The sequence below is a fragment of the Podarcis muralis genome, chromosome 13 (genome assembly GCF_964188315.1).
Source record: "Podarcis muralis chromosome 13, rPodMur119.hap1.1, whole genome shotgun sequence".
Classification (NCBI taxonomy): Eukaryota; Metazoa; Chordata; class Lepidosauria; order Squamata; family Lacertidae; genus Podarcis; species Podarcis muralis.
The window spans coordinates 23,053,674-23,114,621 of NC_135667.1; the positions used below are offsets into that span (position 1 = coordinate 23,053,674).

The 60,948-nt window shown below is 40.9% G+C and overlaps 6 protein-coding genes across 6 annotated transcripts in view; all 6 read left to right on the forward strand.

The window, feature by feature from the left end:
- LOC114583123 (vomeronasal type-2 receptor 26-like) overlaps window positions 1-3,628 on the forward strand; it is an 8,674-nt gene extending 5,046 nt beyond the window's left edge. The window contains exons 5-6 of the mRNA XM_077918192.1: window positions 287-413; window positions 2,727-3,628. Of these exons, the coding sequence (XP_077774318.1) occupies window positions 287-413; window positions 2,727-3,628 (1,029 nt within the window). The remainder of the gene's footprint in view (window positions 1-286; window positions 414-2,726) is intronic.
- Window positions 3,629-10,933: 7,305 nt separating this feature from the next.
- On the forward strand, window positions 10,934-13,282 carry LOC114583122 (vomeronasal type-2 receptor 26-like). Its single transcript, XM_028704469.2, has 2 exons — window positions 10,934-11,042; window positions 12,381-13,282. Exons 1-2 carry the CDS (start codon window positions 11,024-11,026, stop codon window positions 13,280-13,282), a joined length of 921 nt encoding a protein of 306 aa, XP_028560302.2. The 5' UTR covers window positions 10,934-11,023.
- A 4,671-nt stretch (window positions 13,283-17,953) lies between these two features.
- Window positions 17,954-23,483, forward strand: LOC114583121 (vomeronasal type-2 receptor 26-like). Its single transcript, XM_077918193.1, has 5 exons — window positions 17,954-18,115; window positions 19,291-20,145; window positions 20,399-20,626; window positions 21,583-21,709; window positions 22,573-23,483. The coding sequence occupies exons 1-5, from the start codon at window positions 17,954-17,956 to the stop codon at window positions 23,481-23,483; spliced, it is 2,283 nt and encodes a 760-aa protein (XP_077774319.1).
- Window positions 23,484-32,075: 8,592 nt separating this feature from the next.
- LOC114583120 (vomeronasal type-2 receptor 26-like) lies at window positions 32,076-35,509 on the forward strand. Its single transcript, XM_028704467.2, has 4 exons — window positions 32,076-32,384; window positions 33,064-33,291; window positions 33,753-33,879; window positions 34,608-35,509. The coding sequence occupies exons 1-4, from the start codon at window positions 32,076-32,078 to the stop codon at window positions 35,507-35,509; spliced, it is 1,566 nt and encodes a 521-aa protein (XP_028560300.2).
- A 3,443-nt stretch (window positions 35,510-38,952) lies between these two features.
- LOC114583119 (vomeronasal type-2 receptor 26-like) lies at window positions 38,953-46,049 on the forward strand. Its single transcript, XM_077918194.1, has 5 exons — window positions 38,953-39,216; window positions 41,506-42,348; window positions 43,239-43,466; window positions 44,305-44,431; window positions 45,148-46,049. Exons 1-5 carry the CDS (start codon window positions 38,953-38,955, stop codon window positions 46,047-46,049), a joined length of 2,364 nt encoding a protein of 787 aa, XP_077774320.1.
- A 2,626-nt stretch (window positions 46,050-48,675) lies between these two features.
- On the forward strand, window positions 48,676-59,322 carry LOC114583118 (vomeronasal type-2 receptor 26-like). Its single transcript, XM_077918195.1, has 6 exons — window positions 48,676-48,821; window positions 50,100-50,391; window positions 51,263-52,126; window positions 52,441-52,668; window positions 57,040-57,166; window positions 58,421-59,322. The coding sequence occupies exons 1-6, from the start codon at window positions 48,676-48,678 to the stop codon at window positions 59,320-59,322; spliced, it is 2,559 nt and encodes an 852-aa protein (XP_077774321.1).
- The last annotated feature ends 1,626 nt before the right edge of the window (window positions 59,323-60,948 follow it).

Here is a 60,948-nt window from a genome sequence, read left to right on the forward strand (position 1 = left end):
ATTATTTGGTTGGAGAACTTCACAAAATGTGGAGAAGGGCAAGTTTTGGTTGTGTTTCAGTTTACACATTGTAGGGTTCTAAACCACACACTGAGCCAACAGGGTGGACATGAGTAAATATTCAGAAAGGAAGGCTTCTCATGAGACATTCAGCCTGATGTGGACAGTAATTAATGGCAAAAGCATGGAAGGGGAAGTTGGGCCAACTGGTTCTACCAACGTAAGTCTCATCAAAGAGCTGAATGAATGAAGAGCACTAATCCCAGTTTTATACTATTATGTTCAGGTGCTGCCCCTTTCCATGTGCAATGACAACTGCTATCCTGGCTATAGTAGGAAAAAGAAGGAGGGAGAGAAATTTTGCTGTTATGACTGTGCTCCATGCCCAGAAGGAATGATATCTGGCCAGAAGGGTAAGAGACAATTATGTAATGTGATATCATTCATCTTTTGTAAATTTACCATATTTCATAGAATAGAATCATAGAATCATAGAGTTGGAATAGACCACAAGGGCCATCGAGTCCAACCCCCTGCCAAGCAGGAAACGCCATCAGAGCACTCCTGACATATGGTTGTCAAGCCTCTGCTTAAAGACCTCCAAAGACGGAGACTCCACCACACTCCTTGGCAGCAAATTCCACTGTCGAACAGCTCTTACTGTCAGGAAGTTCTTCCTAATGTTCAGGTGGAATCTTCTTTCTTGTAGTTTGGATCCATTGCTCCGTGTCCGCTTCTCTGGAACAGCAGAAAACAGCCTTTCTCCCTCCTCTATGTGACATCCTTTTATATATTTGAACATGGCTATCATATCACCCCTTAACCTCCTCTTCTCCAGGCTAAACATGCCCAGCTCCCTTAGCCGTTCCTCATAAGGCATCGTTTCCAGGCCTTTGACCATTTTGGTTGCCCTCCTCTGGACACATTCCAGTTTGTCAGTGTCCTTCTTGAACTGTGGTGCCCAGAACTGGACACAGTACTCCAGGTGAGGTCTGACCAGAGCAGAATACAGTGGCACTATTACTTCCCTTGATCTAGATGCTATACTCCTATTGATGCAACCCAGAATTGCATTGGCTTTTTTAGCTGCCGCGTCACACTGTTGGCTCATGTCAAGTTTGTGGTCAACCAAGACTCCTAGATCCTTTTCACATGTACTGCTCTCAAGCCAGGTGTCCCCCATCTTGTATTTGTGCCTCTCATTTTTTTTTGCCCAAGTGCAATACTTTACATTTCTCCCTGTTAAAGTTCATCTTGTTTGTTTTGGCCCAGTTCTCTAATCTGTCAAGGTCGTTTTGAAGTGTGATCCTGTCCTCTGGGGTGTTAGCCACCCCTCCCAGTTTGGTGTCATCTGCAAATTTGATCAGGATGCCCTTCAGTCCATCATCCAAGTCGTTGATAAAGATGTTGAATAAGACCGGGCCCAAGACAGAACCCTGTGGCACCCCACTAGTCACTCTTCTCCAGGATGAAGAGGAACCATTGATGAGCACCCTTTGGGTTCGGTCAGTCAGCCAGTTACAAATCCACTGAGTGGTAAATTTGATACAAATCCACTGAGTGGTAAATTTGATTTGAGACGTACGACCCAAGCACAAGAGCACTCCTCATTCCAGTCATTTCCAGCAGCTGGTATTCAGAAGCACACTGTCTCCAACTGTAGTAATCATTGATACTCCTAATCTTCATCAATTTCTCCAATTCACTTTTAAAGCCATGCAAGTTGGGATTGGAAAGATCGTCTAGAAAAAGATTCCCAAACCAGTCAAGAGGGGGTGTGGTGACCCCCTGGATCTGTGATACTATTTGGAGTACCTCAGGAGTGTGATTGTTAAAAGGTTGGGTAACTGACAGAAAATACCACCTTGTTTAAGAACCAAAGTATTTAGCTGTGAAGGAAGTTGTGTATGGAGCTTGTTTAAGAACCAAATTATTAAGCTGTAACATGCAACTACTTTAACTTAAGGAACTGGAGTAAAATAATTCCAAATAAGCTGAGCATTTTCCATCTAGTCTAGAAACCTGTAACATATACCTGAATCATAACAAATGAAGCGTAATTTCACCACTTCCACCGATTGTGGCAAACCCTGACTCCATATGATTCCTATAAATATATTTTTAACCACCACAGGTTATCTTTTGGATTTTGTATGAGGAAAATCTTCGATTCTTGGAGTTGAACAAATAAGAAAGATTTATTTAACATAACAAAGCTGATAAAACAAAAGGTTTATCAGGAGGCAATGTTCTATTAGGAAAAAGTTACCTTAGGAATAATTATACTAATTCTAATTGATGTTACAGGCTTCTAAACAAGCAGAGCTACTTTTAAACTTCAGTTGCTTTTTTTCAGCTATTATGCTTCAGATAGATGTTACACTTTTCCAGAATAGACGGGGAAAGGGTTTCACAATAAACTGCAGATACCAAAGTGTTATCATACAAATATTTGGTGTGACTGTATTTGAAATACTGTGTAGAGTTCTGGCTGCTTCACCTCAAAAAACCACTACTGTGCTTTACTCTATTGATTGTACTTTACTAGTTGATCTCTTGATTATTTGGAGTACATCAACAAGAATTTCTGACTCACTTTTTAAAAAGAGGAAGAAAAAGCCATCAACAGCAAGCTTTACACTAAATGGATTATTGGAATTTGTAATTTCTATAATTATGTATGTCAACCTATAGAAATATTTGAACCATTCATTTTCATTTTTCAGATATGGACGCCTGTGTGAAATGTCCAGAAGACCAATACCCAAACAAGGACAAAACTCGATGCATTCACAAGGATCTAACCTATCTGTCATACAAATTAGATTTAGGGATCATCTTAGCCATCTTGACTATTGCTTTCTCATCGATCACAGCTTTAGTTCTTGGAATTTTTATGAAGCACAAAGAGACCCCAATAGTTAAAGCCAACAATCGGAACCTCACCTACATCCTGCTCATCTCCCTCCTCCTTTGCTTCCTCAGCTCCTTACTCTTTATTGGGAAGCCTGGAAATGTGATCTGCCTTCTCAGACAAACAGTGTTTGCTTTCATATTCTCTGTGGCTCTTTCCAGCATTTTGGCAAAAACCATCACCGTGGTTATGGCATTTATGGCAACCAAGCCAGGTTCAAAAATGAGAAAATGGATAGGGAAAAGATTGACAAATTCTATCATCCTTTCCTGCTCCTTTCTTCAAGTTGCCATATGTACTCTTTGGTTAAGTACTTCCCCTCCTTTCCCAGACAAAGACATGCACTCAGCAAAGACAGAAATCATACTAGAATGTAATGAAGGTTCAGCTACCATGTTTTATTGTGTCTTGGGCTATATGGGTTTCCTGGCCCTTATTAGCTTTATTATGGCTTTCCTGGCCAGAAAGTTACCTGACAGTTTCAATGAGGCCAAATTTATCACTTTCAGCATGTTGGTGTTTTGCAGTGTTTGGCTGACTTTTGTTCCAACGTACTTGAGCACCAAAGGGAAATACATGGTAGCTGTGGAAATATTCTCCATCTTATCATCCAGTGCTGGGATATTGGGCTGCATCTTTTTCCCTAAATGCTACATTATTGCACTGAGGCCTGAACTGAATAACAGGGAGCAATTAATAAGGAAAATAAAATGAAAACTTATGTCCACAACTACATTTTGCTCCTGAATATACATATATTTACTTTGCTGTATAAGTCATTTGCATTGCGTGGACAGGCGGAGTCCCCAGATCCCCCGCGGTCCCCCCGTCATGTGGAATAACGACTCGAGACAACGTGCTATGGGATTAAATTGGCCACAACTTTATTAAATTTCAAATGTGGGTAGACCTTGGCTCAGGCATTGGGCGTTCTCCCTCCCCAGTCCCCAGCCGGGGACCTAGGGAGCAACAGAGTTATCCAGTGGGGGGGGGGGGGTGGGCCGGCTCTGGAGAACATATGTTCAAGCAGAGATGGCCGCCCCCGTTACGCCGCCGCAGGGGAGAGCAATGACAACCTTTCGGCGCACGGCCAAAGCCTCCCTTCAGAAACCCCTTTAACGGGGAACCCTGGTATCGCCGCCGCAAAGAGGAAGATGGACTAAAGGATTCTGCCCAAGGCCTGATACCGCCAAAGTTGTGACGTTTTGCTACGGGAAAGGCGAAACCTGCCAATGCAGGGAAATTCCTTTCCAGCCCTTTAACAGCGACCTTACGTAGCAGCGCCCGCATACCTGTGAAGAAAAGTTAACCTGTGAAACCTGTGAAGAAAAGTTAACCTGCAAAAGAAGACATTAACTGAGGGTGGGTAGGGTGGGAGAAGCTCTGGAGCCAAGTGAGGATTCCCAGGTAAGATCCTCCCTCTATTGTGTGGGCAGGTAGTCCCTCCCCTACCTGGCCTGGTCTCCTTGGCAACGCTTCCCCCAGGTGGGATTGGGCAAATGACTGAGGTAGGCGGAGACCTCCAGGTATCCCACCTGAGGGAAGGCAAGGCCAAGCCTATGCTGTTGGAGCCACTCCAGATCTAGGGGCTGCACGCGTCCACGCAAAGGGCGCCCCCCGTTTTAAGCGGGGAGCGGTCATTATATCATCACATTCTGGCCTTTTGGGTTGCATCTTTTCCTCTAAATGCTACATCATTCTGTTAGAGTCCAGCTGAATAACTGAGAGAATGAATAGTATAATAGATCTAGAGAAAACAAGCTATATGGATAACATTGTCATGAATGTTATTATGTCCACTTCTTTCTACTCCTGTATATATTTTCATTGGAGTTGGCAAGTACTGCATAGGCGCTTGTTTAAGCAAGCATCCCTCAGAGAATTCTTGCAAGTAGAGCTGAGACAGACCCATGTCACCCAAAGTGCCTGTCCACCTTCATTCTACTAGTCCAGTCGCTCCACACTCTGGGTGACTGCTACTTGATTTCGGAGGAGAAATATCTAGCTTTGGTGCCTAGTGTACAGTTATTTAGCATCATGGGTGGTGCATCCCATTTCACTACTTGAGGTAAAATGGGAAGTGCTGCTGGTTCTGCCATTCGACCTGCTCTGTCACCTCCTTGGCCAGCATCGGCACCTATTTCCTGTAAGATCTCATAAGATCTCACCAACATGTCATGAGATATCTCACTCCCTGTGTGATCTCACAAGATTTTGGTAAAAACTCATGAGATCTCATCGGAAATTGGTGCCAATACTGGCTCTGCTTCTCTGCCAGTGGTGGTGACAGTGGTGGAGTTTGGGCATCCACAGGGGCACTGCCTCATGGGCTTCTGCTACCTGAGATGGCTGTTTCACCCCACTTCATGGGTGGGCTGCCCCTGGGTAGCAGTTGAGAGATCTTTCCCAAATGAGAGAGGAACACTACCTGTGTTCCATCCCCCATAATTGTTCATATAGAAGACATTGCTATCATAGTGAACAAGTTTCTTTTTCCTACAAAGGTTGTAGAACTTGTGTTTTAGCCCCTTGATCCCTCACAGAAAAGATACTACTAGGTTAACTCTACTTGGAGGTGAGAGTGGGGAGAATCAGTCAGCCACAGGAATTTGACCTTTGTACACAAAGAGGCACAAATGCAGAAATGCAGCTACAAAGGTCAGATAGTGATACCGACAGAAATAGTGGGAGTGCAATCTCCCCGATCTCGTGGACTCACAAGATTAACTGAGAAGCACAAAACTAACAGGAAGAGATGGTGGCGTTTTTCCTGTTGGGGGAAAAGGGGGCAGACCTCAGTTCCAGCAACTGTGTCATCAGAGGAGGACTGAAATTAGCTGAACTCCAACTGAGGCTTCTTAATTGACAAATAAATCTGAAATAATTAACTGCCGGAGTCATTTTGTGTGTGTGGGAGAGACCCAAGCCTGACATCCAAATTACTAGAAAGGATAAATACAGCCTAGTTTGGCAGATGATACTCAATGATATTCAGTGCCAGAAAAAAAGAGAGTTTTTCTATCATAGATAGATTAATGTCACCAAAATGATTATTTTTCCAAAAGTAAGCTTTCTATTTCAAACAATTCTACTTTGGATGTCATAAAATCTATTGCAAAATCTATTGCTGTACAAAACTTTTAGATTTGCTCAGAAAAAGAAACCCCGTAAAAACAAGCCAAATTTGTATTTTCCTGAAGAAGATGACTGGGGCCTATTCCAATTTAGTAACATATTATCTGTCAAATCACTTCCATCATACTATTCCTAATTTTCCAGACGGAATGGGATTAGAATCTAAAAGAAATGAGGGTTTCCATTTTCTGCTTTTCCATTATTGAAGCATAAATTTAGATTGAAGTTAAAACTACTCAATAAATTCACGCAGACCATTTATAACAATTGGAAACAAAGGGTGGCTAGCTTACCTCCTGCCCGATCACCATAAACCCCCTAGCATACCACCTTACTTTTCATAACTTTTGACGCAGGTCCCACCCCAACTTCCCTGGGACTGCTAAAGAACTGTGTGCCATGAGGCAAGGCAGAAGCAAGAAGCACCTATATCATCAGCTCCCAGTTGGCATGCAAGGACTCTGTCAATCTTCAGCTTATATAATGTGTCTGTTTTAATGTTCAAATTGCTCACCACTTTGGGTGCCTCAACAGAAAGGTGGCATATAAATCCAATTAATAATAAAAAAATCATATATAATATAAACTCCAGGTGTGTGTCAGGGTCTATAAACAGTCTCTCAGTTCACTTCATCATTTTCAGTTCTGGGGAATGCTCTCAAAATGTTTAAGCTGTGCTAAGTGGGTGAGGGCACTCATGATTAATTGTCTCAATTTTCTGGGTCAGCACTGCATTCTGCACATCAGTTAAGGTTTCAACAGAAGAGCAATATATGTTTGACAGAACTCCCCCCTCCTAAGTCCTCTAGAATATGTCAGGAGAAAACTTAACATCTCCACCAAACTTGCAAAGAGGGAAGGTTGCTGTTACCCCTAAGATCACGAAAAGGAGATCAATTTAACCATCCACACACCTTCAGGTCTCCCTGCCCAGTCAAGAAAATCAAATCATGATAGTACTGTATATCCAAATATATTTTACTAAGGCAAATTAATAATTGTCATAATATTAACAATAAGTAGGACAAACAAAATTGGAAAGGGATCTGTTAAAGAACATGGAGCCATAAACATGATAAAATTCCTCAGGCTGTGATTTTAAACTGGAGCATTCACACAATCATAGAATCATAGTGTTGGAAGGGACCCAAGGGTTATCCAGTCCAACCCCCTGCAATGCAGGAAACTCAGCTAAAGCATCCATGGTAGATGGCCATCCAACCTCTGCATAAAAACCTCCAAGGAAGGAGAGTCCATTCACATTATGTGAAATAGGAATCACAAGGGAACTGAATTGTAGTCCTGCACTTACTCAGCTATGTGCTACATATAATCTCTCAAAGAAGTATAGCAGCAAAATTTGGGGGGGGGGGACTTCCTAGTCAAGAATGATGCAACCTCAAAGGCCAACAGCACATTGGTGAAATAATAATTATTCTTATCACTCAGAAAATTACTGCTTTCTATCCTCTGGCCCACTGGAGATTCCAGAGCCTGTAAGCAAGATCAATAGTCAGCATTTGAAGAGAACTATAAAACCCTTGTGTTACTCTAAATTTGATCTAGGGATAGGCTGGGCTTTGGAAATAATAACATGTACATTCCATTCCTTTGAAATTGAGGGTTAAAGTTACAGTTTTGGTTTCTTTGCTCATGATGCATAAAGAAATCTGTATGTTGATTTCAAACACTCCTCTTTACCCAATGAAATGAGGATATACAAGAAATGCAGTGTTTGGGGACACAGACAGATAATATGATATTTCTAAACATACAACCAGGATCTCAGAGCACTGATTCCCTAACTAGACATGTGGTAAACCTGTTTAGCAACAATATCATTCAGCATTCAAGGATGTAGCAAAACTACTAACAGTCACATGCAAGGCTGCATTTGGAAGCATGGGAATCTATGTTTGGAGGCAAAATTTTCTCACCAGGATCATGCTAGTGATCGTGTTGCTGCTTGCACTGCTGTGTCATTCCGTATGTAAGACACATTCTATTAACTGCAGCATATTGGATGATCCAGTCCCTATTCCTCATGAATTTTACCAGCCAGGAAACCTTATCATTGGTGTCATTATTTCTCAGGTTGTCTTCCTCTATAACCATCTCAGTTTCATGGAACAGCCCACACAGATCTTGATTAACGAACCCATGTAAGGCAATATTATTTATCTCTTACCCAATTTTTAATATGTGCAGACCATTATTATTAAGGCATTCTGTTCTTTATTTACTTTCTAGTGTCACAAAAGTGACTTGGGTGCCTGCAGATGAGCAAGGACGAAGAATACCAAAAAAAAGTTGTAATTTTATTAAACAGCTGTTACTCTTATTACAGATCTGTGCCAAAGAACTACCAGCATATACTGGCCTTAGCATTTGCTGTCAAAGAGATCAATGAGAATCCCAACGTCTTATCAAATATATCTCTAGGATTCCACATCCTCAATAGTTACTACACTGCAAGGATGACGTATAAAGCTACCCTGAACCTTCACTCCACACAACATAGGTTTGTCCCCAACTTCATTTGTGACAATCAGAACAAGCTGATAGCTCTCATTGGAGGATGCATCTCTGAAATCTCTGCCAATATTGCCATCATTTCAGCAACCCGAAAGACTCCACAAGTAAGCTGTGTGCATGGGGATATGGAGATTTCACCTCTCTGGTACAGAATCTTTATTTCAGGAAATGGGTTCAGAGAAGGGTAATGAATCTAAAATGGATAATAATCCATTTAAGGGAAGTTTGAAAGAACTTTGAAGATTTAGTGTGCACCAGAATAGGCTAAGTGGAGAGAGTGTGAACAAAAAAATTCCTTCCAGTAGCACCTTAAAGACCAACTAAGTTAGTTCTTGGTATGAGCTTTCGTGTGCATGCACACTTCTTCAGATACATCTTCTTCATACATCTGAAGAAGTGTGCATGCACACGAAAGCTCATACCAAGAACTAACTTAGTTGGTCTTTAAGGTGCTACTGGAAGGAATTTTTTTGTTTTGACTATGGCAGACCAACACGGCTACCTATCTGTAACTGGAGAGAGTGTGGTCCTTCTCACATGACCCAAATAACTCCTGCACCTCTGTGATTCAATAATTAAGAATGATCTTGTCATCCTTTAAAAAAATGCTTATGCATTTGATTTCAGCTCACCTATGGATCATTTTTGCCACAACAAGGTACAAAACTTCTATTTCCATTTTTGTACCAGATGGTCCCAGATGAAACCTACCAGCATATAGGGGTTGCACGGTTACTTCAGCATTTTGGATGGACATGGATTGGGCTCGTGGCTGTGGACGATGACAAAGGAGACAGGTTTTTACAGGCAATTGTGCCAATGCTTTCCCAGAATGGCATCTGTTATGCATTCATAGTAAGAATACCAAAATGGAATTATGTGGATGAGATGGTGGACTATGGTTTACAGCATTCAGTAAATTATGCAATTGTCTTTGAGCAAAACCCCAGAGTATTTTTTATTTATGGAGAGCCTCCGTCCTTTCAGGTTTTGAGATTAATGCTACTTGTAGCACCCTTAATGGAATATCCACCTCTGGGTAAAGTATGGATTATTACATCCCACTGGGATTTTGCATCACTGTCTGTTCAGAAGAATTGGGAAATACAGACTTTCCATGGTTCCATATCCTTTACAGTTCATGCAAATAAGCTATTAGGATTCGAAAAGTTCATTCAGATGTTAAAACCTTTCTGGGCCAAAAAAGATGGTTTTATAAAGGACTTCTGGGAACAGGCATTTACTTGTTCATTCAAAGCCTCTAAGGAGCAGGAGGAAGAGGAGAAGAAAACCTGTACTGGAGAGGAGACACTGGAGAGCCTTCCTGGCATTCTGTTTGAAATGCACATGACTGGCCACAGCTACAATGTCTACAATGCTGTCTATGCTGTGGCACATGCTTTGCAGGCCATATACAAATTGAACTCCAAACACAGAAGATTGGGAGAGAGACGGACATTTCGGAACATGCAACTGTGGCAGGTAATTACACATCAATACTATTGTTTAAAAAGTAGCCTAGCTTTGGAACCAGAGGGAGAAGGAAGTGTAAGTTTGCATAAATCAGTTACATTAAAATGCATGCAGATTTCTTTTTGGTTAGAGGTAAGACTCTAGTGTTTTAAAACCAATGGCCATCCCTGGAATCAAATGGATGGACATGGCAGACAGAGGGAGCAAATCATTACATCTACTGTTCAAATATGACATACCTTTGTGAAGCTCCCTGAAATAATTTCAAAATTAACGCCATCTTTTGTTCCTCTTTTAACATAGATCCATCATTTTCTTAAGAGCATCTTATTTAATAACAGTGCTGGAGACATTGTGCGCTTTGACAGTAATCGAGAAATAGTTGCAGGTTTTGATGTTACAAACTGGTTGATGTTCTCCAATGGATCTGTTGTTAGAGTAAAAGTTGGAAGACTGGAACCTCAGGCTCCTTCTGGCAAGGAATTAACCATTCATGATGATCAAATTGAATGGCATCCAAGTTTTAATCAGGTGAAATTTACCAGCAAATACTTGAGTTTATATTGTAGTTCCTAGAAAACACCAGGGGATTAATTTGCTGTAGTGGACAGCCTTCTCTATTCATGTTGAATTCTGGAACATGCACAGAGCAGTCGTGGCTGATGCAGGTAGACATTCATACAGATGGCTCCTCACTGCACACATTTATCTCCCAAGCAGTGGGAAGAGTGATACAAAGCTGTGCCAAATGCTTTGTCCTCATTCCCCTATCACATGATTCAGATCAGATGGTAGTTGACTGATGAATGAGGAAAGCTAATCTCTTATTGCTCATCTTCCATCTATGATTCCCCTTAGGTGCTGCCTGTTTCTGTGTGCAATGACAACTGTTGCCCTGGCTATAGCAGGAAAAAGAAAGAGGGAGAGAAATTTTGTTGCTATGATTGTGTTCAGTGTCCAGAAGGGATGATCTCTGTCAAGAAGGGTAAGAAGCACAATGTATAGTGATACCAAAACATTTTCATAACACAACATAATGGTTATATTTGGAGAATGCATATGCCCTGAATACTTTTAAAATTTGCAATACAAATTTTATAGGTTGAAAGGGAGTATATAAATGTAATAATACATTAAAAAATACATTGTTGTCGCAACCCATAGGATCAAATATTGGATGAGTATTTCAGTGTATGTGGCCTGATGATGTGAACCGTTGCAGTGATGTGATGAGCAGCTTGCTCACTTGGTATGTGTCCTTCCTAGCTAATGAAGGACAATTATACAGAGGGTTGACTAGATGGATCTCAGGTGGGGTGAACATGTCTCTGTGTGATGGAATTGTTCCAATTGACCTTAACCTTATGGTGGTGCATCCATTTCTGTCAAAGCCCACCTTAGACCCTATAATGACTACTTTCTGGACATGAATATTATCATCTTGGGAATATGGTGAAGAAGGTGTGGTGGGGCAGATGGAGGAGTATCTCTAACCTACCTAAAGATTTATGTGCCGATAACAGCATGGTCCTTGTTCTATGGTGTCCTTGTCCCCAGTGTTGAGGCCCATGAAGCTGCTAGGACTGGTTATTAGGAGTTTGGGCAAAGTGTCATCAATATGCTAATGACACACAGCTGTATTTCTCCATAAAGTCTAATTCAGGATAAGCTGTATATGATCTGAACTATTTCCTTGGCAAAGTGTTGACAGTCCATAAAGTGAGATTGAACCCTGGGAAGAACAAAGCACTGTATGTACGTGATTCCCATATATGGGAGATTGGTCTATTCTGTATTCTGGATGGCTCACTCTGAAATAATAGGTTTGTCATTTAGGGGTGCTCCTGGGTCCAACTCTGGTAGCTTGAAAATTTGCAGCTGATATTTTAATTATCAATTTTCTTGGATAGGAATAATATGACCACAATTATTTATGCACTAGCAACCTCAATAGCTATTCCAATGTGCTCTATGTGGGGCTAACAGAAGTTCATTAGATGCTACAGGTGTTGTAAAATGTTGAGGCTAGACTTTTTATGGGGGCAGAATACCACCAACAAAAATATGCTTGTTAAAACTACAGACAGGAGTTTTAACAAGCATATTGTTAAAACTACAAAGTACTGCAAGAGTGTTTAAAATGATGATTTATCCCACTATCTCCTATGACAACCTTGCCATCCTGTGGAAATATGGAAGTCCCTTCTCCTAGAGTGATTCAAATGACTATAATAACACAAATGGAGAACTATCACTTGCTCTCAGAACTGACTGCTTTGGAAAGAAATTGGTCAACTTCTTCAACACTCTTCACTTTTTTCAGATATGGATGCCTGTATCAAATGTCCAGAAGACCAATATCCAAACAAGAGCCAAACTAAATGTATTGTTAAAGTTCTAAGTTTCCTCTCTTACCAAGAAGATTTAGGGATCATCTTAGCAATCTTGACTATTGCTTTTTCCTTGATCACCGTTTTAGTTCTTGGAATTTTTATGAAGCACAAAGAGACCCCAATAGTTAAAGCCAACAACCGGACCCTCACCTACATCCTGCTCATCTCCCTCCTCCTTTGCTTCCTCAGCTCTTTGCTCTTTATTGGGAAGCCTGGAAATGTGATCTGCCTTCTCAGACAAACAGTGTTTGCTTTCATATTCTCTGTGGCTCTTTCCAGCATTTTGGCAAAAACCATCACCGTGGTTATGGCATTTATGGCAACCAAGCCAGGTTCAAAAATGAGAAAATGGATAGGGAAAAGATTGACAAATTCTATCATCCTTTCCTGCTCCTTTCTTCAAGTTGCCATATGTACTCTTTGGTTAAGTACTTCCCCTCCTTTCCCAGACAAAGACATGCACTCAGCAAAGGCAGAAATCATACTAGAATGTAATGAAGGTTCAGCTACCATGTTTTATTGTGTCTTGGGCTATATGGGTTTCCTGGCCATCGTCAGCCTCATTGTGGCTTTCCTGGCTAGGAAATTACCTGACAGTTTCAATGAAACCAAATTTATCACTTTCAGCATGTTGGTGTTTTGCAGTGTATGGTTATCCTTTGTTCCAACCTACCTGAGCACCAAAGGAAAATACATGGTAGCTGTGGAAATCTTCTCCATCTTGTCTTCCAGTTCTGGGTTACTGTGTTGCATTTTTTCTCCTAAATGTTATGTCATTATTTTGAGACCTGAGCTAAACAACAAGGAGCAATTAATAAGGAAAATAAAATGAAAGCATATATCTATGACTTCATTCTGCTCCAAATCTATCATCTATATCTATCTATCTATCATCTATCTATCTATCTATCTATCTATCATCATCTATCTATCTATCTATCATCTATCATCTATCATCTATCATCTATCATCTATCTATCATCTATCATCTATCATCTATCTATCTATCTATCTCTCTATCTATCTATCATCTATCTATCTATCATCTATCATCTATCATCTATCATCTATCATCTATCTATCATCTATCATCTATCTATCTATCTATCTATCATCTATCATCTATCTATCTATCTATCTATCTATCTATCTATCATCTATCTATCATCTATCTATCTATCTATCTATCTATCTATCATCTATCATCTATCTATCTATCTATATCTATCTATCATCTATCACCTATCTATCTACCTATCATCTATCTATCTATGTATCTACCATCTATCTGTGAGGAGAACCTGAGCTTACAGGGTTAAACAGCTCAGAGTGTACGTCCTGCCTACTGTGGGGTGGGGGGAGATTCTGCGTCATTTCCAAGAGTCTCAACCCTTTGTTCTCTTTCGTTTTGAAGAGAGCGGACGTGTTTTTCACGATGCCGTGCACTGTATTAGACAATGGATAGTTTCTGCTGTAATAAAGCTGCTTTTAGTTATTAGTAAGCTCTGTGTGAGACTCTGTTTAACCACAGAAGGCAGCAGCTTTCTCTGACCGCTGCTGGACTCTGCTTTTGCTCGGAGCATTGGAATGTGGACTTTGGAATGCGGAGGCCTGGCAGGAGGCTGCGCAGCGAAAGCGGGCTGGACGCCAGGCTTATCTGAGCAATAAATCACCTCTGTCTGTCTGTCTGTCTGTCTATCAGCTATCTATCTCTATCACCTATATTTTTTGGTAAAGGCTATCTTTATTATATCCTCATATTCTGTTTTTCCAGGTTGCACCATTCCCTCTTTATGCTACATCATTGTGTTGGGCCTAGTTGAAGAACTGTGAGACTGAATTTATTATGCCCACTTCATTCTGCTCCTATGTTGATATGGCAGAGATATATTGAGAAATTTTGCATAGGTGTATGTTCAAGTAAACGTGTCTCAGAGAATTCTTGCAAGTAGAGCTGAGACACACACATTTCACCCAGTGTGTCTGCCCACCTACATTCTGCTAGACAAGCCCCCTTCTCCCAAGCTGATTGCTACATGATTTTTTAGCTATATGTGCAGATACTCAGCTCAAGGGCTGACAGGACTTAGTATTGCCTCATGGTGATCTAGGTAGGTCACCCAGATGCAGTGCAATTCTAAGGGCAACAATTAATCTTGCTGAACCCCATCATCTAACCAACAACCAGCAATTTGGCTCACTGATTTCAGGATATACCTCCAATGCCTACATCAAACCTTCTGACATCTGTAATCAATAAAGTTGTGGCCATATTTCATCTTGTGTTGTATGTGCACCTTCTCTGCCACTGCCTCCATTGTGCCTGGGCCCACAACAGCATGGGGTAGCATGGAGGAGATCTTTCCCAAATGGGAGAGGAACATTGTATACCTCTTTTCCTTCCCCTACAACTGTTAATGAAGTGAAGATGTTACTATCATAGTGAAACAAGTCTCTCTGGGCAGCCTATCAGTTTCAGAAGAAAGCGGCACATGTATTCTATCTTAATATCAGCCATTACATTTATCTAATTCCCCATGCTGTGTCATTGGAGCTGTAAAATCAATTCCATGCCCTCACCCTGTCCCCAGTTCTAGGTCAGAGGATCTAGGACAGCAATTGCCAACCTCAGGATATGCCGAGGTGGCTGTAAAAAGTCTTGCTTCTAAGGCCACACTCCTCACACGTCCTTTTTTGTTTTTGCCTGGCTTGAATGTGTCTCTCAAGCCTGATAATGCCTCTTGTTTACCTTGATGGAGGATCAAGAGGGGTGTGTGAATGTATATAAAAAGCAGCCTATTGTACAAAAATAATATTTACATTAATTGCTGTGCTCTCTTTTGCCTCTGGCTCCCAAAAGATTGCCCAGATGGGAGTGTGGCCATCTGGCTGAAGAAGGCCCCACACCCCTGCAGTAAATGCAGACATGTCTAAAACAGAACACAACTCATATCACTTCTCCACAGAGTTTGGATAAGGACTGTAAACACAAAGTCAGAGAAGGTCCAAACAATTTCAAAAGTGCAATTGTAACAGAAGGACAAATAAAGAACAAGTGCATAGGGTTGGATAAATTCATTAAAGTGTGAGGAGAGCATCTGGAACTGAAAGCTACATTTGACCTGAGACTTAGGTTCCCCATACTAATATTTTGTAATGCATATAAATAATACTGCATAAATATTTTAATAATAACAAAAAATAATAGCAATAACAATAAAAGGGACATTCAGTAATTAGGTGCAGTCTCTTAAAAGAGATGTAACCATCCTTCAAGTTATGTGAAATGTGAATGAACTGTGGGTGAACTAAATTCAAGTTCTGGACACAGGGAGCCTGGTCCTGTCAACTGAGTCCCACCAACTATTGACCATCATGCAAACAGGGCGGAGGGGGGATGTAGACTATTGAGAGAGGGAGTTGTAGCATTTTGTTCATGCATGATGTAACTTCAGAAGCCAGCAGGACACTGGGAAAACAATCTTCTTCCCTATCATTATCAAAATTATTGGTTTGCATTGTCTTATGCAAAAGATATCCAGAGATCAACAATGAACATCTGAAAAGAGATATTAGAGCCTTGTGTTGTTCAGAACTGGATCTAGGCATTGACAGAGCTCTATCATATTGTTGTTTCAGCGTGTTTCCACCAGCTGACTCCACCATTATTTTTTAAACAAAAATATCTATACTGTGGGTATCTCTGTTCTTCATTCCTTCTCCTGATGCTCTTATTAGACAAATGTTTTGTTCACTCTTCATCAGGTATCTCCATCATCAATTATTTTTTACAACAATTTTGATTTACAGAATTTGAGAATTCTGAAGGTAACTCTTGCATAGTACCACAAAGCTATTGATGCCTGCGGCTGAATAGATAAAAACAAAGATTTTGAAAAGAGAAAAAGAGTAGTAAAAGCTCATACTTCTCATTCATGCTTAGAGTATAAATCAGTGAATGTTCTGATCAGGGAAACTGACAAAAAAAAAGGAGCCATTGTGTCAATGACCAAGATACTAATGCAGAGATTTCCTAACAACAACAAAATCATCCACCATTCAAGTGACTATGTAGCAAAACAGATAAAAGCCATATATAACGCTGTAGGTGGAAGCATGAAAATCTATATTTGGAGGGCATCCTTTGTCAATGGGATTATACAGGTGGTGGTGTTGCTGCTCATACTGGTGTGTCATACTGTAGGCAATACACATTCTATTAACTGCAGTACACTTGACGATCCCCTCCCTATACCTCATAAATTTCACCAGCCAGGAGACCTTGTCATCGGTGAGATTGTTTCTCAAGTCTACTTTCACTATAATAACCTGTCTTTCGAGGAACAGCCTATACATGTATTGATTGATGAACCTATGTAAGGAAACATTTCTTTCTTCTTCTGTAATAAGTTCATGTGACATTCACCATTATGCAGCTTTGTGATTAAGTAACTATTTTTACTTTGTGGGGAAAAGTGGTATCCCCACAGTATTTGGACTACTGTTTATTTTTGCTTTCTGCATTATGTCCCTGCGTTATGTTCCTGTTAATTAATCACTAAAAGCCTTTCCACCAGACACTTCACAGAAATAAATAGATTGTGTACATTTCTGTAAGATTTCTGCAGAATAACAACATAGTAGAGTGTGCTCTTGTTATATTATGTTACTCCTGCTCTTTCCACATTTTGTTTCTTCTCATCCTTTGCCACTATATATACCCTCTTCCCTGCACTTCCAATCTTCTGACTCTTTCAATATTGGATTTCATATTATATTTTAGAAATGCCGCCATGTTTCATTCCTCCAATTGTTTCCAGCCTATTCCCATTTTACAAAAAGACTTTGTTTCTACAACTTAAAACGCTCTGGAGGGGAAACATGCAATCAAAAGCGACTTCCTAATGGATTTGCAAACATGACCCCATTTGTTATTCATACTTTTAAATATAAAAGTGCATTATTAAAGTGCTACTTTTTAGTTTATCTTGATGATATTGTTTCTGTGCCAAGGAAATTACTCCAATAGCCGCAGGGAGCAGTTTCCAAAGCACTTTTACTCTTCCAAAATATTGCAAAAATTTAGTTCTTGCTATTTCAGATACAGTGTCTTACTTTCTTAATTTCACCAAGTTACATTTCTTCAAACTATAATACCTTATGGTTTTAAGCTGATACTTGAAAGCATGTAGATGAGTACAATGCATTTGTTATTGTCATAGTTGTTTCATGGTTGTTTTTCTTTTTACTCTAACTCTTATTTTATATTTGGTGTTAGTCGCCCTGAGCCCAGCCTGGGGAGGGCAGGGTATAAATATATTATTATTATTATTATTATTATTATTATTATTATTATTATTATTATTATTACAGATCTGTGCCTAAGAACTTTCAGCACATCCTGGCCTTAGCATTTGCTGTCAAAGAGATCAATGAGAATCCCAACATTTTATCAAACATTTCCCTGGGATTTCACATCCTCAATAGCTACTACTCTACAAAGATGACCTACAAGGCCACTCTGAGCCTGCTTTCGTCACAACATAGGTTTGCCCCCAACTTCAATTGTCACAAGAAGAGCAATCTGATAGCTCTTATTGGAGGATGCATCTCTGAAATTTCTACCAATGTGGCCATAATTTCAGCCATTCACAAGACTCCACAGGTCAGCTGTGTGCATGGGGCATAAAGCTTTCATATTTGTTACACATCATCTTGATTTCAGCCAAATATTCCCTGTGATATTTTGCTTAGCAAGTTAATTGAATGCATTCTAGAAGGTAGTACAATCAGGTGAATTCAATGCTTTTTGGATAACAGTTAACTGAATAACTTCATAAGAGTCCTCCCAGATCAGACCAAAAATTAATATTGGCTCCCATTGCTCTGTCCCAGCTCCTGCCAACCTAGCAGTTTGAAAGCGCGCCAGTGCAAGTAAATAGGTACTGCTGCAGCGAGAAGGTAAATGGTGTTTCCGTGCACTCTGGCACTCATCACAGTCCTCCGTGCGCCAGTAGCAGTTTAGTCATGCTGGCCACATGACCCGGAAAACTGTTTGTGGACAAACGGCAGCTCCCTCAGCCTGAAAGCGAGATGAGCGCTGCACCCCATAGTCGCCTTTGACTGGACTTAACCGCCCAGGGGTCCTTTACCTTTACCTTTTATAGTACCTGCTTTGGCAGCAGTAAATGTGAAAGGGATCTCCAGGTTAAAATTTATTTCAAGCTAAATTTGAGTCGGCAGTGTCAATATAGCTGCAGAAAGTCTCCAGCAGCACTAAAGTACAGTAAACAGAAACATAGTTTCTAATTCATAGAAAGTACCTTGAATTTGTGCCTGTCTCAAGGGGTCTCTGTGGGATTTCAAGGATCTGCCCTGACAAATGCAGGGTGGAGAAAACAGGTGCTGTTTCAGCTGTGATTTTACCCCACTACACACAGTATCTCAGAAATCTTTTCTCTAGGGGTGTGCGGCTTACTGTTTCCAGGTCTTGGTTCTGAACTATAAAATGGATGTAAACAAACTGGAAGCAGTGCAGGAAAGGTTGGCATTGCTCTCAGAAATAAGTACTTCAATAATAATAAAAATTCTATATGAAGTCTGCAGAAAATTAGACTAATGGAGAACATTATAGCATTCTTCAAATATTCATAGTACCACAAAGGACTGAAATAGAATATTGGGATAAATTTATTAATAGTAAAATTAGCTAATTGATGGAATCAATTAGCAGAAGGAGGCCTTCAGACAGTGGCTATAGTTCTTGCATCACACAGGGTGGCATTAAAGAACCCCACACATTATGACTGTATGATTTTTTAAAAAAAAAATTTATTTCAGCTCACTTATGGATCATTTTTGACAACACAGGATGACAAAAGACTATTCCCTTTTCTGTACCAGATGGTACCAAATGAAGCTCACCAGCACAAAGGAGTTGTGAAGTTACTTCAGCATTTCAGATGGACATGGATTGGGCTCGTGGCTGTGGATGATGACAAAGGGGACAAGTTTTTACAGAAAATAGTGCCAATGCTTTCTCAGAATGGTATCTGTTATGCCTTCATTGTAAGACTACCAAAATACTCTTATGTAGATGAGTATATTGCTATGCTTATAAAGCAATGGGAAAGCTATGTAACTGTCATCAAAAGAAATGTCAATGTATTGCTCATATATGGAGAATATCCATCCTTTCGAGTTTTGAGAATATTGCTGTTTCTAGCACCCTTCTTGCCAATGCCTCCTATTAATAAAGTGTGGATTATTACATCCCAGTGGGATTTTGCATCACTATCTGTTCAAAAGATATGGGATATACAAACTTTTCATGGTTCCATTTCCTTCACAATTCACTCAAATCAGCCCAAAGGATTCCAAAAGTTTATTCAGATGGTTAGACCTTCCTGGTTTAAAGGAGATGGTTTTATTCAGGACTTCTGGGAACAGGCATTCAGCTGTTCATTAAACATGTCTAAATGGGAAGAGAAGGAGAAAATCTGCACTGGAGAGGAGAATCTACAGAACCTTTCTGGAATTCTGTTTGAAATGAAGATGACTGGCCACAGCTACAATGTCTACAATGCTGTCTATGCTGTGGCACATACTTTTCATGCTATATATAAATCCCATTCCAAACACAGAAGATTGGAAGAAAGAGACAGGCTTTTTTTCCAGAATGTGCAACCATGGCAGGTAATTGCAAATAAACACTTATATAAAAAAGTCCAGCTTTTCCAGCAAAATGAAAGAGGATTTTAAATCTACATAAAACAACTCCACCCAAACTGTTCAACATTATCTTTTCTTTTTTGTAAATTCGAATAGAAACATTAAGTTGCCACATGTATTAACCCCAAAATGAATAGGGCTTCCTTTGTGAAGCTCCTTGAAATGATTTCAATGGTGTGTGTTTTTGTAGCTTTGTTTATAATCCCTTTTTATCTAGGTCCATCAACTTCTAAGGAGGGTCTCATTTAACAACAGTGCTGGAGACATTGTGCACTTTGATGACAATGGAGAACTAGTTTCAGGTTTTGATATTACAAACTGGCTAATGTTCCCTAATGGCTCAGTGGTTAGAGTAAAAATTGGAAGACTGGAACCTCAGGCTCCCCAGGGCACAAAGTTAACTATTCATGATGAACAAATTGTGTGGCATCATAGCTTTAATCAGGTGAGACTGCATATGCTCAAACATTTTAAAAGTTCAGTTTCAACCTATTCAACTTTCTAGATGTAGTTCCTTCCCTTCTTTGTAAAAATCCATATTATTATATTATATTATATTATTATACTATATTATAATATAATTAATAATATAATATAATATAATATAATATAATATAATATAATATAATATAATATAATATAATAATATGTCATAATAAATTTGCCTAAAGGGGGGGATATATGGAAATCTTTCTTTCTTTTTTGAAAGAGTGAGGTCAGTTTCTGTCAAACAAATATGCAAAAACAACAGTGTGTTAGTACAAACTGTGACTATACATCTAACTCATTTTACCTTGAGCCTGATGGTTAGGGCTCAGGCAGGATAAGAAAGGATTTTTAAAAAATGTACTGAACTGGTGAGGGAAATGTTGAGGGACTGCAACTGAGCTGAGAAAGGGATTAGAGGACAACATTAAAGACACATCATAGGCTGAAATATGGGACAAAAGATCTATGAGATCAACCTAAGGGTGCTGAGAATTGTAAATATGTGAGGGTCAAATCAAACTCCCCAGGATTCTATAGGAGAAATTGTGTGATTAAATGTATTTTAAATGTATGTTAAATGATGACTACATGCAGCGGTAGAATCTCAGGTCTGAGATAAGCCCTTTCATCCCAACCCATTAATCATGGCCACATTGATCCTCCATCACCCTCTACATCTACATCCTGGGAGCTGACTACAGGCATACATCAGGATTCTGAATCATGTGGGGATCCAATACAGGTAGAGAAGGCTCCCCAATGCAGACATTCAGCCCTCAGCATGTGGAGAGTAGTAAGAAGTGAACGCTACAGAATGATTGAGTAGGAGTCTCCTGCCAAGCTATTCTAATCACATGGAGGTGAATTACTGAAGAGGCTAATGTTTTATTGCCAATTTATTATTCTTTGCAGGTGCTGCCCTTGTCTGTGTGCAACGAAAATTGCAATCCTGGCTACAGCAGGAAAAAGAAAGAAGGAGAGAAATTTTGCTGCTATGATTGTGCTCTGTGTCCAGAAGGGATGATCTCTCATGAGAAGGGTAGGAGACATAATGTAAAGATATGAAGAAATGTTCATAATTCTTTGAGAATGATTATTCCTTGAATACATATGAAGCGGTTTCACAACGGCATTTCAAAACAGAATCCACCTAAAAAAAGTAAAGTGTGTGTAACAGCATCAGATAGTCAATAGGACAAATCTGCCCAAAATCATAATCATGATGAGGATGCTGGTAAATGTGAATAGTATTCCTATATCAGTGTAATATAGGTTATTATTATAACCACATTACAGATGAGGACTAAGACAGAATATCTGCTCACCTGGGGCCCTGGGTGGGCAGCCTTTGCTGCATTACACGACCATAGTGGGTCCAGGGGCCCCGCCATCTTTGGCACAGCCTTAGCCAAACCTACTCTTTCCTGTCATCAATAAAAGTTGTGACCTAATTCAACCCAATACCAGCCTCAGTGTCCATTCTTGCAGCCCTTCCTGCACCTGCCGTGGCTAGCATTCACCTGTGACAGTAAAGACAAGAGCACAGCACAAACCACAAAAACTTTTGGAAGCACAAAAGCTAATAATAATGAATTATTGCTTGTTCTATGTGATTATGCCAGTCGTCTCTCTTAGAGTTGGTCAAATAACTGCAAATAAAAGGAAAGGAAGCAAAAGGAACGACTTTCACGTTATAGGATGACATCACTTCAGATTGGAGCCTATGAAGCCAGGAAGCTCACTGGCAGTGGTTCTCCAGGATGTCAAGCAAGAGTCTTTTCCAGGGTCCCTTTGCATACAAAGTAGATACTCTACCATTGAGTTACAGCTCTCTCTCCCCACCCACCATTTTACAAGTTTGAACAAACAAAATCTAAGCAGCTTTTCCCTTTCCCCCCTCAGACATGGATGCCTGTGTCAAATGTCCAAAAGAACAGTATCCCAACAAGGACCAAAGTCAATGCATTCCAAAGGATGTGAACTACCTCTCTTACAAAGAAGATTTGGGGATCATCTTAACTATATTGGCGATTTCTTTCTGTTTGATCACAAGCTTAGTACTTGGAATTTTTATGAAGTACAAGGACACTCCCATAGTCAAAGCCAACAACCGAATGCTCACCTACATCCTCCTCATCTCCCTTCTCCTTTGCTTCCTCTGTGCTTTGCTCTTCATTGGACAGCCTGGAAAGGTGACTTGTCTTCTCCGACAAACAGCTTTTGGCATTGTCTTCTCTGTGGCCCTTTCCTCTGTGTTGGCAAAGACTATCACTGTGGTTCTGGCATTCATGGCAACCAAACCAGGATCTAGAATGAGGAAATGGGTGGGGAAAGGACTATCAAATTCTATTGTCCTTACCTGCTCCCTCATTCAATCAGGAATTTGTACTCTTTGGTTAAGTACATCTCCCCCATTTCCTGATAAAGACATGCATTCAATGAAGGGTGAAATCTTACTAGAATGTAATGAGGGTTCTGTTTCCATGCTTTACTGTGTTCTGGGCTATATGGGTTTCCTAGCCATTGTCAGCTTCATTGTAGCTTTTCTTGCCAGGAAGTTGCCAGACAGTTTCAATGAAGCCAGATTTATCACTTTTAGCATGCTGGTGTTTTGCAGTGTGTGGTTATCCTTTGTTCCAACCTACCTGAGCACCAAAGGAAAATACATGGTGGCCGTGGAGATCTTCTCCATCTTGTCTTCCGGTGCTGGATTACTGGGTTGCATCTTTTCCCCAAAATGCTACATTATTCTGCTGAGGCCTCAGCTGAACAACAAGGAGCAACTAATAATAAGAAAAGGTGATAGAATATAAGTCTGTGTCTTTATTCTTCATAAATATATATATATGGGAATGCCGATGCTAGGGATCTCAGGGATCTTAACCAAGCATCCCTTCTCAAATTCATATGAATAGAGTTGTGCTGACATTTGGTTCCTCTATTGTACCTTCTACCATGGTTTTGCTCTAACACAGTATACAGTGCTCCACTGACTCCTTCCTACCCCCATACCTAAGGAGAAATTGAGTCACAATGTGTGGCATTTACCAACTATGGATGAAAAAAATGCTTTGCCTGTTCTCATTTTCCTGTAGCTATTTGCAAAGTGATGCTTATGTAAGCATTCTGGCAGTGGTTTATATTTTTACCAGATATCATGTTCTTAAGAAGCTTCTGTCCATTTCCACATGCATACAGTGAAATTGGAAAAGTACTGCAATATAATTTAAGGTAATGAGGATTCCAGTGCTACATCTTTTCTTTTGTTGTCTTTTGTCTTGTCTTGGGCTATATGAATTCCCTGGCTTCATCACAGTTTCCCTTCCTAGGAAATTCAATGCAATCAGATTGATCATTTTTCAGCTTATTGATCTTTGGTTGTGCTTGAATTTATATTCTTCCAATACTAGGTACACTCATTCTGTTTTGCATATTACACAAATTCTAACAACAATGAATAGGCATGTCATTAATTGCAAACCTAGCTCCTTGGTCACTTATTGAAAAAAAATAGAAAACAAAGAGTATTATATTGATTTGAGTTCTTTGGAAGCTGGAAGTTGTATATAAATATAAAGTAACTACTATTATAAATTAATTCTTATTATAGTGAGGGAAGTTTCCCATTATTAAATATTGATGATGAATCTGGAAACAACTTGCCTTCTACTCTGGGTCAAACTGCTAAAATATTAATTAATTGTGCTGTGTTTCAACTTTCCGCCTTCTCTCTTGAAATTAACATAAATGAATCTGCTGCTTTATGAGAATCTAGCAGCCTTACTAGACCATAAGCTTAACATGAGTCAACATTATAAAATTCAAAAGCAGAAATATAGTGTCCAGTGTAATAACATCACTCTATCACTTGGTCAGGCCCCATCTGCAGTACTAAGTGCAGTACCAGAGAGCCAGTGTGGTGTAGTGGTTAAGAGCGGTAGTCTCGTAATCTGGGGAACCGGGTTCGTGTCTCCACTCCTCCACATGCAGCTGCTGGGTGACCTTGGGCCAGTCACACTTCTTTGAAGTCTCTCAGCCCCACTCACCTCACAGAGTGTTTGTTGTGGGGGAGGAAGGGAAAGGAGAATGTTAGCCGCTTTGAGACTCCTGAAGGGGAGTGAAAGGCAGGATATCAAATCCAAACTCTTCTTCTTCTTCTTCTTCTGGGCACCACATTTTAAGAAGGATATTGTCAAGTTGAAAGGTGTGCAGAGGACAGGAACCAAGATGATAAAGTGTCGAGCTCATGAATTGAAAGGGAAAGGAATATTGACATATATATACATAAATAAATTAGGATTGAGATAATAAGGAAATACAGAGATATAATGAGAATGAAATGAAGTGTGAGGTCAGTGGAAGTCTTTGTTTTATCAACTTTGGTTATGTAACGGTGAATACGGTGTTGGGAATATGTCTGTCTTTCTTCTTTTTTCTTTGTTTCATTTCTTTTTTCTCCCCCCCCCCCCCTTTCATTCTTTGTTTCGTGTTTTAATCTGTAAGATTTGGAATTGTTTCTCTTTTGTTTTGGCGTATTGTTATATTTTGTTGTTAATATTAATAAATATTACTTTTATTTTTTTTAAAAAAAGATATAAAGTGTCTGAAAACCAAACCTTATGAGGAACAATGGGAGTTGGGTATGCTTAGCCTAGAGAACAGAAGACTGAGAGGGGGATATGATAGCCACCTTTAAATATCTGAAAGGCTGTCTCGTGGACGATGGAGCAAACTTGTTTCCTGCTGCTCCAGAGGGCAGGACCTGAACCATTGGGTTCGAATTACAAGAAAGGAGAATTCAACCCAACATTAGAAAGAACCTTCTGACAGTAAGAGCTGTCTGATACTTTGTTCCACTATTGTGGAAAGTGGTGGTCGTTCCTTCATTGGAGCTTCTTAAACAGAAATTGGATAGCCATCTGTGAGGGTTAATTTAACTGTGATTCCTGCCTTGAAGGGGCTTGGACCCTTGGAGTCTCTTCTACAATTCTATGATTCAACAATAATTTGGTTCTACCTGACTTTCCTCATTCAGAGAAACCCAATTACCCATGACTGCAAGCTTTTAATCATACCTGTCAGGGGCACAGGGAGAGAGCCACAGGGGAAAGAGGAGATGGAGAGCGAAGAGGAAGGATCTGAGGGAAGCATAGGAGGGTATGAGAGTGACCAGGGAGATTCCATGAGCCTATCCAGCAAATCAGAAGATTCCCAGAAGGAAGCGCCCAGGGTCAGGGCAAGGGGGGCCAGCGGAGAGGCTCAAAGCGGCAGCTGGAGATCAGGGCCAACTTCCCCACCAGAGCGTAGCGGGGGGGAAGAAGCCCACAGATCAGGACCAGCGGGGAGGGAGAGTGAGTCAGGACTGACCACGCCTCCGTCGGGGAGTGGAGGAGCGGAGGGGAGGTCAGTTCCAGCCAGCCCCCCCGAAGGGGGAAGCAGTGACAGGAGCAGTGTAGCCGTTAGGAGGAAAGTGGGAGGCTGAGCGCGCGCGCCAAGTTCAAATGTGCAGGCGCGCGGGACAGCAGAAAATCCGGATTGGGAACCAGGTCCCAAAGCTCGCCGGAAGCAGGGGGAGGAGTCAGAGGAATCCGCGTCCGAAGAGTCGAGGAAGGGTGAGACCTCGGCGGGCAGGAGGACCCAGAGGAGAAAGGAACAGAGGAGGAGGTGGAGCAAGGCGAGGGTCTTGAACTGGTGTACGGGGGGAGGAGATTCAGATGGAGCTTCGACGGTCTAGAGTTACAGACGTAGGGCTGCGCGCCGCGGCTGTACAACCAACAATGAACTTCAATAAAGACTTTTGTATATAAAGAGACACTGGCGTTGGTCCTTTGTGAGCTGGGACCTGAGGCTGCCCTGACAATACCAATATCGTACCAATATAATTTTATATTAGTCCCACTTCCTTCATCCAGGAAACATAACGATTGGTGCTAAAATTCACCAAGAGATTCCTGCATTACAGGCGGTTGGACTAGATGACCCTTGTGATCCCTTCCAACTCTACAGTTCTACAATTTCATTATTTTGTGCACCACTAACTGTTTATCATAAGTCAAAGGAGAAAATAATAGTTGTAATATTCAGGGCAGTGGGACTCCTAGCAGTTTCAGAATGCACAAGGCAACTTGAAATGACAGCAGCACACAAGGGAAATGATAATAATCCCTATCATTGTCAGAATTACTGGTATCTATCCTCTGACACAGCAGACATCCAGAGCCCGACCTGCATATGAAAAGAGGCATAAGAAACCATCAATAAAGTTGGATATTAGACATAGGCAGGACTCTGTCATTCTTTTGGGTGTTCATTTCCTCTTTACATGCTAGGATATTTTTTCAGCAGCTGATTAAGCCCTAGTTTTTTAAAAAATAACAATAATAATAATAAATAAATTCCATGAGTATCCTTGTCCAATTAACTTTCCACTTCAAAGTTTCTTACTGTGAAAAATCAAAATACAAAAACATATACATATGTAGGCATCCACACAGATGTTGTTGCATCTTATTTATTTAATATCTTATGCTGCTTTGGATAAGTGGATTGGAAAACCTTAAGAGTATACTTTTCCCCCCCTTTGCAGACCAAAGCAAACTTATTGGTATACGTACCTGAACAGATGAGGGTGTAGAAATAAACATACTTCTCAGTGAGTCTCGGAGGATAAACTGAGTAGATAAAGAGAATATTGTACCTTGATCAGGGACACTGATGGACAAGGCACCGTTATTAGTTCTGAGTACAGGGTGCTGCTTCACAGATTCTCAAAGAAGTCCTTCTGCTTAATCAGCATAGAGACAGAATCATCCATCATTCAAGGGAAGCTGTAGCAAAACAGATAACAGCTACATATAATGTTGTAAATGGAAACATGAGAACCTATGTTTGGAAGGAATGTTATGCTCACAAGCTCATGATGGTGATGCTTTTGCTACTTGTACTGCTGTGCCCTACTGTATGCCAAGCACATTCTATTAATTGCAGCATCTATGATGATCCCTTCCCTATACCTCATGCATTTTACCAGCCAGGTGAACTTGTTATCGGTGAAATTGTTTCCCAGGTCTTCTTCCTCTACAATAACCTCTCTTTCACAGAACCGCCAACACAGATCTTGATTGATGAACCAGTGTAAGGCAGCATTTATTTTCTCTTGCTTCTGTAATATATTAAAAGAATAATAGTAGAGAACACATAATTGTGCAATCCTGCATTTTTGTCATGCTTTCTATATTAAATTGTTGGGCAGAAACCACTAGTATGTTTTCCTTCACCATCACCATTGAAATGAATGACTACTGTGTATTTCTTTCTTTCTTTTAATATATCTTTATTGATTTTGAGAATATAGCTATAAAAAGTCAATAAGATGTATAAATCAATCAAAAGACTATTAAAAACCCCATAACCGTAACTGTGACTGTGTGAAGTACAGAGGTTGCTTACATCATATTCATCTTCAGTATTAAGGGATTGATGAGTAAGAGCTTACATCAAAGTGAAATCAGATCAGAAGCCAGCAACAGTAACAGCAAAATCAGTTGAATGCCTACAATCCATTTCTATAGTGTTTGTGCAGGATAACAACACTGTATATTATATTTATTATTTAGTTATTGCCCCATTTCCCTTTTTTCCATATTTTGTTTCCTCATTCTTAATCTCAAATGATGCACTCTCTTATGCCCTTCCAATCATCTGTTTTTAAAATCATTTATTTCAGATTATTATATTTTAGAAATAACAGCATGTTTCACTCTTCCTGTTGTTTTAACACTTTCATTTGAAAAGTAAAGCAGGCTGGACAGGGAACCACAACCTGACTCTAAAAAGGGTATGCATGTAATACCTGTATTTGTAAACATAGTTAATATTTATCATACTTTTCAATTCAAAAACACACAGGCACAACATTATAGGGGGTCTACATTTTTTAAAAAAAATTATTTGTGAATTGGCTGCCAAGTACCACGCACTAGTTAGTCTGAGATATATAGTATATATAGTGAATTGCTTTCAAATATACGTTAGTTTTTTGAAGCCTGTAAAGCTCCCTTTTGTACTTTTCACTTGTAATATCTTTTCTGTTTTCATCTGGTTATGACAGATGTTCTTCTATTGTATTTATGCATCACAGATAATAAAAATGCACTGTTGTCAGTTGCTTCAACAAGGTCCATATTATTGTATATTTCTTGCTTCGCTGTATTGCATAAGATAACAAGAATATCACTGGAAATAAGAGCTTCACTCTCCTCTAGGTCCTGTCCTCTAAACTAGAACTAAAATCAGCTCTAAAACATTCTTTAAAGAAACTGTTAAAAACATTCTAAAAACAATTAAAATCATTCTCAGCCAGTGACCTCAGTATCTCCAGGATCAGGTTTTTTTTAAGTCATGAAATGCTTGGGTAAACAGGAATGTTTTTCAATTGTTGATGGAAGTCAGTGATGGGGGAGAGAGAGATAGACCTCACTAGGAAGGCATTCCACAGATGGGCAACCACCATGGAAAAGCCCTGGTCAAGATCACTTCCAAATGCGTTGCACTCAGTTTCATCACCACCAAAGCCACCATAGACTCTGAGATGGTTGAAGGAACTCTTTTTAGGTATTTGGGTTTCAAGCTATTTAGGGTTTCATATGATAATATGAACACATTGAATTTGGTCTAGTAGCTCACTGACAACCCATGTCCATTGGAAGGCTAGCAGTCACAAGTTGTTTGCAGGCTTTTTCAATGGTGTTTCAAATATACACAATCTCACTTTAATACACAGTGCCTTTGAATGTAACCCCCATGTAAATTGGGAATTGCCTGTACTGCTTGCTGGCAGTCACCTTGCAGGAAGGAACAGAACCAATCAGGTATCTTAGTTTTTACTTCAATATTTCACCTTCTTGAGTATTAAGTTACAGCTCATTCTTGAAAGTGTGTTGATGAAGACTATAAATCTGGTTTCATTATTGATGTTTTGTTAAATAGCTGCAACTCTTTTTTACAGTTCAGTGCCCAAGAACTACCAGCACATCCTGGCCTTAGCATTTGCTGTCAAAGAGATCAATGAGAATCCCAACATCTTGTCAAATGCCTCGCTGGGGTTTCACATCCTCAATAGTTACTATACAGCAAAGATGACTTATAAGGCTGCCCTCAGCCTGCATTCCACACAACAGAGGTTTGTCCCCAACTTCAAGTGTCACAATCAGAACAAGCTGATCACCATCATTGGCGGATGCATCTCTGAAATCTCTGCCAATGTGGCCATCATCTCAGCAATTCACAAGACTCCACAGGTAAATAAGGTGGTACAGAAAATTCACAACTGTGGCACACCATCATGATTTCAGCAAATCCTTTGATAAATGATATTAAGTGTTATAACAGTTAAATGACAAAACAATCCAGAGGACTCACAGCACACTGAAAGACAAGAATAAAAGGTCCCCCCCCTTTTTTAAAGACACATAGTACAAATTATCATTACAGAGGCAAATGTGGAAGAATAAAATCTGAACACTAACTATTGTAGCACAACTGTGTTATACAAAGTTAATTCCTGTATCATTTAAACTGTAGAATTGTCAGCAGCAAAGGGGGGGGGGAGAGAAAAAGAAGGGAAAACTATATTTCCATTTAAAATTAGGACAATCATCTTAACTGTAAGTGAAATTGAGCAATTGAACCAGTGCAATTTTTCTCTAACAAAACTTTTACAATGAATTTACCCCAATATAATGCACCTGTGTTTTATTTTCACCAATACATATGAATTCATTGATGCATTGAGCCCTTGTGTTTCAGTGTCCGGCGTTGTGATGTATCACAGGGAACTGTTATGTTCATAATGCTATTTAGCATCTCTGTGAAACTTTTGGTAAAGCGTAGGATGTTTGGGGAAAGCTGTCAAAGAATCCTAGAATCTTATAGTTGGAATGGACCCCAAGGATCATCTAATTCAACCCCCTGCAACACAGGGATCTCAGCTAAAGCATCCATGACAGGTGGCCATCCAATCTCTGTTTTAAAAACCTCCAAGGAAGAAGGGTCCACAACCTTATGTGGGAGTCTGTTCCGCTGCTGAACAGCTCTTACTGTCAGAAAGTTTTTTCCTAATGTTTGGTCGGAATCTCCCTTCTTGCAACTTGAAGCCATTGGTTCGAGCTTTACCCTCCAGAGCTTCCCCCTCCATGCTCCCCCCTCCATGTGACAGCCCTTCAGATATTTGAAGATGGCTATCATATCTCCTCTAAGTCTCCTCTTTTCCAGACTAAACATACCCAGCTCCTTCAAGCACTCCTCATAAGGCTTAGTTTCCAGACCCTTGATCATCTTGGTTTGCCTTCCTCTGCACATGTTCAAGCTTGTCAACATTCTTCTTAAATTTTGTTGCCCAGAATTGGACACAGTATTCCAAGTGTGGTCTGACTAAGGCAGAATGGACTGGTACTATTACCGGTACTTCCCTTGATCTGGACACTATTCTTCTGTTGATGCAGCCTAGAATTGCATTAGCTTTATTTGCTCCTGCATCACACTGTTGACTCATTTTAAGTTGTGCTCCACCAAGACCCCTAGATTCTTTTCACATGTACTGCTAATAAGCTAAGTGTCCCCCATCTGGTTCTTCCTGCCTAAGTGCAGAACCTTACATTTGTCCCTATTGAAATTCATTTTGTTAGCTTGCATCCTGTTTTCCAATCTGTTAAGGTCATTTTGAATTCTGATTCTGTCCTCTGTGGCATTAGCTACCCCCCCCCCAGTTTGATTCAATGATTAATTGGCTCATAATTCTAAGATACAATATTCTCTTTTATTTAAAATGAGAAATGTTTACTTTTTTATTTCAGCTCACTTATGGATCATTTTCAGCATTACAGAATGACAAAATGCTATTCCCATTTTTGTACCAGATGGTCCCAAATGAGGATCATCAGCACATAGGAGTTATCCGGCTATTTCAGCATTTCAAATGGACTTGGGTTGGACTGTTAGCTGTAGATGATGACAAAGGGGATAGGTTTTTACAAACAATGGTCCCAATTCTTTCCCAAAATGGCAACTGTTATGCCTTCATAATAAGAGTACCAAAATGGAATTATGTGGATGAGATGATAGACTTGCTTATACAGCAGCAGAAAAACTATGAAATTCTCATGGAGAGAAAATGCAATGTAATGTATGTCTATGGAGAACCTCCATCCTTTCAGATTTTGTGAATGTTGTTGTTTCTAGCACCCTTCTTGGCATTGCCACCTCTAGGAAAAGTTTGGGTTGTAACTTCCCACTGGGATTTTGCATCACACTCTATACAAAAGGTATGGGATATACAGGCATTCCATGGCACCATATCTTTCACAGTTCACTCAAATCAGCCATTAGGATTCCAAACATTCACAGACATGATACAACCTTCCTGGGCCAAAGGAGATGGTTTCATCCAGGACTTCTGGGAACAAGCATTCAGCTGTTCACTAATGATGTCTAAGCAGCAAGAGAAGGACGGGAAGAAAACCTGCACTGGGGAAGAGAATCTGGAAAGCCTTTCTGGAGTTCTGTTTGAAATGAATATGACTGGACACAGCTACAATGTCTACAATGCTGTCTATGCAATGGCACATGCTTTGAATGCTATATACAAATCCCATGTCAAACGTAAAAGATTGGAGGAAAGAGACAGACTGGCATTTCAGAGTGTACAGCCATGGCAGGTAATTTCAAGTCAACACTTAAAATAGAAAAGAAGTAAAGTTTATGATTCAGAGGTAAAGGGATCTCTACATTTAAAAAATTCACCAAATTTCCACACTGATTTACATAAGCAATAGCTCCCTGATTATGAAATAGTGATTTATTATTTATAATGGGCCATGCACATGAATCTAAATGGATAGGAGAGATAGGTGGAAGTATAAAGTCCCAAAAGTGGAGGAGAATGAATTCTTTGTTAGATAATTCTTTGTTAGAAATAGAACTTTGTTAGAACAGACTTTTCTGAAGCTCGTGGAATAAATGTTACATGCGGTCAGAAGTAAGATATTTCAGGAGTCACAGGGCATGTTTGTACCTTGGGTTTTTACCTTTCTTACACATAGCAAATCAGGTCCAATTTCAAGACTGCAACACATTGATGACATCAACTCCAACTATTTATTTTTGTGGCAACATATCACCTATATTTGACCACCTCTTTGATTATGCAGATTCATTTTTCCAACAAATAGGAATCTGCAGGGTTAACTTCGCCCAAACAGTTGGACCAATTTAGCAGTCCCTTTCTTACATCCAAAGTAACATGGCTGTGCAGAATCTCAAAAAGTTTTTTAATCTAACCTTGGTCTCATTCTAATAATCTCAATACCTAGTCGTTCATATTCTCTTTCAATCTAGGTGCATCACTTTCTAAGGTGGATCACATTCAATAACAGTGCTGGAGACAATGTGCGCTTTGATGACAATGGTGAATTAGTTACAGGTTTTGATGTTACAAACTGGGTGACATTCCCCAATGGCTCACTGGTTAGAGTGAAAGTTGGAAGACTCCAACCTCAGGCTCCTTCAGGCAAAGAATTAACCCTTAATGATGAGCAAATTGTCTGGCATAAAAGTTTTAATCAGGTGAGACATAGCAAAAAATATTTAAATAATCAAATGAGATTTTTTTTATTTTTGGCCAGTTCATATTTCTATCTGGTTTTCAGGCTCTGAACAATGCTGATTAAAATTATTATAAAATAAATCACATACCCCTTAAATGTCACATCACTCCAAGTGAGCTCCCAGTAGATTTTTGACCTCATAAATTATTTTTTTATATAGTAAAGAACCCTGCCTCCTCAACAACATCACTTCCTGTTTTGTGAATAAATGCTTTCACGTAAGCCATGTTCAATAATGTTGAAAACGATTATGGAGGTGATAAACTTTGCCTGATCTTTATGACAAGGTTTCATGTTCCAATCTGAGCTTGGTGAAGGCAAAATTCACTGTCTTCTCTCAGTCATACTTTCATGCCAAGAGATGAGCTATTTTCAAGACCCACTCTCTTGGTGCAAATCACCCTTCATGCTTCTTTAAAGGTGGTGCCTGTTTCTGTGTGCAATGACAACTGCTACCCAGGCTACAGCAAAAAAAAGAAGGAGGGAGAGAAATTTTGCTGCTATGATTGTGCTCCATGTCCAGAAGGGATGATCTCTCACCAGAAGGGTAGGAGAAATAATGAACAGAAATATCAAGGAAGTTCTGTGATGCATCATCTTTTTATTTACTTGTTTAGATTATATGTTCCTTGAAATTATAAAAAAGATTTTAGGTGGTTTGCCAGCCATCCCATCATTGAAAGCAGAAGGAAATGTGCCCATCTTGAACATGACCAGTTAAGAACTGCCAACCTATATTATCCCTGCCCCCAAAACGCAATGACAGCTACTCTTACTTGAAAATAACAAAGCTATATTTATTCAACCGAATAGGTTCAGCAGCCTGCAAAGGGTAAATAGGTCAAGTTTTTAAGATGCATGAGCAAGGAAAGTTGTTCATAACCAAACAGAAGCTATGAAGATCCCCCAAGAGTTGAAATGCCCCTTGTACAGAGCTTTTAAAGATGAGACAGAGCAAGCTCACTCATGGAATCCCTTGTCGTCAGTTCTGCTGAATGTGTGCTCCATTAGGTGTGTGTCAAGAGGTGGATTCCCTCTGATCCCACCTACAAAGCTGGTGTCTGGCTCCTGGCAGAAAGGTGGTTTTCTACCCTTTGTCTCCAGCTATGATGCCACCTCATCCTGTTGGCTAGTTGGCTAGCTGAAGTAGCTTGAACTAACTATTGTGGAGATATGCATTTTTATTTGCCTGCATAAGTCAAGTTTTTATCAGCCATATAAATGTAGAAATAGAAAGTGCCTCACAGCTGTTAACTATATCTTCCTTTTTTAAAGATGCCGATGCCTGTGTCAATTGTCCAGAAGAACAGTGTCCTAACAAGGAACAAACTAAATGCATTCCAAAGGATGTGAACTACCTCTCTTACAAAGAAGATTTAGGGATCATCTTAACTATATTGGCAATTTCTTTCTGCTTGATCACAAGTTTAGTACTTGGAATTTTTATGAAGTACAAGGACACTCCCATAGTCAAAGCCAACAACCGAACCCTCACCTACATCCTCCTCATCTCCCTCCTCCTTTGCTTCCTCTGCTCCTTGCTCTTCGTTGGACATCCTGGAAAGCTCATCTGCCTTCTCCGACAAACAGCCTTTGGTATCATATTCTCTGTGGCCCTTTCTTCTGTGTTGGCAAAGACCATCACTGTGGTTCTGGCTTTCATGGCAACCAAACCAGGATCTGGAATGAGGAGATGGGTGGGGAAAAGAATGGCAGATTCTATTGTCCTTTCCTCTTCCTTGATTCAAGTTGGCATTTGTACTCTTTGGTTAAGTACCTCCCCTCCTTTCCCAGATTTCGACATGTACTCATTGGATAGGGAAATCATAGTGGAATGTAATGACGGTTCTGCTTTCATGTTTTACTGTGTCTTGGGCTACATGGGCTCACTGGCCATTGTCAGCTTTGTTGTGGCTTTCCTGGCTAGGAAGTTGCCCGACAGTTTCAATGAAGCCAAGTTCATCACTTTCAGCATGTTGGTGTTTTGCACTGTTTGGTTATCCTTTGTTCCTACCTATCTAAGCACCAAAGGGAAATATATGGTGGCTGTAGAGGTCTTTTCCATCTTGTCCTCGAGTGCTGGGTTACTGGGCTGCATCTTCTTCCCTAAATGCTACATCATTCTGCTCAGGCCTGAGCTGAACAACCGGGATCAATTAATAATAAGAAGAAAATAAAAAGAAGAAGAAATACATATCTTTTTGTTCATATATGTATTCCCTTGGAAATGCTTATGCTAGGTGTATTTGTAATTCCTCTAATAACTAGCAAGGTTGGTGGGTCTCCCACATCAGCTACCGTTGTAGCTGGAAATAAACCTGCCAAAAAACCTTAGTAGGACCACTGTCATTCACACCATGGAGTTACACAGACCTCCTGGGCCCAGAACCCCTGTTGCCTCTTCTGTTCCTTGCTCCTAGATACATATACTCAGTCAATTTATATTCTGTAAGCTCCATGGGGCTGCGATTTCGTCTGCTGTATCTTGCACAATGTTATTACTGCATTAATAAATTCTTTTTAACAATGACAAAATAATATTAATATCAATAACTGTGGCAGACAATAATTGCATTTGTTTTGCTAAAGGAACTGAAGGAGGTTATTGATTTGTTTTGTTCTTTTACTTGTTTTTATTATGTATTTCGTGCTTTTGATCTTAAATTTTATGTTGTGAACCATCTTTAGATCTACATATGAAGGGTGATATACACATTTAATATACAAAACAAAACAATGTATAATACACTTTTTTACATGAAAACACTCACTCTCAGATTTGCCAGGCTATAACTCACTATTGATACACACTTATACCAAATCTGAATGGCTGTTGTGTGAACTCAATTCTAAGCAGAAGCATCCTGCTCCAATAAGGCCATGTGCCATGTATTTCTAAATCTCCCTAAAAGATAAAGAAAAATAGTTGTAGAATTGGGAGGAGGCACTTCCTTGCAGTTTTGTGGTATATGATGTAAAGCCTCTCCTCCTTACAGAGGGGAGGAGTTGTGAGCAGGAGCCATTTCCCGCGTTGGCAGGGGGCGTTCCAGCCCCTCCCCAGCTGGCCTGTCTCCTGCGCCACGCCCCCAGGTAGCCAAGCAATGAGGTGGAGGCTTGGGGGCGAGGTTTAGCTGCTCAAATGTGGCCGCAGCAGCACTTCCTTTTCATTCTGCTGCTGGTTTTTGTCGGATCACCCACCCACCCTCCCTTTAATTCATTGCTTGGTTCTTGACATTGCTACGGACCTGTGGTTGGTCACCTTGGTTGCCCAAGGGGCCTGGTAGGAATTTTTATCCGACTGGCAAATTGGCACCGGCCACTTGGGTTTTTGCCTACCTCGTAGCAAATTGTCACAACTTTTAGGTATTGGCGGTTAGGCATTGGAATATGTTTGTGTATTGGAGGGCTGGGTGTGGCCATTGCCTCCCCCTCCACTTTATGGTTATTCCGGTAAAGGAAACCGGTGGCCGTGGATCCTGTCCGACGCCCTTGCTGGTGGCTAGGGCCATGGCACAACCCCCGGTGACATCAGGAGGAGCTTTCAGTTGTATTTGCATCAACAGGTGGTTAACCCTTGTTAGACTCACGCCCCCCCCCCCCGAGAGGGTGCAGTCACACTCTGTTGTTTTATCCAATGCCTAAGCCAATACCTCTCACATGCTGTAATCAATAAAGTTGTGGCCTTTTTTATCCCATTAACCTAATATACTGTGTCCATGTGTCTTTCTTATCCCCAAGCAGGTGGCAGGTCTTTGAATCACAACTTCAAATGCCAATAGCACTCTGGGGAAGTGATCATCATCCCATCATTGTTCAAATTACTGTTTTGCATCCTCTGACAGAATAGATTTTCAGAGGCCAATAACAAGATCAACAATCAGCATCTTAAAAGGCTATATAATCTTCATATGGTTCACAACTGAATCCTAGCACAGGAAGAGTTTTGCTAATCTTCTATGTGACTGTTTCCACTTCATATGTCAACCTATAACCCCAGCAGCTGATTCAACTATAACTTTTTAGAATAAAATTCAAAAAAATGTATTCTAGAGTATCTCTGTTTCTCATCCCTTTTTCGTCAGCACATGATTTTCCACTTTTCCATTTCTTCCTGTGAAAAACTGGACTTCGTTAATTAGGCATGTGAAAAGGGAGCAATTATTAACTTTGCTACCAGGTTACTCATGCAGAGATAATCTAAGAATTGCAGCTATAAAACTGTGCGTACCAACAGAATCATTACCATTCAAGGGAGGCTGTAACAAAATTTACAATACCAACACATTGCGCTGCACAATAAATCGTGTTGATAGAAATCCAGTAGTTGGAAACACAGAGATCTATGCTGGGATGGAAAACATTTTCAGCAGGATCTGGGTGATGGTGATGTTGCTACTTGTACTCCTATGCCATAGTGTATGCATGACAAATTTGATTAATTGCACCATGTTTGATGATCGTCTCCTGATTCCTCATGGATTCTATCAACCAGGGGACCTGCTCATTGGAGGGATTGTATCTCAGGTCTTATTCCTCTATAATAACCTTTCTTTCATGGAACAGCCTGCAAAAATCTTGATTAATGAACCCATGTAAAGCATCATCTTTTCTCTCTCTCTCTCTCTCTCTTTCTCTCCTCTGCCACTTTCTTTATCTCTCTGCCTGTAATATAGGCTCTTCCTGAGCCCATAGTGACTCAGAATGCAACATTAAGAAAAATTCTGCTAAAGTAAAATCATTTAGCTTTTAGTGTGAGTGTATCTTGCCAAGGCTATTCCCATTTTATACAAGGATAAGCTCAGAATGATCTAGATCTCTGTTGAGAATATGTTTGTGTTATTTGTGTTTGGAAATACAATCTGGTCTTGCACATACTATTTGAATTTGAAAGTGTGCACACACATTATTGTACAGGTACATGCTTTTAAAAATATTATTTTGGAGTTGGCCCTATGCTGAGTCTGTATAGATTATATTTAAAATATAGGTGAATTCATGGAAGCTTGTAGGCTCTCCTTTGTACTTTCCACTTGCGATATCTTTTCTCATTTCACTTCTTTTGAGTATATACACTGCAACTGAATTAAAATATATCTGATCCCTGATATCATAAATGATCCAGATCAGTTGCCTGACTTACTTATTATTATGTAGATTTAATGTTTGATTTAACCTGCTGCTAAACAGATTTTCAATAATAAATGTACTAAATGAAATAAATGTGTATGGAGAAGGCAAAAGATACTCCTATTCTGCTCCTAAAAATAAGCGGAGGGAGCAGTTTGATCAACACTGAGATTGTCTCCAAACTTTTGCTCCCCTTAGACTACCACTTCTCCTGAGTAGTTAGTACTTACTGAGTTCTACTCAAAGTAGACTCATTAAAATGAAAAAAGTCCTATGTGAGTTGTGCCCATTAATTCAATGGGTCTATTCTGACTAATTTTGGTTCCTCCTCGGCAGTTTTTTGCTACATTTAACTTTTGAAATGATGCCAATAAATGATTATTATAAATTCAACAAATTGTTGTTGTTGTTGTTGTTGTTGTTGTTGTTGTTGTTTGATTAAAGAGCCTGTAACTCTAATTGCAGTTCAGTGCCCAAGAACTACCAGCATATCATGGCTTTCGCATTTGCTGTAAAAGAGATAAATGAGAATCTCAACATTTTATCAAATGTTTCCCTGGGGTTCCACATCCTCAATAGCTACTACACTGCAGGAATGACTTATAAGGCCACACTGAACCTGCTTTCCACACAAAAGAGGTTTGTCACCAACTTCAAGTGCCACCACCAGAGCAAGCTGATAGCTCTCATTGGAGGATGTATCTCTGAGATCTCTGCCAACGTAGCCATTATTTCTGCAATCCACAAAATTCCACAGGTAAGGTGTATGCATGAGAGTATAGGGATTCCACAACTGTGCGCATTGTCTTGATTTCTGTAAAACAGATGACTTCTTGTGATATTTTATTTAGCAATTATTTAGCACATTCTCTTGAATAGCTTAGATGAAACTGGGAAGCACTAATAGGCAGATGACAGAAAACAGGGAGTGATAGTAGCCAGCGCAACTTAAACCCCCAATTTGCCATGCTTGGAGAGGGGTGTTGGATGGAACAGAGGTTTCCTTCCAGCTAGTGTTGGTTAGACAAAAAAATATGGTGTTTTTTGTATGTGGTCAAATTCTTCGATGCAACAAACTGAGGAGGGGGCTATAAAACAATGTGTCTGTTATTTGACATCATATGAACTCAAATTTATCTATAGTTTATTTCAATATAACTGTTACATGAAAATCTCATACCAGCTAGGTTCTACATTTTGGAGGTGTGATAAAACTAAAGCAGTCTTAAGTTAGTATTGTTATCATATTGCAAAACTCACAGAATATAATACCCAAAATGAGACAATTATTAAAATTCTTGTCTTAAGGTAAAGGTAGGACAGCCACCTGCTGTGGATGCTTTAATTCTAAATTTCCTGCAGCACACAGGATATAAAACTATAAGGAGAGCCACATGAAAAACTTTGATTCTATGAGTTACCATTCTTTTGAAATCTATCCTAGTACATAACTCGGGCAAAGTACCATATAGCTGGAATCATGCTATAGTAGTCCCAATCTTTAAGAGAGGCCACCCAAACGTACCCTCCAATTATAGGCCAATTAGCCTGCTTTCAATAGTTGGGAAGCTGTATGCTCGTTTCCTCAGTAGCAAATTGACAACTTTTCTAAATGAACACTATATACTATATGAAGCCCAGGCAGCCTTTCGTGAGAACCATTCAACATCAGACCACTGTCTAATGTTGTCCTCCCTAGCCGAGAAGTATACCAGGCCTCTACAGCGTAAACTCTTTGTGGCTTCATGGATCTGAAATCAGCGTTCAATTCCATCCCCAGATCCCAGCTATGGTCCAAATTAAATCTGATATTGCAGGACAAACGACTCCTCTTTCTTATAAAAGCCCTGTACAATGGAACCAAACTGCAGGTCCTATGCGGTCGGCAGGGACAGTTATCGAACAGTATTCTGGAGGTCCGTTCTTAACCTGAAACACCACTTTAGCTAATGGGGCCTCCTGCTGCCGCTGCGCCACCGCTGCATGATTTCTGTTCTCATCCTGAAGCAAAGTTCTTAACCCGAGGTACTATTTCTGGGTTAGTGGAATTGTCTGTATCCGAAGTACCACTGTACTCAGATTCTTTTTCACAAAGGGTGGCAAGTATGTCCCAGCAGCCTTAAGGGTTTTCAATGCAAAATCCATTTCCCAACTCCTGTACTCTGCAAATGTCTGGCATAATAGGAACCTGCCTAAGTTAGACGGCTTTCAGGCAAAATTTCTACGATCTCTGTTGCAGGTACCCAACTGTGTCTCCAACTCCATACTTCTGTTAGAAGCTGGTGAATGCCCAATTTCAACTAAAGCATGATGGGCTGCCCTAAAACATTGGCTCAGGATTGTAGTGTTTGATCTAGGGAAGGTTCTGTATCAACACCTGACCAATGAGGAGTTTGTCAGCAATTGGCAGAAAACCATGGCTAAAAAAGCCACCTCTATTGGTCTTTCACCCCCCCCCCAACTCTATTACCTGGGTTATGAAGGTGCCCTAAAGACGTTAAAGCAAAGATTATGGGATAATACACACAGTGACTTGAAATCCTGATCACACAGAGTCTGTAGTCCGTTGGCAGTAGGAATACAATATGGGCATGTCTTAAAGTTAACACCTTACATTAAAAACTTGACAGTACCAAATTAGCGAAGGTTATTCACCAAAGCCATACTAAACATCTTTCCTTCTGCAGTGTTGGATGGCAGGTTGAGAGGAGTTCACTACCAGGACAGACTTTGCTCGTGTGCTCAAGACATCAATTCTATAAAACATATTTTGCTGCACTGTGCGAAATACAAGCAAGCCAGGGCTGAACTGATCTTACCCTTGCTGGTACCTTTCCTGGGAAAATCAGAGGTTCACTATGTCAGGTTACTATTGGAAGACCGGACAAACACTAGAACATTAGCAGTGGTGAAGTTTTTATCGGTAGTTGCAAGAACCAACCATCCCTATCTTTGAGTCTGAACAAAATGCTTGTTTAACCTGGTGGTAGGCTGTCTGAATTATGTATTGCTTTGTAATAAAGATGGATGATATATTTTATTTCAGTTCACTTATGGATCATTTTTGCCTGTAAAAAGTATCAGAATGCAATTCCCATTTTTATACCAGATGGTTCCAAATGAAGCTAATCAGCACATGGGAGTTGTTCTGTTACTTCAGCATTTCAGATGGACCTGGGTTGGGCTCTTGGCTGTGGCTGATGACAAAGGGGACCAGTTTTTACAGACCATGGTGCCAATGCTTTCTCAGAATGGCATCTGTTCTGCCTTCATAGATAGAATACCAAAGCGGGCATATTTTGATGAGTTGATTGACTTGATGATAAAGCACTGGGTAAGTTATGTAATCGTCAGTGACAAAAAAGTGAATGCATTATTTGTATATGGAGAACCACCATCTTTTCAGATTTTGAGAGTATTACTGTTTCTAGCACCTTTCTTGTCACTTCCACCTCTGTGTAAAGTATGGATTATTACATCCCACTGGGATTTTGCATCACTGTCTGTTCAGAAGATATGGGATATACAAACCTTCCATGGTGCCATATCATTCACAGTTCACTCAAAACAGCCCCAAGGATTCCAAAAGTTTATTCAGACGATTAGACCTTCCTGGGTTAAAGGAGATGGTTTTGTCCAGGACTTCTGGGAACAGGCATTCAGCTGTTCATTAAAAGTGTACAACGGACTAGGAGAGAGAAAGAAAGTGTGCACTGGAGAAGAGAAACTGGAGAGCCTTTCTGGAATTTTGTTTGAAGGGAAGATGACTGGTCACAGCTACAATGTCTACAATGCTGTCTACACTGTGGCACATGCTTTAAATAAAATCAGTTCCCAACATCGGAGCTTCAGAGGGAGTCTGAAACTTCAGGATGTGCAACCATGGCAGGTAATTGCAGCTTAAAGAACAATACAGTTAAGATTATGATGCAGAAGTAAAGGTAAGTTCTTTTCATTTTTCTTTTTGTCAATCTATTTGGATAATTCCTTCTAACCCCAATGTGAAGTAGTGATTTATTCATTATTTTAATTCATCACTACTCATGTGTATGGAGCCCTGTCAGGGGAAAAGGCGAAAGATTATGATAATGATGATAGATAGAAATATGCCATCAAATACATTATCCCAAAAAGAGTTTGACAACTCTTTGTGTAGTTCTTGGAAATGTTTTTTTTTTAAATTATTTTTATTTATGATTTTCAGGTTTAAACATTTCAATAATTTTGCAGTCATTTTAACATTTCAGACTTGACTTCCTTCCCCCACTTTCTGTGGTTCCTTAAATTTATTTTTATTAACTTCTACATATCCAAATTAACTTAATTTGTTCATTTATTCTTCTACTTTAAATATATATTCTTATGAAACAGCAGGTTATTACGATAATCCTGCCAATGTTCTTTTCTGTTTACAATTTGTCTGTAAATATTCAATAAACCATTTCCATCCTTTTATAAAAAGTTTGTTATCTTCATTTCCTATTTTTCCAGTAAATTTTGCCATTTCTGCATATTGCATAAGTTTTTGTTCATTCTTCCTTTGCTGGGACTTCTACTTCTTTCTGTTTTGGAGCAAGTAACATTCTTGCCACTGTAGTAGCATACATGAATACATTTCTGTACAGTTTGGGTAGTTCTGTCCCTTTAATTCCCAAAAGGAAAGCTTCTAGGTTTTTTACAAATGTTAATTTAAACATCCTTTTCAATTCATTATATATTATTTCTTGGAAATGGTTTCAAGACTTTGCTGTCTCTTTGTTCACATTCTTTTCATTTTAGGTTCATCACATTCTAAGGAGGATTGCATTCAACAACAGTGAAGGAGATACTGTGTCTTTTGATGAAAATGGTGAATTAGTTACAAGTTTTGATATTACAAACTGGCTGATGTTCCCCAATGGCTCTGTGGTTCGAGTGAAAGTTGGCAGGCTGGAACCTCAGGCACCTCAAGGCAAACAGTTAGCTATCAATGATGATCAAATTGTGTGGCATCAAAGTTTTAACCAGGTGAGAAACATCTATAAGTGCTTGGTTACAAGTAAGAGCCAACTGACTCACGTCACAGTGCAGAACCAAAAAAGTACTCGCCTTTTGGTCCCTTGCTCTGGTGCGGCCAGTGCAGGGAGCAAAATTGGGGCATTCAGGATTGGAATCAGAAGCAATGGCTGTCCCAGTTAGCTTGGAACATTGAGGGATCTGGGGAACTACAGCAAAAGAGGCCCATTCTTGTGTTGCTGTCCTCTGGACCTCTTGTGGAGGGAGCAAATGAAGTGCATCAGATGATGATTGCAGGGTCTGGGTCAGTTTATATAGGAAGATATTGTCCTTGAGGTCTTGAGTCATTTAAGGTCAAAACTAGCACTTTGAATTGGCCCTGGAAACAAACTGGCAGGCGGTGCAGGCAGACCGGGATCAATGTAATATGCCCAAACCATATTGCCCCAGTGAGCAGATTTTGTGCCAAAACTGGGCCTAAACCCCAAATGAAATGGATCTACAAAATCAGTTTCCTCCCAGATTGCCTGGATCTGGTCCACAACTACCCACTCAAGAACCTTGCCCAAGAAGGGGAGATTGGCCACTGGCTGGTAACTACTTAGATTTTCCTAATTCATGGAGGGCTTCGTAAGGTGGAACCATTGCCTCTCAAAAGGAGGAATTAATTACTTCCCTAGCCCACCCAGCTGTCCCTTCTCTGCTAGTATTTATAAGCCATGAGGAGCAACGCGTCACAGTGCAAGTGGTTATCCTGACTGATACAAACATGTTGTCCAAATCCTCAGATATTTTGCAGCCCTGCTGTCCTCAAAACATATCACTAATAGTATTTAATGCATATTAACAGATGCTGCCACTTTCCATTTGCAATGAGAACTGTTACCCAGGTTATAGCAGAAAAAAGAAAGAGGGGGAGAAATTTTGCTGCTATGATTGTGCTCCATGTCCAGAAGGGATGATCTCTCACCAGAAGGGTAGGAGAAATAATGAACAGAAATATCAAGGAAGTTCTGTGATGCATCATCTTTTTATTTACTTGTTTAGATTATATGTTCCGTGAAATTACAGAAAGGTTTTGGCTGGTTTGCCAGCCATCCCATCATCAAAACCAGAAGGAAATGTGCCCATCTTGAACATGCCCAGTTAAGAACTGCCAACCTATACTACCCCTGCCCCAAAATGCAATGACAGCTACTCTTACATGAAATTAACAAAGCTATATTTATTCAACCAAATAGGTTCAGCAAATGGTAAATAGGTCAAGTTTTTAAGATGCATGAGCAAGGAAAGTTGTTCATAACCAAACAGAAGCTATGAAGATCCCCCAAGAGTTGAAATGCCCCTTGTACAGAGCTTTTAAAGATGAGACAGAGCAAGCTCACTCATGGAAATCCCTTTTTGTCAGTTCTGCTGAATGTGTGCTCCATTAGGTGTGTGTCAAGAGGTGGATTCCCTCTGATCCCACCTATAAAGCTGGTGTCTGGCTCCTGGCAGCAAGATTGTTTCCTACCCTCTGTCTCCATCTATGCTACCACCTCATCCTGTTGGCTAGTTGGCTAGCTGAAGTAGCTAGAGCTATTGTGGAAATATGTATTTTTATTTGCCTGCATAAGTCAAGTTTTCATCAGCCATATAAATGTAGAAATAGAAAGTGCCTCACAGCTGTTAACTATATCTTCCTTTTTTAAAGATGCCAATGCCTGTGTCAATTGTCCAGAAGAACAGTGTCCTAACAAGGAACAAACTAAATGCATTCCAAAGGATGTGAACTACCTCTCTTACAAAGAAGATTTAGGGATCATCTTAACTATATTGGCAATTTCTTTCTGCTTGATCACAAGTTTAGTACTTGGAATTTTTATGAAGTACAAGGACACTCCCATAGTCAAAGCCAACAACCGAACCCTCACCTATATCCTCCTCATCTCCCTCCTCCTTTGCTTCCTCTGCTCCTTGCTCTTCGTTGGACATCCTGGAAAGCTCATCTGCCTTCTCCGACAAACAGCCTTTGGTATCATATTCTCTGTGGCCCTTTCTTCTGTGTTGGCAAAGACCATCACTGTGGTTCTGGCTTTCATGGCAACCAAACCAGGATCTGGAATGAGGAGATGGGTGGGGAAAAGAATGGCAGATTCTATTGTCCTTTCCTCCTCCTTGATTCAAGTTGGCATTTGCACTCTTTGGTTAAGTACCTCCCCTCCTTTCCCAGATTTCGACATGTACTCATTGGATAGGGAAATCATAGTGGAATGTAATGACGGTTCTGCTTTCATGTTTTACTGTGTCTTGGGCTACATGGGCTCACTGGCCATTGTCAGCTTTGTTGTAGCTTTCCTGGCTAGGACGTTGCCCGACAGTTTCAATGAAGCCAAGTTCATCACTTTCAGCATGTTGGTGTTTTGCACTGTTTGGTTATCCTTTGTTCCTACCTATCTAAGCACCAAAGGGAAATATATGGTGGCTGTAGAGGTCTTTTCCATCTTGTCCTCGAGTGCTGGGTTACTGGGCTGCATCTTCTTCCCTAAATGCTACATCATTCTGCTCAGGCCTGAGCTGAACAATCGGGATCAATTAATAATAAGAAGAAAATAAAAAGAAGAATAAATACATTTCTTTCTGCTGATATATGTAGTCCTTTTGGAAATGCTTATGTTAGGGATATCTGTAATTCCAGTACAAGTGCTTTCTTAGTCAAAAATTTCTGAAGAAATTCTTAGCCACAGCCCACCTCAAAGTACTCCCTATATTGATTCAGGCAGAGAATAAGAGATACCTGATTATGATAAGGAGTTGGTGGTCTACTCCTTCTGTCTGCCTTCTCCTATTCTTAGTAATGTGAAGACATTACCAGCACACCGGCACTAGGGGGGTGGGCACGGTTCCCACTAATGTTGATAAGCTGTGAAATTCTGTGCCATAATCTCTGATGGGACACATGGGCCTCACAGACTGTTGCAGGGGAAGGAGACCAGAGCCAGTTCAACCACCACAGCTGGAATCTTTTTATTTTTATTTTAAAAGTAAGGGCTTGTAGGCACTATATGATTTTCTACATTATTTTTAGGTTCTGTCCCTGTGAAGTATCCCTCTGTGGTGCTAAATCAGAGCCAAGAGGCATTGCATACCCTCCAAGTGTCCAGATTTTCCAGGCACAGTCCTGGAATTAAGAAAGCCACCCTGACTTCTGATTTGAACCTGGAATGTCCCTATTTCCTCCACCAGTGCTGCCACTGCTGAGCTCAGGAAGGAGGATGAGGTAATGCTTGTCTCAAGTGGCAGAGGAGGTGAGGGAGCATCCTGTAGCCTTTCCATGGCCGCAGCTGCTGGCTTCCTCCCTTGGGCAGTTTGTAGCGGCTGCTGGAGAGGAGTGAGGAGGAGGAGAGGCTGCCACTACCAAGGCCCAAACCCATATGATGCACTGGCTCTGAAGGGCAGGCAGAGGGAAGGGCCACCCTGGGCAGGAAGAAAGAGGGAGCAGAGTGGGCCACAAGGAATCTTGCTTTTAAAAAATGCTTTGTGTGTCTAATCTTGCCCCCTTTTGAAAAGTATTTATTGGCATGTGTGCTGTGTCCTGTTGATGCAGTGGTGGTGGCCCTCACCCTTCTTCTGATAGGAACTGCTCTGTGGTGTGAAAACAAATATGGAGGTCAGAGAATATCAGTTGGGGGGAGTGAGAAATGTCCCTATTTTCATCTGAGGAATCTTGAAAGGTATGGCATCGTGGAGAATGAAAATGGTGCTGATGTGGCTGATCCCCAGCACTTCTCCTCTCAATGCTCCTTAAAAGGAATTACGGGGTGCATCTAATAACTAGCAAGGTGGGTGGGTGTTCCACATTAGCTACCGTTGTAGCTGGAAATGAACTTTGCCTGAAAACATAGTAGGGCCACTGTCATTCACACCATGAAGTTACACAGACCTTGAAAACAAGTTTGCAGTGGGCCCAGAACTCCAGTTGCTTACTCTGTTCCTTGCTCCTAGATACATATACTCAGTCAATTTATATGCTGTAAGCTCCATGGGGCGGAGATTTTGTCTGCTGTATCTTGCACACTGTTATTACTGCATGAATGAATTCCTTTTTTCAATGACAAAATAATATTAATATCAATAACTGTGACAGACAATTGCAATTGTTCTGCTAAACGAACTGGAGGAGGTAATTGATTTTTTCTGTTCTTTTTCTTGTTTTTATTATTTATTTTGTGTTTTTGATCTTAAATTTTATGTTGTGAACCACCTTGAGATCTATGTATGAAGGGTGATATACACATTTAATAAACAAAACAAAACAATATATAATATACTGTTTTACATGAAAACACTCACCCTCAGATTTGCCAGGCAATAACTCTGCATTAAAGACACTTATACCAAATCTGAGTGGCTAGTGTGTGAACTTAGTTCTGGGCAGAAGCAACCTGCACCAATAAGGCCATGTGCCATGTATTTCTAAATCTCCCTAAAATATAAGGAAAAATAGTTGTAGGATTAGGAGGAGGCTATTCCTTGCAGTTTTGTGGTATATTATGTAACTTCAAATGCGAATAGCACTCTGGGGAAGTGATCATCATCCCATCATTGTGCAAATTACTGTTTTGCATCCTCTGACAGAATAGATTTTCAGAGGCCAATAACAAGATCAACAATCAGCATCTTAAAAGGCTATATAATCTTCATATGGTTCACAACTGAATCCTAACAAAGGAAGAGCTTTGCTAATCTTTTGTGTGACTGTTTCCACTTCATATGTCCACCTATAATCCCAGCAGCTGATTCAACTATACTTTTTTAGAATAAAATTCAAGAAATGTATTCTAGAGTATCTCTGCTTCTCATCCCTTTTTTGTCGGCTGATGATTTTCCACTTGTCCATTTCTTCCTGTGAAAAACTGGACCTCTTTAATTAGGCATGTGAAAAGGGAGCAATGATTAACTTTGCTACCAGGTTACTCGTGCAGAGATAATCTAAGAATTGCAGCTATAAAACTGTGCGTACCAACAGAATCATCTACTATTCAAGGGAGGCTGTAACAAAATTTACAATACCAACACGTTGTGCTGCACAATAAATCGTGTTGATAGAAATCCAGTAGTTGGAAACACAGAGATCTATGCTGGGATGGAAAACATTTTCAGCAGGATCTGGGTGATGGTGATGTTGCTACTTGTACTCCTATGCCATAGTGTATGCATGACAAATTTGATTAATTGCACCATGTTTGATGATCGTCTCCTGATTCCTCATGGATTTTATCAACCAGGGGACCTGCTCATTGGAGGGATTGTATCTCAGGTCTTATTCCTCTATAATAACCTTTCTTTCATGGAACAGCCTGCAAAAATCTTGATTAATGAACCCATGTAAAGCATCATCTTCTCTCTCTCTTTCCCTTTCTCTCTCTCTCTCTCTCTCTTCCTGTAATATGTTTAGTCCATAGTGACTCAGAATGCATCATTAAGTAAAACTGTGCTTAAGTAAAATTATTTAGTTTTTGGTATGAGCGTAGCTTGCCCAGTCTATTCCCGTCTTGTACAATGATAAACTCAGAATTAGTGAAGGATCTGAATCTCTATTGAGAGTATGTTTGTGATATTTGTGGTTGGAAATACAATATGGTCTTGCACATACTTTTTGAATTTAAAAGTGTGCACACAAATTATTGTACAGGTACATGGTTTGTAAAATATTATTTTGGAATTGGCCCTCAGTCATAACAAACTGGGTCAGTATAGGTGATATTTTAAATATAGGTGAGTTCATTCTTGTAGGCTCTCCTTTGTACTTTCCACCTGCAGGATCGTTTCTCATTTCACTTTCTCATTTCACTTGAGAGACAGTGTGGTGTAGTGGTTAAGAGCAGTAGTCTCGTAATCTGGGGAACCGGGTTCACGTCTCCACTCCTCCACATGCAGCTGCTGGGTGACCTTGGGCTAGTCACACTTCTTTGAAGTCTCTCAGCCCCACTCACCTCACATAGTGTTTGTTGTGGGGGAGGAAGGGAAAGGAGAATGTTGGCTGCTTTGAGACTCCTTAAAGGGAGTGAAAGGCGGGATATCAAATCCAAACTCCTCTTCTTCTTCTCTTCTTTCTTTGGGTATAAGCACTGCAACTGAATTAAAATATATCTGGCCCCTGATATCATAAATGATCCAGATCAGTTGCTTGATCTGTTGCTTACTTATTATTATGTATATTTAATGTTTGATTTAACCTGCTGCTAAACAGATTTTCAATAATAAATGCAGGAAATGAAATAAATGTGTATGGAGAAGGCAAAAATACTCCTATTCTGCTCCTAAAAATAAGTGGAGGGGGCAGTTTGATCAACAATGAGATTGTCCCCAAATTTTTGCCCCCCCTTCATTTCATTATACTGTAGACTACCACTTCTCCTGAGTAGTTAGTATTTACTGAGTTCTACTCAAAGCAGACTCATTAAAATGAAAAAAGTCCTATATTAGTTTTGCTCATTAAGTCAATGGTCTATTCTGACTAATTCTGGTTCCTAACCAGCATTTTTTTTTGCTACATTTAACTTTTGAAATGATGCCAATAAATGATTATTATAAATTCAACAAATTATTATTATTGTTGTTGTTGTTGTTATTTGATTAAAGAGCCTGTAACTCTAATTGCAGTTCAGTGCCCAAGAACTACCAGCATGTCATGGCTTTCGCATTTGCTGTAAAAGAGATAAATGAGAATCTCAACATTTTATCAAATGTTTCCCTGGGGTTCCACATCCTCAATAGCTACTACACTGCAGGAATGACTTATAAGGCCACACTGAACCTGCTTTCCACACAGCAGAGGTTTGTCACCAACTTCAAGTGCCACCACCAGAGCAAGCTGATAGCTCTCATTGGAGGATGTATCTCTGAGATCTCTGCCAACGTAGCCATTATTTCTGCAATCCACAAAATTCCACAGGTAAGTTGTATGTATGAGAGTATGGAGATTCCACAACTGTGCGCATTGTCTTGATTTCTGTAAAACAGATGACTTCTTGTGATATTTTATTTAGCAATTATTTAGCACATTCTCTTGAATAGCTTAGATGAAACTGGGAAGCACTAATAGGCAGATGACAGAAAACAGGGAGTGATAGTAGCCAGCGCAACTTAAACCCCCAATTTGCCATGCTTGGAGAGGGGTGTTGGATGGAACAGAGGTTTCTTCCAGCTAGGTGTTGGTTAGACAAGAAAATATGATGTTTGTTGCATGTGGACAAAGTATTATTATAGGAGGGGGCTATAAAACAATGTGTCTGTTATCAGATCCAATATGAACTCAAATTTATCTATAGTTTATTTCAAAACAACTGTTACATGCAGGCACGTCCAAAGTCCATCCTGGGGGCCTAATCTGACCCACCGCTTGGTTTAATCCGGCCTTTGTGACAGTTTATTTGCCGTGGTAAAATCCTATAAAAAGCTCTACAACTTTGGTTGGCCCTCTCACAAGTATACTTCATCAAATCTGGCCCTCTTTGAAAAATTTTTGGACACCCCTGGTTACATGGAAAATCTCATACCACCTAGGTTTCACATTTTGGAGGTGTGACAAAACTAAAGCATTCTAAAGTCAGTATTGTTATCATATTGCAAAACTCACAGAATATAATACCCAAAATGAGACAATTATTAAAGTTCTTGTCTTCAGGTAAAAGTAGGAAGCCACGTGCCGTGGATGCTTTAATTCTAAATTTCCTGCATCACACAGGATATTAGACTATAAGCAGAGCCACATGAAAAACTTTGATTCAATTATTTACCATTCTTTTGAAATCTATCCTGAAAAGGTATTATATATTTTATTCCAGCTCACTTATGGATCATTTTTGCCTGTAAAAAGTATCAGAATGCAATTCCCATTTTTATACCAGATGGTTCCAAATGAAACTCATCAGCACACGGGAGTTGTTCTGTTACTTCAGCATTTCAGATGGACCTGGGTTGGGCTCTTGGCTGTGGCTGATGACAAAGGGGACCAGTTTTTACAGACCATGGTGCCAATGCTTTCTGAGAATGGCATCTGTTCTGCCTTCATAGATAGAATACCAAAGCGGGCATATTTTGATGAGTTGATTGACTTGATGATAAAGCGCTGGGAAAATTATGTAATCATCAGTGACAAAAAAGTGAATGCATTATTTGTATATGGAGAACCACCATCTTTTCAGATTTTGAGAGTGTTACTGTTTCTAGCACCTTTCTTGTCACTTCCGCCTCTGTGTAAAGTATGGATTATTACATCCCACTGGGATTTTGCATCACTGTCTGTTCAGAAGATATGGGATATACAAACCTTCCATGGTGCCATATCATTCACAGTTCACTCAAAACAGCCCCAAGGATTCCAAAAGTTTATTCAGACGATTAGACCTTCCTGGGTTAAAGGAGATGGTTTTGTCCAGGACTTCTGGGAACAGGCATTCAGCTGTTCATTAAAAGTGTACAATGGACTAGGAGAGAGAAAGAAAGTGTGCACTGGAGAAGAGAAACTGGAGAGCCTTTCTGGAATTTTGTTTGAAGGGAAGATGACTGGTCACAGCTACAATGTCTACAATGCTGTCTATGCTGTGGCACATGCTTTAAATAAAATCAGTTCCCAACATCGGAGCTTCAGAGGGAGTCTGAAACTTCAGGATGTGCAACCATGGCAGGTAATTGCAGTTTAAAGAACAATACAGTTAAGATTATGATGCAGAAGTAAAGGTAAGTTCTTTTCATTTTTCTTTTTGTCAATCTATTTTGATAATTCCTTCCAACCCCATTTGAAACAGTGATTTATTCATTGTTTTAATTCATTGCTACTCATGTATATGGAGGTCTGTCAGGGAAAAAGGAGAATGGTGGTGGTTGTGATAGACAGATACAAATATGTCATCAAATAAACTATTCAAAAATGTGTTTGACAAGTCTTTGGAAATGATTTCAAGAATTTGCTGTCTCTTTGTCCACATTCTTTTTATTTTAGGTCCATCACATTCTAAGGAGGATTGCATTCAACAACAGTGAAGGAGATACTGTGTCTTTTGATGAAAATGGTGAATTAGTTACAAGTTTTGATATTACAAACTGGCTGATGTTCCCCAATGGCTCTGTGGTTCGAGTGAAAGTTGGAAGGCTGGAACCTCAGGCACCTCAAGGCAAACAGTTAGCTATTAATGATGATCAAATTGTGTGGAATCAAGGCTTTAACCAGGTAAGAATCATCTATAACGGCTGCTGTTGCTGCTTGTGTGAGTGTTGGGAAGACTGCTCCCTCCTCTGCCAACTCCATCCGGCCTAGGGGGCAGGACCTGCACTCACTGCCAGGGCCTCCATCAAGGCCTCCGGGACACGGCTGCTGTTACTGCTTGTGTGAGTGTTGGGAGGACCGCTCCCTTTTCTGCCAACTCCATCTGGCCTAGGGGGCGGGGCCTGCACTTACCGCCACAGCATAAGAGGCCTGAGAGAGGCCTCCGGGACACGGCTGCTGTTGCTGCTTGTGTGAGTGTTGGGAAGACTGCTCCCTCCTCTGCCAACTCCATCCGGCCTAGGGGGCAGGACCTGCACTCACTGCCAGGGCCTCCATCAAGGCCTCCGGGACACGGCTGCTGTTACTGCTTGTGTGAGTGTTGGGAGGACCGCTCCCTCTTCTGCCAACTCCATCTGGCCTAGGGGGCGGGGCCTGCACTCACCGTCACAGCATAAGAGGCCTGAGAGAGGCCTCCGGGACACGGCTGCTGTTGCTGCTTGTGTGAGTGTTGGGAAGACTGCTCCCTCCTCTGCCAACTCCATCCAGCCTAGGGGGCGGGGCCTGCACTACCACTACAGTTTAGAGGCCTGAGCAGCTACCGGCAGCAATGGACAAAATGGTTTTAAATGTTTTAATTGTTTTTAATTTGCAGCACCTTAAATGGTTGTTGTTGTTTTTTATAATATTATATTATTTTACTATTTTATTTTTGCTTGGGGAGGGATAAGCATTTAGTCAGCGCTATTGTTTCTTGTTTTATTTTGTTCTGTTTTGTATTATTATTATTATTATTATTATTATTATTATTATTCTGTTAAATTATTATATAATTTGTATTTTGCTTTTTAAGGGGTGGGGTCAGGGCTGCCTGGGAGTGGGTCCCAGCAAACAAAATGGCTGGGGCATGTTCCACAGGGGGGATGCACTGGGACAACCGATCTCAGTGATCATGGGTAGGAGGAGGAGTTACGCTAAGACCAGACCATGTCATTACTGAGAAGGCAGGTTTAGTCGTTGTCTGAGGACTATCCCTGCCTCCAGGTCTGGTCCTGACCGGAAGGATACTAGAATCAGCAAGGGAAACCCACATGACCTGAAAGTGTTGCTGTGCAATGCCAGGTCAATGATGAATAAAACCACTGCCATCCACGACCTGATTGTGGATGGAGGATTTGACCTGGCATGTGTGACAGAGACCTGGTTGGATGAAGCAGATGGGCCTGTCCTTGCCGCTGCTTGCCCACCAGGCTTCTCTTACGCACAGCAACCCAGGTCATGTGGGCGGGGAGGGGGGGTTGCAGTGATTTTTAGGAAGTCATTAGTCTGCACCAGGCGTCCTATTGGGAAGACCCAGTTCTCTGAGTGCATGTTCTGGAAGTTGGGCAATAGGGGCAGTACAGGATTCCTACTGGTGTATCGACCTCCCCGCTGCACCAAGGATTCCCTGCCCGAGCTGCTTCAGGTCGTGGCGGATATGCTCCTGGAGACACCTAGCTTGGTTGTCCTGGGGGATTTTAACATCCATGCCGACACGACCTTACAAGGGGCCGCTCGGGACTTCGTGGAAAGCATGGCCTCCATGGGGCTGTCCCTGAATAAGTTTGGCCCAACTCATAGCCATGGACATGCCTTAGACTTGGTGTTCACCTCTATGGATGTTGGTGATCTGACACTAACTAAAAGCGAAACAAAAGAAGTGCCATGGTCAGATCACTTCCTGGTGCAACTGGACTTCTCCGCAACCCTTCCCCTCTGCAGGGAGGTGGGACCGATTCGGATGGTCCGCCCCCGCCACTTAATGGATCCAATTGGCTTCCAGAGAGTGGTAGGGGATGCTTTATCCCAAGTTGATGGCCTTTCAGCTGATTCCCTGGTGGCACGCTGGAATGCGGAGTTAACCAGGGCTATTGGCTGTCTGGCTCCGAAGCGCCCTCTCCGATTGCATGGAGCCCGGACAGCCCCGTGGTTTTCCCCGGAGCTGAGGGTGATGAAACAATCGTTGAGACGGCTAGAGCGCCGGTGGCGGAAAACTCATTCTGAATCAGACCGGAAACGGGTTAGAGCTCAACGTCGAGCCTACCAAGTGGCAATGGCGACGGCGAAGAGGGCCTTCTTCGCCGCCTCCATTGCATCTGCAGAAAACAGCAGCAGGAGACTTTTTCAGGTGGTTCGCAATCTATCGGAACCACCTGTACCACCGGGGCCTGGTAGGGACCCCAAGATCTCCTGCAATGCTTTTGCAAAGTTTTTTGCAGATAAAATCGCTCAGATTCAGAACGAGGTAGACTCCACCGTGGGAGCAGGGCCAGGGTGGGAGAGTGCTAGAGTTCTGTCTGGTCCTGTTACATGGGATCAATTCCAGTCTGTTACCTCCGAGGATGTGGACAGGCTGCTTGGAAAAGTGAAAGCGACCACCTGTCTCCTTGATCCTTGCCCATCCTGGCTGATAAAAGCGAGCCGGGAAGGGCTGGGCGATGGGCTCTGCGGGGTGGTGAATGCTTCCCTCTGTGAGGGAGCCTTCCCAGACCCGCTGAAAGAGGCGGTCATTAAACCGCTTCTTAAAAAAACATCTTTAGACCCGGCCAATTTGGCCAACTATCGCCCAGTCTCAAATCTGCCATTCTTGGGCAAGGTGATTGAGCGGGTGGTTGCTGAACAACTCCAAGCACGCCTGGAGGAAACGGACCATTTGGATCCCTTCCAATCGGGATTCAGGTCTCACCATGGGACTGAAACTGCCTTGGTCGCACTGGTTGATGATCTCCGGCGGGCTAGGGACAAAGGTGAGAGCTGTTTCCTAGTTCTGCTGGATCTCTCAGCGGCCTTTGACACCATCGACCATAACATCCTTCTGGACCGTCTAGAGGGGTTGGGAGCTGGGGGCACTGTCATACAGTGGTTCCGCTCCTTCCTCCTGGGCCGTGTCCAGAAAGTGGTGGTGGGGGATGAGTGTTCAGACCCCTGGGCTCTCACTTGTGGGGTGCCTCAGGGTTCTGTCCTCTCCCCCATGCTTTTTAATATCTATATGAAGCCGCTGGGAGAGATCATCAGGGGGTTTGGACTGGGTGTTCATCAGTACGCAGATGACACCCAGCTCTACCTCTCCTTTAAATCAGAACCAGTGAAGGCGGTGAAGGTCCTGTGTGAGTGCCTGGAGGCGGTTGGAGGATGGATGGCGGCTAACAGACTGAGGTTGAATCCTGACAAGACAGAAGTACTGTTTTTGGGGGACAGGGAGCGGGTTGGTGTGGGGGATTCCCTGGTCTTGAATGGGGTAACTGTGCCCCTAAAGGACCAGGTGCGTAGCCTGGGAGTCATTTTGGACTCACAGCTGTCCATGGAGGCGCAGGTTAACTCTGTGTCCAGGGCAGCTGTCTACCAGCTCCACCTGGTACGCAGGCTAAGACCCTACCTACCCGCGAACTGTCTCGCCAGAGTGGTGCATGCTCTAGTTATCTCACGCTTGGACTACTGCAACGCGCTCTACGTGGGGCTACCTTTGAAGGTGACCCAGAAACTGCAATTAATCCAGAATGCGGCAGCTAGACTGGTGACTGGGAGTGGCCGCCGGGATCATATAACACCGGTTCTGAGAGACCTGCATTGGCTCCCAGTACGTTTCCGAGCACGATTCAAAGTGTTGGTGCTGACCTTTAAAGCCCTAAACGGCCTCGGTCCTGTATACCTGAAGGAGCGTCTCCACCCCCATCATTCAGCCCGGACACTGAGATCCAGCGCCGAGGGCCTTCTGGCGGTTCCCTCATTGCGAGAAGTGAGGCTACAGGGAACCAGACAGAGGGCCTTCTCGGTAGTGGCGCCCGCCCTGTGGAACGCCCTCCCATTAGATGTCAAAGAGATAAATAATTACCTGATATTCAGAAGACATCTTAAGGCAGCCCTGTTCAGGGAAGTTTTTAATATGTAACGCTGTACTGTTTTTAACACTGATTGGGAGCCGCCCAGAGTGGCTGGGGAAACTCAGCCAGATGGGCGGGGTATAAATAATAAATTATTATTATTATTATTATTATTATTATTATTATTATTATAAGTGCTTAGTTACAAGAGCCAACTGACTCACGCCACAGTGCAAAACTAAAAAAAAAAAAAAAGCTAATTCAGGGAGGGCTTAACACGGAACAATTGCCTCTCAGAAGGAGGCTTTAATTACCTCCCTAGCCCAGCCGGCTGTCCCTTCTCTGATAGTATTTATAAGCCATGAGGAACAATGGGTTACATTGTAAGTGGTTTCCTGACTGAGCCAGACATGTTGTCCACATCCTCAGGATGTTCTCAAAACACATCACCACTAATAGTATTTCATGCATATAACAGGTGCTGCCGCTTTCTGTTTGCAATGAGAACTGTTACCCAGGCTATAGCAGAAAAAAGAAAGAGGGGAAGAAATTTTGCTGCTATGATTGTGCTCCATGCCCAGAAGGAATGATCTCTCACCAGAAGGGTAGGAGACATATGTACAGAGATATCAAGGAATTTCCATAAAGGTGGTAATGGTGCTGGTGATGATTACTATTATTATTGAATGTGCATCCATTGAATATCTATGACTTTGGTTCACATTAAGAACTTCAACAATCATTTTAACGTGTGTGTGTGTGTGTGTGTGTGTGTGTGTGTGTGTGTAACAGATTGATAGTGAAATTGATCAGATAATATATGAAAGAAGTTCAAGGAAACAAAAGGGTCCATTCTTACTATTTTTTTTTATAAATAAATCCTTTAAACAGAAGTCAGTGTGAGGTCATGTCCATGACAGATTAGCACCTGGTTCATTTGTGGTAGAAGTCTTGGCAAACTGTGAAGGAGTATTCCCTCTTCCCCTTTCTAACCTGTTCTGCACACCCTTCTCTTAATGCAACATAGACTCAGCAATAGGAGAAGAGCAGCAATTAGTCAACATGATTTTATGTGCCCAAGATGCAGCACGGAACAAATCAACTTAGTAGAAGAGCTTCAGAATTGTTTAAACACATTTCAGGGACAAAGCTGTGGGTCAATATTATCCCTTTTTTCTCATATGTCCATTTTCTGTGGAGGTAATTGCATGTTTTAAGATAAAAAATGGTGGTATCAGCTCCAATGTATATCTAGGTTCCAAAGGATTTAGGGCTGGATTTCAGACCACTAGCCTGGAAGGTAGATCGGTTTTCTTTGTGCATCCCTGTTTTAGTCAGAGCTTTCCCATAATATTCAAACCACTGCATGCCCAATCCTGAGCCCAGGATAAGTATTTACTTTGGAGAAAAGAGCTATTTCACTCCTTTTCATTCTCCCCTTGTTAATGGGGATTGTATCGCCTTAGGTCAGAAGTAAGAATATGCTAAGGTATAATGCTTCCACATATCCAATAACTGTGTTGTGATTTATGTCTGTAATTTCTCTGTTTTCTTACAACAAATGAATGTTTTAATTTAGCCTAGTTGGGAGCTACGTTCTCGAGTTATACAACCATTTATCAGACACTGTTCCATGACATCACTCACAAAAGATCCCCCTCCTGTCTAGGAGGCTGGTAAATGGGAATGCTGGTGGCAGGTGCACACATGAAGTTTCCCAACACACATGTGTACAACAACATATGCAAACATGTGTGTGTGTGTGTGTGTGTGTGTGTGTGTGTGTGTGTGTGTGTGTGTAAAGGTATAGATGTTGGGCTACCCTTAGAAATACTTAAACTGTTCTTCCTTTTTTTCAGACATGGATGCTTGTGTGAATTGTCCTGAAGATCAGTATCCCAACAAAGACCAAACTCAGTGCATTCCCAAAATTATAAGCTACCTCTCTTACAGAGAAGATTTAGCAATCGCCTTAACTAGCTTGGCTATTATTTTCTCTTTTGTCACAATTGTAGTACTTGGAATTTTTATGAAGCACAAGGACACTCCCATAGTGAAAGCCAACAACCGAATGCTCACCTACATCCTCCTCTTCTCCCTCCTCCTTTGCTTCCTCTGTTCTTTGCTCTTCATTGGACAACCTGGAAAGGCAACCTGCCTTCTACGTCAAACCACTTTTGGCATTGTCTTCTCTGTGGCCCTTTCTTCTGTGTTGGCAAAGACCATCACTGTGGTTGTGGCATTTATGGGAACAAAACCAGGATCCAGGATGAGGAAATGGGTGGGGAAAAGACTGGCTAATTCTGTTGTTCTCTCCTGCTCTTTTATTCAGGCTGCCATTTGTACTCTTTGGTTAAGTTCTGCTCCTCCATTCCCAGGCAGAGACATGCATTCAGTGAAGGGTGAAATCATACTAGAATGTAATGAGGGTTCTGTTTCCATGTTTTACTGTGTCCTGGGCTATATGGGTTTCCTAGCCATTGTCAGCTTCATTGTGGCTTTTCTTGCCAGGAAGTTGCCAAACAGTTTCAATGAAACCAAATTTATCACTTTCAGCATGTTGGTGTTTTGCAGTGTATGGTTATCCTTTATTCCAACCTACCTGAGCAGAAAAGGAAAGTACATGGTAGCTGTGGAGATCTTCTCCATCTTGTCATCCAGTGCTGGATTATTGGGTTGTATCTTTTCCCCTAAATGTTATGTCATTGTACTCAGGCCCGAGCTTAACAGCAGAGAGCAACTCGTCAGAAAAAGGAAATGAAATAATATATCCATCTCATTAATCTGTTGCTTTATTAATAGAAATTATGGTGTTGAAGGGATTTCAGGAGAATTTGAGCATAATTTCTTAGGAAAATATCTCTCTTCACATTCCCATGAGTGGACTTGAACCAGGAATATACTATCTCAAGAGGGTTGTCTATCTTGTTTCTATCTTCTTAAACACCCACATATTGTCTGCTTCTCCAAATGCCCTTCTGGGTTCACAATGAAGTTCCATCTATTAGTACATTCCTAATGAGAGAATTTCACTTCACCTGACTTCCTTCCTATGTGTTTACTCATAAAAATGTAGACACTACTAACATGGTCGGGTTTGCGTTTTTACCACCAGGAATCTTTAGAAAAACGAAAAGGAGTAAATTTTATTAGTATTTTCCACACAACAACAACCCAAAAAAACCACAAAAAATACAAAACACAAAAACAAACATATGAAAAACAAATCCAAATCTTACAAATTAATAGTATAAACACTAAAAAGGAAAACAAACGTTGACTTCCACCAATCCCACAGCACCTCCTTTACCTCTCATTGTATATTCCTGTTTTCCTTATCATCTCGATCCTAGCATCTAAATATATATCCCTCTTTCTTATCCTTTCACTTCAGAAGGTTATTCCAGGCTCAGATTTCTGTCCTCAAACCTTGTCTTTTAAGGCATTCGTTTAGGCACTCCCATTCCTTTTTCACAACATTTTTTGGTTTTTGTCTTATTATATCTGTCAGTTTGGCTAACTCTAAGTATTCTGAAAGCTTACATAACCATTCTCCCCTAGTGGGTAACTGATTCCCTTTCCAATACTTAGCCACCAGAATTCTTGCTGCAAACATCGCATATAAGAAAAAAAATAATCTTTTGGGATATTGTCGAGAGCCAGTGTGGTGTAGTGGTTAAGAGCTGTAGTCTCGTAATCTGGGGAACCAGGTTTGCGTCTCCGCTCCTCCACATGCAGCTGCTGGGTGACCTTGGGCCAGTCACACTTCTTTGAAGTCTCTCAGCCCCACTCACCTCACAGAGTGTTTGTTGTGGGGGAGGAAGGAAAGGAGAATGTTAGCCGCTTTGAGACTCCTTAAAGGGAGTGAAAGGCGGGATATCAAATCCAAACTCTTCTAATATTCCTAAAATGAATGCCTCTGGCCTTTACTATATGATAGTCTTAATATTTTCTTTATTTCTTCATGGATCTGTGATCCGTACCACCAGGAATCTTAAGAGTCCCTGCCAGCTTCATTAAACATTATATTTCCTTCAATTTTACAAAATGTTTGGAGAGAAATACTGTAGAAGAATCAATGTAAGCCTATTCTACCTTTGAAGGATATGTTGCTGCCACTTGCTACCATATCCAGTGTAAGAGTTTTCCTTTGGCGACTGCATCACGATTTGGGCCTCTTTCATTTGCAAATGGAGCACTCAATGAGCCCAGCTCCTTCTCGGAGCTAGCAGTGTGAGGTTTGTGGAACAATGTATAAGTAGTGGGATGATACAAAGAATTAGAACTTTAAATAGCCTATAATTCCTATGACAGATGTGGGCACAGAAAAGAATTACCTTTCCTTGAAACTAGTTTAAACTGTTTTACAGCTGTTTCCTTTTTGTAG

Bases quoted from the DNA above. Each gene is read 5' to 3' on its own strand.
- LOC114583119 (XM_077918194.1), top strand. From the start codon at position 38,953: ATGGCTTTCGCATTTGCTGTAAAAGAGATAAATGAGAATCTCAACATT. The intron at 39,217-41,505 runs GTAAGGTGTATG...ATTTTATTTCAG, and splicing joins CAATCCACAAAATTCCACAG to TTCACTTATGGATCATTTTT. The intron at 42,349-43,238 runs GTAATTGCAGCT...TTTTCATTTTAG, and splicing joins AGGATGTGCAACCATGGCAG to GTTCATCACATTCTAAGGAG.
- LOC114583121 (XM_077918193.1), top strand. From the start codon at position 17,954: ATGACCTACAAGGCCACTCTGAGCCTGCTTTCGTCACAACATAGGTTT. The intron at 18,116-19,290 runs GTCAGCTGTGTG...AATTTATTTCAG, and splicing joins CCATTCACAAGACTCCACAG to CTCACTTATGGATCATTTTT. The intron at 20,146-20,398 runs GTAATTGCAAAT...CTTTTTATCTAG, and splicing joins AGAATGTGCAACCATGGCAG to GTCCATCAACTTCTAAGGAG.
- LOC114583120 (XM_028704467.2), top strand. From the start codon at position 32,076: ATGATACAACCTTCCTGGGCCAAAGGAGATGGTTTCATCCAGGACTTC. The intron at 32,385-33,063 runs GTAATTTCAAGT...CTTTCAATCTAG, and splicing joins AGAGTGTACAGCCATGGCAG to GTGCATCACTTTCTAAGGTG. The intron at 33,292-33,752 runs GTGAGACATAGC...GCTTCTTTAAAG, and splicing joins GGCATAAAAGTTTTAATCAG to GTGGTGCCTGTTTCTGTGTG.
- LOC114583118 (XM_077918195.1), top strand. From the start codon at position 48,676: ATGTTTGATGATCGTCTCCTGATTCCTCATGGATTTTATCAACCAGGG. The intron at 52,127-52,440 runs GTAATTGCAGTT...TTTTTATTTTAG, and splicing joins AGGATGTGCAACCATGGCAG to GTCCATCACATTCTAAGGAG. The intron at 57,167-58,420 runs GTAGGAGACATA...CCTTTTTTTCAG, and splicing joins AATGATCTCTCACCAGAAGG to ACATGGATGCTTGTGTGAAT.